Source organism: Ochlerotatus camptorhynchus, unplaced genomic scaffold (assembly GCF_037179485.1).
Source record: "Ochlerotatus camptorhynchus isolate MF236.1 unplaced genomic scaffold, CSIRO-AGI_Acam_v1.1 ptg000298l, whole genome shotgun sequence".
Lineage (NCBI taxonomy): Eukaryota > Metazoa > Arthropoda > Insecta > Diptera > Culicidae > Ochlerotatus > Ochlerotatus camptorhynchus.
Window position 1 is genome coordinate 633,043 of NW_027040786.1, and position 72,089 is coordinate 705,131.

A 72,089-nucleotide genomic window follows, 5' to 3' on the forward strand; every position below is an offset into this window, starting at 1 on the left:
CCATATGGTGCCCGTTCACTGATCAAAAGTATATTCAAATCGTCAGGCCCTGCCCTGGAATAAGGGGATTGACGATGATTTGTCAAGTTTCATTTTGCATTTGCATATAATTGTAAGTTTAGGTTTGCTTTTGTAATTGTTAGATAGATAGTTTGCCTCAATTGAAACATTGAGTTGTATAAACTTGAAGAATCATACCTCTAAAATAGTAGTAATTACAGTGCCGCATTATCTAACAACCACTGCCTGCAACTAATGTTGAGGGGTCGGCAGGGCTGATTACGGATCAAAACTAACATAACTCTTACACTGAATTGATAGATATTGGGTGGAACGCGTCGGAATGTTTAGAAAAATAGGGCGCACGCTTGATCCGGTTTAAGATACATTGTTGACTGCTTTCGGGAACGTGATTTCATTTTAATAACTTGTTTACTTGTTTAACCATTGAACGTCGCGTGAAAGTGGAACTTAATGAAGGCATCAGTGCTTTTTCGTAACTTTTAGTTTTCGGATTAGAAAAATCATCGGTTGCAGGACAGTGTTACCGATTTATATTGGATAATCCAAAGCTATGTTGATCATTATAACATTAAATTTTGAATAACAAATGATAAGACAATCTTATTCAAATGTCGTAATAATACCTCTGACCAAGGAAAAATGATTTATATAGTTTTCATAAAAGTTGACGATACAAATACTAATGAGGAAAGGAATTCCGCATTTCCTTTTCCCAAGTCCTTTTCCTCTCCTTCCCTTCCCTTCTTCTCTTTTCAGAATGCGAGTAATGGCGCTATAACCATATGCCATATAGGGCTAGGACAAGAGTTAGTGCTCAGGTCCCAACCGCTAGAAGAAAATGGTAGCGAGCAAGGGCGCTATAACCTAGGCGAATACAGCATTTCCTCCGTATAGGTTACGTCCGCACACCGCTCTCTGTTGTCCTTCGACTGAGGTCGGCTGGATCGATTGAGGGATGGCAGTGGGTTGGCGGTGCCGTCCACGCTTGTACGGAGGGAGGACTGTACGCTCGAACACAAGGGGTAAATACCTGTGTTCCACCCCAGGAGATCGGACAACCAAGGAGTGTACATTAACTTTCTTAGCTCTGTCACTCCCAACGATTTATATAGCTTATTTTCAAATCCTGCATACGGAGCGGTTGGTACGGTATGTCCCCGCTCTTTGATTACCTGTGGATTAAATGTTAACCACTGTCTATACTTATTAAGTAGACATGGTAAACATTCACTTCCACAAAAATTAACTAAACGCTACACAGTAGGCCTGGCCGCTTTATTGTTTGTTTCACATCCTTGATGTGCAGCAGGCATTAATAATGACAAGAAAAATGATAGATGTATCATTTTCCAGGATTCTTTCAAGTACTGGCTGTGTATGTGTAGACTAGACTAGACTAGACTAGAAAATAGAAAAAAAAATGGAACTAGTATTTTCATATCATGGAGTACTCCAGTATTATGATTGTTCTATATGTTAGGTATATTATGGTACCGTTAAAGGGGGTAACATTGATATATTTTTTTTTTATTATATTCTAAATATTTCTTACAACAATGAATGCTTATTACATTTTTTTGGCAAGTACTGAGGATCCTAGAGTCAATTCGTTAGTAATATGTTTAACGGAAATTATTGCACTTGCACTATTTTAATCTTGAGACCGAACATCAGTATTTTGATTTTAGGTTGCTTTGATAATGCTCGATGAATGTAGAAAAACATGCGTGAAACTCAAACAGCTTAGTTTAAGAAATGTAAATCTTTGAATGAGTACACACTTAGAAATAACTATCTCTACACGAGACGCAATTCATCTGTGACATAAATCATAGAACGTAAACCAACAAGTCATATAAAATGAAGTGTTGCGAAACCAATACATACGCAACTCAATGAAAAGTGCTTGTGATTGAATTGAGTTTCTCGCTAGGGGAAGGACAGCTCCAAGTATCAGCATCAATACCGATGGTGTAAATATTAAATTCAAAAATTCAAAAACGGAAAGAGTTAAGGCGATAGATTATCGATCAATTAAAAGCACTAAATGCTCAACATATTTGTTTCGTCTACTAGCGGTCCTACGTCAAGCTTCCGTTTGTGTCCCTAGGCACAGACCCTTCTATTCAGAATATTTTAGGCGCTTTTTTTTGGATTTTTTACCGAAAATCACCAAATCACCTATACCAGTGCTATTCTAATGCTAACAGCTGAAGGACTACCAAAACACAAAAATCTCCTGCCTAAAATATTCCTGGACGTCCGTAAAGAATTTGGAATTACATGCATTGGCAGACCTGCAATCCTACCGTGCGTAAAAGGCGTGTTTCTTTTGTCCGTCTCGTTATCAGGTAAGCTAATGAGTTTTCTATCAGACAGGTGCTAAACTTGAAAACACCTTGGTACTAGACTTTAGTGTGCTGCCGAAGCGACCAGATGCATCTGCCGTACAGAAATTCATGTACGGTGAGTTGAAACTGGACATAGCAGACGCCTTAAGGGGAAGCTCACCGCTCCGAAAAAAATAATTACGTTTTGATTTTTCTAAAAATATTGGAAAAAGATATCAAAATTCTAAGAAAATCACACATTTTTTAATTTTTCAAAGAAAATTCACATGCAAAAACATTTTTTATAAGTCATTATGGCATAAAGTTGGACTCAAAAAACCACAAAACATCAACTTTTCGGTTTTTCTGAGAGTCCAATTTTTTTTCATGATGGGATAGAAAAAATGTTTTTGCATGTAATTTTTGACAAAAATCTAAGGAAGAAACTGATTTTCTTGGATTTTTGATATTTTTTCCCAATATTTTTAGAAAAATAAAAACGTACCGAAAATATTTTTTTATTTTTGGGCCGGTGAGCTTCCCCTTAAACATCCAGTTTCATAATGTTAGAAACTAGGGTTACGGTATGTAATGTGGGTCTAGTCCTTTCATTCGGCCTATCACGCAAATAAATAATTAATTAAGGAATATTACACAAAAAATAAGGAAAATATTGATCACTGATGGTTCATAAATGTGTACCACACACAAATCAATTTATATCACAACATTTCAATACATTTTCAGCTCTCGTAAGTAATAAAACTGGTTGAGAATATCACTCTGTTCGGAGTTTTTAGCCGCCATGACTTATAAGGTTAAGATGGGAAGGTTGACTGACGATCATCAAATGGCCTGATTATGGCATTTATTGAATGGAATTACCTGATAATACACACTAGACGTAAAACTTACAGTTGCTGTTTGAATATTTTATGTTTCTTTTAATTGTTTAACAACGTTTTCACAAGTAAATCATGGACCCAACTTTAGGGACACATTTCTTTTCTATGTTCCTAACTATGGCCCATGAAATTCATTTGACAGCATATAGCAATAAGAGTAACGTCAACAATGTGGTTTGCATTTGGATGATAAGGAACGAACAGGAAGGAAGATTTTTTCTGCCAAACCTGTATAATGAACATCACAATGTTTTGATTTCGCTATTCTGCGGTCGAAAGACGATAAGCGAAATTTTTAATTTTTAATTTTTAATTTGAGTGATTTAATGTAGTTTTCGTAAAATTTTCTCTGTGAAATGTTTTGAGGAATGAAGAGCATTAAGTTAACAGTGATAGTGATAAAAAAATATACATCAGAAAACGTTACCAAGAGCGTTTTTTTGAGGATCAAACAAGATAGGACGAAGTTGTATCCATAAATAGACCCAATTTGGGGACAATAGACCCATATTACATACATTTCCCTGGTGAGTTATTGTCTCAAAAAAAGTAAGTTTTTCAACTTTTCGTGGTTTCTGGTAGCAAACGACATAATAAGCATATCTAAGCATACCATTTAGCAGTAGAATATCGTTTGCAGGTAAATTAATTGATGAGTTATGATTAAAAACGTAATCGATGGCTGCATATTAGACCGAGGTTAGGGACGTATACCCTATGTCTACGTCGAGATGGTAAATGCAGCAACAGCCAAGCGCTACTTTGCAACACACTATGCAGTGCGAGAAACAAGCATACAAAATTCCCGTGTTCGTGGAAGCCGAAGCCGTTAACGTGAGAATCCATGATCTCCATCCGAAAACACCTAACACGGTGATTATAGAAAGTATGCGACCATGCGGTACCATATAGCATCCGCAGAGAAATGTGGAAGAATTATTTTCCCGGCATCTACAATGTAGTACGGATGAAACCGAGGGGGAAGACAGTGAGAAATTAAGAGCATTACAAAGTAACTCCGAGGACCTCTTTTGCTCTCTGATGATTTTATTATCTAGGATGTTTTGACAGCGCAGCCCAAGCAATCAACGTTTTCTGTGTAAAGGAACGTTTGTTTTTTTTTCAGCCGGTGATCTATGCCGTAAAATACACTCAATTCATCGGAGAACCTGCTAGCAAAACAAACATTACGCAACAACGTTGCTGTTTTGATACAAAATAAATAGGGCTGGGGGGCCTCTGTAGAAGTTTGGTGGAATAGTGTGTACGGTCTTGTGGCCGTAGAGGACCACCGGTCTAATCAGCGTCTTGTAGACAGTCAACTTCGTGCGGCGGCGAATTGTATTCGACCAGAACGTCCCCCGGAGTCCATAATGCGTCTTTGAATTTCTCTGCTGGTATCATTTCCGGCGGTTACCAGTAAGCCCAAATACACGAACTCATCGACCAACTCGATTTCGTCCCCGTCAATCTGAACTCGGGATGGGAGGCTAACATTGTCTTCCCTAGAACCAGGGTTGCTTCCACTCACTTGCTATAAAAACATATTTTTCGGATTTATGCGATCATTAGATGAAATAATGATATGTTGTACTTGTAAGTATCGAGAAGAGGGTGTAAAGTATGTGTTTCACTCAAAAAACCTGTCAATTTCGCTTTCAGAGCGTCACAATAAGCGATCTAATGATTCGTGAGCGTTCACTCAGAGTGAACGCTCACGAATCGTAAAATTGCTGATTGTGGCGCACTGAAAGCAATATTGACAGATTATGTGTGTCAAACACATACTTCACGACCTCTTCTTGTAGCTTTCAAGTTCTTATTATCACTATACCATCTCATGATTTCTAATTCTGAAACATATTTTTTTATAGCAAGTGAGTGGAAGTAACCCTGCCTAGAACCTCTTCCTTTCATGTATTTTGTATTTGATGCGTTGATGGCAAGTGCAATCCGCCTAACTTCAGCCTTCAGTCTGATGTACGTTTCCGCCATCGTCTCAAAGTTCCGTGCCATGATGTCAATGTCATCGGCGAAGCCAAGGAGCTGGATGGACTTCCTGAAGATCGTGCCACTCGTGTCTATCCCAGCTCTTCTGATCACACCTTCTAACGCGATGTTGAATAGTTGACACGAAAGTCCATCACCTTGCTGTAACCCCTTTCAAAGGGACTCGAGAGGGTCCCCGATACTCGAACAACGCATCACTCGATCCATCGTCGCTTTGACCAATCACGTCAGTTTATCCGGAAATCTGCCATAGCTGATCTCGATCGATTGTGTCGTATGCGGATTTGAAATCGATGAACAAATGATGTGTGGGCACGTTGTATTCGCAGCATTTCTGCAGAACCTGCCGAATCGCGAAAATTTGGTCCGTGGTAGCACGCGTGGTACCCATGAATTCCGCCTGGTATTGCCCCACGAACTCTTTTGCAAATGGTGACAGGCGGCGGCATAGAATTTGGGAGAGTACCTTGTAGGTGGCGCTCAGCAGTGTGATCGCGCGGTAGTAGCAGTAATCCAACTTGTCGCCCTTTTTGTAGATTTGGCATACGACACTTTCCATCCGCTTCTCCGGTAATATCTACTCCTCCCAAATCTTGGAAATTACCCAGTGCAGCGCTCTAGCCAGTGTTTCACCATCGTATTTTAATAGTTGGTAGTTGATCTACACCAGTTGCTTTGTTGTTCTTCAGCCGACCGATCTCCTCCTCAACTTCTTGAAGATCAGGGGCCGGTAGCCTGTCGTCTTCTGCGCGTGCTCCAAGGTCTGTTGCCGTGCCACCTTCGTTTTCTGCTGTTCCACCGTTGAGGTGATCGTCATAGTACTGCTTCCACCTCTCAATCACCTCACACTCGTTGGTGAGAAGGTTTCCGTCCAAGTCCTTGCACATATCGGCTTGCGGCACGTAGCCTTTGCGCGAACTATTTAGCTTCTCGTAGAACTTCCGTGTGTCGTTTACGCGGTACAGATTTTCCATCGCCTTGCGATCTCGGTCTTCCTGCTGACGCTTCTTCCTTCGGAAAACCGAGTTTTGTCTGTTCCGCGCTTGTCTGTATCGCTCCACATTCAATCTCGTGTGGTGTTGCAGCATTCTCGCCCGTGCTGCATTCTTCTCCTCTACTAACAGTTTGCATTCGCCGTCAAACCAGTCATTTCTTCGGTCCGGGATTGCAGTAACAAGTCCCGCTGCAGCAGTACTACCTATGGCGGAACGCATTTCCCTCCAGCCATCTTCAAGAGAAGCTGCGCCAAGCTGCTCTTCCATGGGTAGTGCAACTTTCAGCTGCTGCGCGTAGTCCTGGGCAACTCCAGCGTCCCGTAGTTGCTCAATGTTGGGTCGAGGTGTTCGACTTCAACGGGTGTTATGCACCGTCGAGAGTTTTGAGCGCATGCATACTGCAACTAGGTAGTGGTCCAAATCTATGTTCGTACTGCGCTACCTGCGGACGTTGATAATGTTGGAGAAGAATTTACCGTCGATTAGAACGTGATCGATTTGGTTTTCTGTGTGTTAGTCAGCTGATCTCCAGGTGGCTTTGTGGATATCCTTGCGGGGGAAAAAGGTACTTCGCACTACCATACCCCGAGAGGCTGCAAAGTTCACGCATCGTTGGCCGTTGTCGTTCGATACGGCATGCAGGCTGTTTGGCCCGATTGCCGGTCTATACATTGCCTCCTGTCTTACCTGAGCGTTCATGTCACCGATGACGATTTTGACGTCCCGTTGCGAACAGCCGTCGTACACCTGCCCCATCTGCGGATAGAACGCTTCTTTCTCGTCGTCGGGTCTCCCTTCGTGTGGGCAGTGCACGTTGATGATGCTGTAGTTGAAGAAACGGCCCTTAATCCTCAACTTGCACATTCTCGCGTTGATCGGCTGCCAATCAATCACGCGTTGGCGCATCTTACCCAGCACTACAAAGCCGGTTACCAGCTCGTTGGTGGTGCCACAGCTCTGGTAGAAAGTAGCCGCTCGATGCCCGCTTTTCCATACCTTTTGTCCCGTCCAGCAAAGTTCCTGCAGTGCTACGACTTCAAAGTTGCGTGGTTGAAGTTCGTCATAGATCAACCTATCGCAGCCCGGGCAGCCTAGCGATTTGCAGTTCCATGTTCCGAGTTTCAAATAGTCCTTATTTCGTCGCGTAGGTTTGTGCCGATTGTTCCTATCCGTATTTCTTTCTTCAGTATTTGCAACTTTATGTTTTTTTCCTGGGCGGCTTGTAAGGCCTGCCCCAACCCCCTGTCTCGCCGGGGGACCATCGGGCACAGCTCTGTTTAGAGTCCCACGCTGGCACTAGGATGGTGGTCAGCCGCTCCTAACATGGAGACAGACGCCGTTTTGAGCCGCACCTCCATGGTAAACAGGCGCTCGGGTTTGGTGAAGCATTTTCTCTATCACCATACTATCATAGAGGTAACTCTAAGACTAGAAGGTCCCGAAGAAACGAGCTCAACTTTTTGGCTCAGCTCTGGTACTATCTTCGGTCCCAAGCTAAACGATTCACCCCTCGAAACATAAGAAAATCCATTAACCCCTCATTTTATCTGTCAAACTTTCATAGCGAATCAAAACAAACATAGTGTAGTACTGGAATTTTGACTAGAATGGGGTACATTAGTCGATTTGCTTGGGACCAATAGGCTAGTCAAGTAGTGAGCCAATTTAAAATCGTTAGTTTCGTATTGATTGTTGATACTATGGTTACCGCAACAGTGTTCGCGTCGCACCTCTTCTCTTTGCTATTACTGGACTGGCAACATTTCCCAGGTTACGCCACCCAGCTGTGTCCATGTTTCAGCTAGTAGTCTTTTGTTATCATATGACTCGAGGAGGCGTGAAGTAGGAACTTGTGAGCACCAGGGCTAGGTATTCCGCTCTTTGCTGGTTGCCAACTCACCATTTTGTAGCCCAATGACCGGTGAACTTCCAGTTAAGGCTAATCATAGAAAATTGTGATCCAGTAAAAGCACAGTGGCTAGGTGCCAATTACTTTAGCCTTGCACTGGGCGACATCTGGCCTAAAATTATAAACCTAAAAACTGGTTTTAGAACGGTATTACATAATAAGATTCTAATTCCCCAATTCTGAAGATAGTTTCGAGTTAAATAGGAGAATAACACGAAAATCTTTGAATGCTAACGGTACGCGATTTTCTGCTAATCCGAAACAAATTTCAAAGATTTTCTGGTGATCAAGTCGAACGAACGGAAGATGAACGGCAAACATTGCGTCAAATGCGATCGACCAGATGCGGCGGACAAAGTCGTCTGTTGTGATACCTGTGCGATATGGATGCATTTTGGATGCGCGAGAGTGACAGACTCCATAGCCGAAGTTGATCGCAGTTGAAAATGCGATCAGTGCCATGAGGAGGATTCTGTGTTGCAGTCCCAGGTGTCGATTGCTCGTTCGACGTCATGCAAACGCTCATCTAGGGTAGAACCATAGAGGTAACTCTAAGACCAGAAGGTCCAGAAGAAACGTGCTCAACTTTTCGGCTCAGCTTTGGTACTCTCTTCGGTCCCAAGCAAATTGATGCACCCTTCGAAACATAGGAAAATTCACGAACCCCTCATTTTATCTGTCAAATTTTCATACACGGAACCGAAAAATTACCCAAAATTAAGTTTTTTTCACTCATCTCCCATGTTCCGTTCAATAAGCTAATTTTCAGTAAACCGGTATAGTAGCAAAAATAATTACTTACTCGTGAGTATTTTCTACCCAAAATTAAGTTCAATTGACTCAAATTTGAGAATATCTCATTTACTCACTAGTAGCTTATTGAACGATATTCATGAGAAAGTCGAATATCTCGTTTCGTTTTTATCAACAACAAAAAGTGAGAGTGAGATGCAAAACTCAAAATTACCCTAAATTAAGTAAGAAGAACTTAAATTTAAGGTAATTTTTTTTCTCTGTGTAGAGAATCAAAAGAAACATAGTGTAGTACTAGAATTGTGACTAAAATGGGGTACGTTAATCGATTTGCTTGGGACCAATAGGCTAGTCAAGTAGTGAGCCAATTTCAAATCGTTAGTTTCCAACCGGTGGTAGAACTCAATCTGAGAATGCTAGAAGAGCAGGGCCAATTAGAAGTTAAGGCTTTCGGAAGCCGTTTTTAAAAAGGAGACGTCGTGAACCACACGGTCTGACAGGTAGACTAAGCAGCTCAGGCAGCTGCAAGGATGAGAATCGCCGAGGAAGAGGAGATGTTCCTGAAGCAAAAGTTAGCTTTTCTCCTCAGATAAGCGAACAATGCAAAGGATGGTGCCAGTAGGAGATCCATACCGAGCCGTCGAGCCAGTCACGAGTAAGGTCGTGGCTTAGCGGGCAAGAAGTTGGTGCATCACAACAAGTGACAGTAGCACCATCCAGCAGCATGTTGCCATCAACCCTCCGCAATGCAATCCAGTTCTTGAAGCTGCCGAAAACATTAGCAGCGCTGGTGATCCGTGATATATTTCAGCTCCAACCATGCAACATTGAATGCGGCAAGGTGGCAACAAATGTAATGCCTTCAAAACCATTCGTACTTTCCCGCAATGGTCAATTAAAAAATGATTTAGTTGTTTTCGAATTGACGAGCACAATTCACGTAAATCATGCTTTTCTATAACGTTATATAGAAAATTCTATTCTCATGTAACATAGAGGAAAAGGAGAAGCTGTCAAATTAGCACCAAAGCACCAGAGAAATTTGGCTTCACTAGAGTTGTTCGCAGATGACAGGTGTTGCAGTCCTGTGGTTGCCATGGATCGTAACTTCAGAAGCAGCTCAACAGTCGGCGATTCCAACATATATTCCCGTCGCAGCGTCAGTCATGAAAGCTTCAAGTTTCATCCCAATGAATGCAGATAACATTCCTGCAATAGTAGCTTCTGGTCCAGCGTCAACTTCCGCACCGAATTCTCTAAAATATTTTGGAATAACGGACTGCAGGACATACGTTTCCCCTGCAGTCTTTCAACCAGCAATTTTGGTGAAATCAGTCGGAAGCACTTTGAGGGACAGTTGGCACCCTTCGCTGCACTTGGTGGATCTGTTCTGGTGTCGATGGGTCCTTGCCTACTATTACAAGACGCACCAAGTGGTTCGAACCAGTCAAACCACTAGAACCAGGGGATCTCGTGCTTGTCGTCGACGAAGGTAAGAGAAACGGATGGTTGAGAGGTCGGATCATGAACCTGACCAAAGCAGCGGATGGACAAGTTCGGCGAGCAATCGTGCATACTAAAAATGGATTAGTGAGCCGACCTGGGGTGAAGTTAGCTCCCCTGGACCTTCGGACATCTGGACGGTCCGGAACTACACGGGTTGGGGATGTTACGAATCCACTGGGCTGGGTGAGTTCAGTACCGTCCGGAGCTGTTAACGTCAGCCAGACGTCAACGCGAAAGGGAGCGTGGTGAGAAACGTCACATGTAGCATAAACATTTAACACAGTATAAACACAAACGTTGATGAACGAATAACCATCAGGAAAATTAGAGATAAATTCTTAAATTAATCGTAAATTCTAAGAAAGGCTTAATTCTAAACTTAAGGTTAATCGAAAAAAAATTGTGATCTAGTAAAATCAAAGTGACTAGGTGGCAATTACATTAGCCTTGCACTTGGCGACATTTTGCCTAAAATTAAAAACTTAAAAATTGTTATTAGAACGGTATTACATAATAAGCCTCTAGTTTCCATCATCCGAAGATAGTTTCGATTTTTTTTCCTTAATTTGTTTTCCGTCGATCTTGTTTTCCGTGCTGAGCACCAATGCTACCGACGTGCCAGGAAGGCAGCTCCCACACCTAGACCCTACCTATTGATCCATCAACTCATGAACCGGGGACCAACGGCTTTACTTCCCATCCGAAGGAAGGCGTGATCAGAGAGGTTATGCCTCAGATCATCGCGGCAGCGCCGACTGAGATTGAACCCAGGCCTGCTGGGGTGAGAGGTAATTACGCTTACCACTACACCACTGGCGCCGCTATAGTTTAGAGTTTAATAGAACACGAAAATCTTTGAAACTGCGTACAACCCCTCCCAATCCGAAACATAAATTGTACGCAACCGTCCATCTTTGTAAGCAACATTCCTTGCAAGTTGCTGGGTTACGTGAAAAGGAAGCTTTACATGCATGGATGTTTAGATCACCAGTACAATTCAGAATTTTTTTTCTGTGTGGCTATATTATAAAAAAAAAAGTTTAAATAATTCAGAAAGTGCTTTTCCTGGCAAAATAGAACCCTGTTGGATATCGTTTCCTCAGTTCAGACACTGATTTTGAATAACCTGGAGTTCTCATTAACTAGATTCTCATGCACTTTCTCAATTTACTACAAAGTATTGGGCCCGAATGAATCAGCCCAGGTCACAGTTTAAACAGAAAAAAAATCAACACGGAACCAGCTTTTAGTTGTCGACATGATGTTGTCAATTTTATTTAATTAAATATATCTCGATTACTTTTTCGAAGGGACGTATCAGCTTTTGGAAACAATACGGAAATGCATTGTTTACAAAAGCTGATACGTCCCTTCGAAAAATTAACCGAGAATTCTTGATTTTGTGTAGTCCAATGCTAATACCATAGAGGTAACTCTAAGACCAGAAGGTCCCAGTTCTGGTACTCTCTTCGGTCCCAAGCTAATCGACGCACCCCTCGAAACATAGGAAAATCCACGAACCCCTCATTTTATGTGTCATACTTTCATAGCGAATCAAAACAAACATAGTGTAGTACTAGAATTTATACTAGAATGTGGTGCGTTAATCAGTATGCTTGGTACCAATAGGCTAGTCAAGTAGTGAGCCAATTTAAAATCGTTAGTTTCCACCGGTTGCTAATACTGCATATGCTTTGCAGTTTATCGACACACCTCTGAGGTTACCAAACTTTCAATTGAATTTAAGGTCAAGTTAAGAACACTTTGTCTACGACGACGACACGCAACAATCTTCGCAACATTCCGCTAAATTGTATCACCATTGTACGATACAATTAAGAGCATCTGCGTCGCGGCTGTTTTGATCTCCATGAATGGGTCATTCTCATACCTCACCTACTACTACTAATACAGATGCACTCACGATGAATGTTCTCAACTCCTGTAGCTATCACATCAAATTTAGAAAAGAGGTAGTTTTCCAAGCTGTATCTAACCAATTCATCGATGCGAGAAGGGGTACAAAGAGTGTCGGGATTAGGGTACTTTTTGGTCGTCTGCAAAATACTGGAACCAGATTACTCCGCTGTTATCGATATACCTAATGGAACAAAAGTCAACTCTAATCTCTAAAGCAGCGTTATCTCTGCACCAGTGACTCCCATTGTAAATTTGACTGATTTCTTAGGTTAATTTTCGTTGTTACTCATTTGGAAGTCGTGCACGAGTTCATGTTTGCTACGAACGCGAGCCGCGTTTGTTGCCTACTAAATTGCAATTGCAGAAATAGCGATATTCCTAATCAATATTATCTGATTAAAAAAAATATTACAAAACACAAACCTTATCACAAATGCTAAAGAAAAACTTTTGCTGAGTAAATTGAAAACCGATAAACTTATCAATCTACTCCCTTTTGTTTGATTTATAGCACCTCAGGCGATAGCGCCCCTTAAAATAAGTGTACGTGTGCTTTTAGGATCGAAGATTGGATAACTCGCGTGTTCGTAAGATCCAAACGCAGTTGGCTCTCAAATTACTTCCTGAGGTTGGCGAAATGTGCCGAAATGACCGTTGGCCTGCATTGCACTCATCTGAAACGCCGTGCTGAACCAGCATACATACACGCCCGTTGAAAGTGGCTCAGAGACTGAGTCAATTTACTCACTCTCATTTATTTCCCTGCAAATTTTACTCAGTTTCGTAAAAAGCGGAGTTACTCATAGCACTAAGTAGCTCCTCTTTTTGTGAAACTGAGTAAAATTTATATGGAAAAAAAATTGAAAGTCAATTTGACTCAGACTCAGAGTTACTTTCAACGGGTGTGTACCATCATATTTTCTTAACGAGACAACACGCTCCAGAACGGAAGCAGACTACTCGCGTGGGTCTTCAAATGCATGCAGTCAGTTGTATATTCTAGACCAACATTTAAAATAGGCGGAACAGCCAAACGTAAACAATGGTTTTAAACGAGAATGTCTTGAGAATCCAAACACATCCGCGCAAACCAACATTTCCATTCGACGAAGGAAGTTTGCTATGTTAGAAGTGCTGGCATTAGATTGCTTGGATGTGTTTTGATTCTTGAGAAATTTGCGTTTAAAGCCATTGTTTACGTTTGACTGTTCCGCCTATTTCAACTGTTGATCTAGATATTTACTGGTATTATGCTTCGGACGAACAAAGCCAGCATGCTGAACTGATGACCGCCGCATATACACAACCAGTCAGGAGACGCGTTCAATTGTATAATTCAATGCGAATACCACCAATAAATAAAAATTCCGTCCCCAAGTCGTATGACGCATCACAGACACAGAAGTACGAGAGTGAAAAGTTCGACGATATTAAATTAGTGATGCTTCGTGGTTGCCAGATATGGAAAAAAAAAATGCCGCTGCATTTTTTTGCGGATGTCACAAAGGAACCTGTAAAAAGTGTGCCACCTCACCATTCTGAACCATCTTCGCTTCAAATGGACACATTGCTACACCAAAAATGACTCCTGAACAGGAAATATATGACAGGAGCACATATCGTGGTAGGGGTAGGGGTAAACAATAGTTGCAATTTCCAAACCTACGACTGGATGCCTTCCTTCAAATAACAACTGAAGTGCGGTAAAAATTTGGTAGAACTGCTTCAAACACGCCGTTGGTACTTGAGCGGTCGGTTTTCATCTCTTTTTGCCAGTGGTGGCGGAGGGGGGGACACCCCTCACCATCCCTCTCCAAAGGGGGAGTTTGGTAAAGAGAGATGAAAAAACCGATTTGTACCTTCCTTAAAAGTTGTCCTAGCTCGCTATTCTAATATCTATATGCAATCTTCACACTGCCGTAATCTAACGGAACTATCCACTCTATGCTTTCATCTACTCCATCTATCGTTAGCGTTAGCGTTAGCGTTGTTATGATATACTTCGTAGATTGGATACTAGCGACACTCACGTCTCTTCTGAAATTCTCAGTTAGACTACTTTCAGGAATAATGCTGGGGAGTAAACATTGGTTCCAATCTAAACAAGAGTAACAGAAGCATGACTGCCGCTATTCCCGGCCACGCCCATCTTTACCATAACTAGGGATAGGGAAGGAAATGTTGATGTAGTACTTACTTAACGAGAGGCCACCGACTTAGCAACACCCTCATAAGCGCTACGGAGTTGGAGGGTTGGGTAGGGTATTCGGTTAGGATTCACCTCAAGTTGGCGATGCAACCAAAAGTATGTATTGTTTATTTGTTGTTTATTTAATCTCTCGATAGCCGGCTATCGAAAGAACATATTCATTTTGTTTAGTGATCATGAATTTTAAAAGTCATGACGGAGAGCTTGGGATTAAACCCATGATTTTCTGCTCAGTAAGCAAAAACGATCCCTCCAGGGTCATCGAGCATCTCAGAACCATAACGCTTCTCGATAATACAGGACTACGTTTTCGCTTGATATGCAAATAGTTTCCGAGGTTAATGTTTAATATCAAATATACAAATGATGGTGGCGATTTATTGTGCTGTGGAAGAGCTTGGAGTTAAGTCCATGATTTTCTGCTCAGTAACCAAAATCGATCCCTCCTTAAGCATCTCATAATCAACAGCGCTTCGCGCCAAAGTACGAATATATGGATGAACTATCTATTATTGAATAACTATTATTTACGATAATTACATGAAAGAAATAAAACAGAAACTACAAACAAAACATGACAACTAAAATCTCAAAAAGATATTCTCACAAATATATTTCACGCAACTAGGAATCTCAAAACAATTAGACGCTATAATGATACTCTGCACTTATTAGATCCACTTGCCAGATCCACTTGCAGTCACAATCAACGATTCTACGAATCGCGAGCGCTCGCGAATCATAAAACCGCTGACTGCGACACTCTATAAGCGAAATTGACAGGCTCTATGCGTCAAACACCCGCCACCCAATCTCCTTCCGCATCCAACAACACAAATCTCCATTACAACATCTAACGAATTCAAAACTCCGAAAATCGCTCATCTATAGCTAGTGAGTGGAAGCAACCTTGTATGCAACCATTCTTCATGATACACTTTTTCTGTCTATGTTTTTATTAGGCCTGTGGACATGCGTTAGCTTCGAAACTTCTAACCAAATTGGAAAAAATTTCAAATCAAGAAAAAAAAAACTTTCAAAGGTAATTACAAGTAAAATAAATATTGATTATTTTACGCAAAAACGAGCAAGTAATATTAAATCTCTTGTATCGTATGCTAATGCTAATTGACTGTAACAAAAATAATATGCTTAAGTAAAATAAAATAAAATAAAGTTTCTAATAAGCCCTCCCAGTTCCTCTGTACAAAGAACAAATCTGATACTATAATAAGAATTGCTCAGTCTGCATGAAGCAGCCGATTTCATCAAGGAAGTTCTATTAACAACCAAGAATTAATCGTTTGAGGCATGCTGAAGCATTAAGAAGGTGATATGTGTCACTATAGGAAACCATCATCGTTGCAAATATAAAGAAATTAAACATAACCCTTTGCTTCAGTACCGTCAACCTCCATGTCCATGGGGAGGGGCTTTCATCTACTCCATCTAACGTATAAAAATTACCACTACAGTCTGTTATTTGAAATTAGCATCTTCAACTATGTAAATCGTTAACTTCACGTAGAAGTAATACTAAAACATATAGTCAAAGTAGGAAATATATAATTATCTGAAGTCCGAGGATGATACCTACGCCAACTTGCGTCTCTTATAAGATTTACAGTCGTGGATGGTCACAGCAATTCAACAATCAGCATATACATGGGGTGACACTGTCGAATCTTGGTCGAAATACATGGAATGGTGACAGTCCTAGGACAAACAAAAAGTTGAAATCACGCATAACTTTTCATAAAGGTTAATGAACCATTCAAAACCATTGCACCCGTAGAATAGGAATATACATTTGCCCTCAAATTAAAAAAAATAAAATTGCTCTTGTAAAAAGAAAATAGTGCTCGGAATAATATCATGCATTATGCTTTTCTGTTCTGCTTTTATTCAATGTAAGCATTAGACATTTTAAGAAATTGTGTTTTTCTTGCCTGCTGTCCTCTGTCGCCATATTGTTATTATGAAAATGCCATTAGCCTTGGAATAAAATCCAAGAAATTTCAATAAAATAATGGCTAAATTGGAGATCCGAAATGATTTCCAGTGTGCATTGGTATGAATTTATTTATTGAGATCCATTTTCTGTAAAATTAAGATGATTCCATCAAATTCATTTGATTTCTGAAACAATCTTTTTTGTTAACTTGAATTATTTTGGAAGCGCATTTATTTAACGCTCATATTATCCCAATATACACGATAAAATTTCAAGCGCATATGTTTTGGAACTTCTAAAAAGTCATATATTTTCTTTAAGATTTTCACAAATGTCGCCATGAAACAAAATTGATTACATGGTGATCTTGACGCCAACACTCAAACCTATTTTAACTGCTAAAGATTTCCATGTGGAAAAAGTAAGAGGTTGTAGGCTCAGTCGTGTGTGAAACTTTGCGAAGCTAAATACCAGTAATGCTTGAATTTATATTTTAAACAGCAGTAGTTCTAGGTTAGTATTGGGTACCAATTACTCGTGGCGGGCTCGAGGTTAATGGGTAACAATTTCGATTTGAAAGAGCTGGGTAGGAAATTGGTTTCTGAAGCCTTCTTCAGAACTCTCGGACGGTTGACCAAATCCTGGCTGGGCAGGGGCAAGTAGCACAGAAACAGAAGGATAATAAGACTGGGACACAATCAATGGTTGGAAAACGTTCGGAAAGGAAGGGATGGTCACATCAAACTCTAACATCAGACAAGCAAAGGAATTCGTAGATCGCATTGATTTCTTAACTCGGAGGGATGAGTTTCGAACCCCTTCGGATACGGTTGTGTCTAAAGTTTGCTCTCTGTTTTGTGCGTGCTTTCACTTTCATAGTTTTCGGCTGCATTTACTCGATTAGCGCTGGCACTCTGCCTCCCGGATGGTTATACGTGTGTGGTGGATTGGTGGTTTTATCGCTTTCCGAGAAGTTTTAGAATCGAGGAAGAAAACATGATTCATCATGTTTGCAAAATTGCAAGCATCAGAAGATTTTATGCTTTCTGCGTGGTTTGATTTTTTCTCCCGGACTAGAAATTTGTGGCATCGCGAGTGAGTTCAGTTTATTTACTCGGTGATGAGAACGGTGCTGATCTATTGTTAGGGTTTTGCGATGTGCATTGCTTTTGTGCACGGAGTGACTTGAAAAAGAAAAATGATATTTGGTTGTTGTGGAGTCGCTGGAGGAGGAATTGTTTAGGGATGACAAGAGAAAAATATGCGTGGAAGCATCGGGAATGCGCTCCCGGGTGAAGTGATTTGGTGAGTACGTTCCAGTTGAAGATTGTTGACAAGTGTATTTGTGGTGATGCAAATTATGGTTTAGATGACGCATGGCTTCAAACATTTTGTGTATCCAAATAAAACATATTACATACTAAATACGCACAGGGCAACGTCTGCTGACCATTGCCGCGGGTATATCGTGGGAGTCCCAGGTACCCGGTTCAAGCTTTAGTTGGCGGCGGTGGCTCTTCTTGACCTTCTACCCCCTGAGTAGTTAGTGTGAATAAGGGCGTCTATGTGATGTTTTGCTGTACCTGTTGTGGACATCTAGTGCATCCTGTTCCCTTAACTTGTTGAGGACACCCTGTCTTGCCTCAAAAGTTACCCTTTTTGAAGTACTAGTCTTCACAACATAAAGGGCACCATTACGGAGTATGAGATTTGATCAAATTATTCGCAGTTCTACTTGTCCAACGCCCCCGGTTGGGTGAGGGATAGAGGATGACACACACACACACACATTCAATAGATAATTAAAAAGCAAAAATTGATTGGAGAAATTTCTTGCTAAAATTTTTCCAATCGCGAGATATTCACGGTCAATCATATAAATTCGAGATTTGTTTTTTTTTAGCGTCCTGGAGAAAACATGGTCATGTGGTATTCGGTCATTGCGAGAATTTTTATGTACCTCTTAAATACTTGACACATTTGAACACAAACGTTTTGTTGCTGGATACATTATCAAAGAACTTTAAGGATGATGTGGCTGGCAGCAAGACGAGTGAACGTTCAATGAAAATTAACTCTTAAACAACAATAATTAATGGTGATCCTGAAAAGCACCGTTTTGCCGTGATGGTTATTAGGGTGTTGAACACGGATGAGGCTGGCGAGCTGTATGTTGTACGAGGGTGACGCGCTTTCCATAGATGGCCCACAGCGACTCACGAAGATGGATCCCGATCAGTAGCGGTGAGGCATCTTCCTCCATCTTCGGTGAATAGACGCTCATGTTGGCTGCAGCTCGCTGCCTTTCGTTGTGTATAATCTTCAACGCCGAAATCACGGTTGCTGCTGCTGCTGCTGCTGCTGACGACGACATCCCGGACGCCACCACACACGGTGATTGAATAAGCACCGATCAGGGAGACCGGATGGCATTCGATTTTGAAATCTGTGTTAGGGAAAGCGCTGTTTGCAGTCAATCGGTGATAATTTTGATCACTATTGCAACAGTTGGACATTTAGTAATTTTCAGTAGTGACCTATTGAAAATTAATAAAGTGTTCAATCTAGCAGATTTGTAGAAACATTTCTTATCGATTGGCTTGTTTAGAATTAGAATTCATCCGATATTGACAGTGTTATATGTGGTCAAAAGCTGACCACTTTTCGTAATGCGGTCAATTTTGGTTTTTGCACCAATGTGTTGCCGAAAGACGTAATCCTACGTAAAAAAAAAATAGTTTCAGCAGAACAGTACAACAACAAGTTAATTTATGGCGGTTGCTGCTTGAATACAATATTACTCTTAAAGAGGCTATGGGAACCTTTTGTAGAGTATGGGGTTTTCTAACAAAAGGTTTTAAGACAGCTTTATTGTGATTCTCAAACATGCTTTATAAACCTTATCAAGAGTGGTCCACTTAGCAGGAAGACGATCTTATAGCGGTTATCAAAAGGTTGTGCTGGAGCTATAAATGTTATTGAAGGTTTTATAAAATTGATTTCAAAAACCAATGCAATAAAACAAGAAATGCTACTTGGGTATTGGTCCCAAGCAAATCGATTAACGTATCCCATTCTAGTCGAAATTTTATAACTACACAATGTTTGTTTTGATTTGCTATGTAAGTTTGACAAAAAAAATAGGGTTTCGTGGATTTTCCTATGTTTCAAGGGGTGCATCGATTAGCTTGGGACCGAAGAGAGTACCAGAACTGAGCCAAAAATTTGAGCACGTTTCTTCGGGACCTTCTGGTCTTAGAGTTACCTCTATGGTTTTATGACATGACGCGTGTGCAACGCGGCATACTAAAACGATTAAATGGGAGTATGTTGATGGGACAGGTGTAATTCCATGTGACATTTGATAATACTATAATTGATTAATGTAACGTTTATATTGATAATAGAATTTCAACATATTTACAAAAGGGTAACTGTTACACTGGGTTGCAGTGAGTCATCATTCGACTTTTGCGACTTTTGTCCGACGAAGGCACTTCGACCTTTTGTCATACAATCCCCTCCATTAGACCTTTTGTCCCTCTTATCATGATTCTGATTCTTTCGTCCATTTTACCTTTTGTCCCCCTCTCATCATACGTCTTTTTGTCCCTCTTCTCATCATTTGACCTTTTTTTCAATTGGACCTTTTGTATCTTCAACTTTTGTAATTCGACTTTTTGTCTTTCGACCTTTTGTCAATATATTCTCATACACATTTTCATGTCGTTGTTGTAGTACAACTACGGCACATACACTAACTATGAATTGGTGTTTTTAGCACGATTGTAAAATCAATTGATTTTTTTCCTGATTTGTCCATCTTTTATCGGCATTGATGCATTTTCATGACGCGGTGATAAAAAAAAGTTCTTGATAAGCGATATTGCAAGCTTTCAAAAAACGGAAAGTTCGGAAGTTTCAGATGCTCTAAAAAGCAACTCTTCTACTATCACGGCACGCTAGGGAATAGTTTGACCTATCCGACGAAAAGTTGTTTGCCTTGCAACAGTCCTCCTCGGAAAATGTGCCAGGGAGTGTCAGAAATATTCCACGGTTCCAATGTACCGCTCCAGTGCTCATTTTTGGAGGAATATGCAAGTGCGGTAAATTACATCGGTTTCTAGGGGAAAAAAATGTTAAAGTTAATGCTATATATTATGAAAAGGAATTTTTGGAAAGTTATCAAACCAAGTGTATGAGTAATGATTGGAAAAGATCATTATGTGTTTAGATAGGATGGAGCGCCGTCCCATACAGCAAGCTCGTTCAGAGCTGATTCAGAGATAATTTGACCAACTTTTTGGCCAAATATAAATGGGCTCCCAGTTCACCAGATCTGAATCCCTTGGATTATTTCATCTGGGCATAAATACTGTCAAAGGTAAACGAGCACAGGGTATCTAATTTGATCCAATTCACAGCCAAAATCAAACGAATGTGGGACGAAATGTCTATGAAAGCCGTGCGTGCCGTGTGATGAATTTGAGAAATGTCTGAACAAGATCAACCAGGTTAAAGGTAGGGTAATTCCAAAACATACACACTTAGAAATAACTAATTTAACACGTGACAGAATCCATCTTTGGCATAAAAGATCAGACGTAAACAAAGTCGCATAGGAATATTGAGCAAAAATCCAAATCTTGCTAACTTCAAAATAATACAACTCAAAAACGAAAAAGAAAAAGACACCGCTGATTTTGCGTATAATGTGTAAAAAAGCCTAAGTTTTCAAGGAAAAATAAAAAAAAACATATTGCGGCCCCTATCTACAAACCATGCAAACCATAAAAATCAAATACAATCAATGTTTTTCAAAACAAAATCTAAATTTTGTAATATCATTATATTTTCGCTAAGTGTTTCAAAAGTTATGATTTTTTGAAAAAAAAAACATTTTTGAAAAAAAAGTGATTTTTTGAAAATGGTCACCCTAATGACAACATAAAAAAAAACGGATCTAGTATTTTTAGATAAGGAACAAAACTGCCAAATTTTACGAAATTCTGAGAACCACTACATCGTTTTGCTATGGAATGGCTGAATTACACTAAATCATTATTTTTGATAGATTACCATAGACAAATTTCTGGAAAATTGGCATTGTTGTATTATTTATATTTACAATTCAGAGAAAAATTAGCATTTGGCGTCATATTTGACAACCGAAATTGACAACCGCAGATTTTGGAATTTCGAGCATTGAACTAAAATCTTTCATTGAAGACTTCGTTCGCATGACATCACATAAAACATTGCAAAATAAAAACAAGTCAGATGGAAGTTTGCAACTGAAGAAAACTGAATCTAACGTAACTGAAAACAGCCTGCCAGTGCAAAGGTACAGGAAAATGTTCGGTAATGAAAAAAAAAAGTTTCTTCTTGTACTTAACATTTCGACAAACACAAGACAAACAACTGATAATCTTTTTATCGCAAACATTAATTAGCCGCTAAACTTACATCACATCTTCTAAACTAGTAATGCAAACAAAAACAGATAAAAATTACAGCTTGTATGAAATAAAGCAACCAATACTCCTACCGAAAATATATCCAAATCGATATCAGTTAATCTGCCAACGCTGTTTGGACGCTGACCGGCAATAGCAACATCAGCCGCACCAACACAACGCGCGGCAGCACACTCACGAGAACCACGTATTGTACACTAATCTAGCAAATTAAGCCGTTCGCACTGATAACATGCTCAGCAAAGAAGTGTTCACATGGTTTAAATAGGAACGCCGAACCAACGGAAGCCATCAGTTTCAAGTTGTCCACCTTGAGAATCCGTTGGTAAGTTTGGGTGTGAATTACATTTGAAAGCAAGTGAAAGTGAATATTTGAATTTTTCCCTCCATCGTTGATTGCAGAACAAACCAGCCACCTTCCAAAATGAGTCTGAAGTCCGATGAAGTTTTCGCCAAGATCGCTAAGCGTCTAGCGGCCATCGACCCTGCCAACCGTCAGGTGCAGCATGTGTACAAGTTCAGAATCACTCAGGGTGGCAAGGTTGTCAAGAACTGGGTTATGGATCTGAAGAACGTCAAGCTGGTCGAAGCCGACGATGACGCCGAGGCCATCCTGACCATGGATGATGAGATCATGTTCCAAATCGGAACCGGTGCCATGCCAGCCAAGGATGCCATGGCCCAGGACAAGATGGAAGTCGATGGACAGGTTGAGCTGATCTTCTTGTTGGAGCCGTTCATTGCCTCGCTGAAGTAAATGGTGGATAGCGAATCCTCCCCTACCCCCCCTGCACACGCTTGCACTCGTTTAATGAGAGCGTATGTCATGTCATCTAACTGTGTTGTAACTTATTTTTTAAACTCAATATCGGCGCCATTAAAGCATTTTTTGCAAAACTAATTGGTTAATCGCATTGAAGTGACGTATGTAGCTCTTGATATCACATTATGAAACCCTGTTCACTGCGGCATTCACTTATCCTTGTTCTGCAGCTTGACAGCTCAGTCTTTGTTCTAAGTCTGGTAAGTAGTATCCCACTTGCTTAACGGAAATAACTCCACAGTATCGCCATTAGCGTCCCTGCATTGCATCGATATTTTTTCCAGATTCTCCATAATAAACTCTGATGCTATTTTAAATTATTTAATGTAGTATCTATTTATGGCTGATAATATTGGCCTTAATCTTTTATTTATGTTTTTGCTACATGCAAACGTTTTATAAAAAGGTTGATTCCCTTCAGTGTAGAAACGTTACACGTTGATGATGCTTGTTGAAGTATCCAAATTTATCATATTTGATATCTTCGGTTTAAGGTGAATGGAGACTTCATTAATTTTCAAGAATTCAAAAGCAGTTTTTTCGCTCAAAACAAAAATAACGTTCATGGAAATGTGCCTACTACAATCGACTTGCCTACCGGAACACAGTGAACACATTTTCATTGGCAGAATTTCGGTGTTAAACGAAAAAACTGCTTTTGAATTCTCAAAAATTAATGACGTCCCCTTTCACCTTAAGAACAAGACATGCTAAACGTTATCAACAATTTCGCACAGCCCAGATCTGACTACACGATGTTCAGCACAAAATCAAATAATGTAATCTACGTCCTGGTAACATTGTCCATATTCACAGAGATTGCATAGACGTCGTACTATGATTGATTGAAACATATTAAATACGCCATTTAGACAAATGAGGTAGTCAAAATGACTAGATTTCAGCTCAAAGTTGATTTAATGAAAAATTATGCAAAATTTCATGAAAAACGCAAAAGGCTAACGGCTGACCGATTTGTTTTTTTTCCTTGGTTTGTTCTTCATCGATCTTGTTTTCCGTGCTGAGCACCGACGCCAGGAAGGCAACTCCCACACCTGAACCCTACCTATCGACCCATCAACTCATGAACCTGGGACCAACGGCGTTACTTCCCTTCCGAAGGAAGGTGTGATCAAAGATGTTATGCCTCAGAACATCCCGGCGGCGCCAACTGGGATTGAACCCAGGCCTGCTGGGGTGAGAGATAATCACGTTTACCACTACACCACCGGTGCCGCTGATATTAATTTACATATGTACCTCAGTTCAGAACACGCCGATTTAGTCATGCACAAATATCTAGAACCGCGTGAGTCTAGACAATCAATAAATCCTACATTTATGGTCAGCAATTTCTCTATTGATGTCTTAATTGGATTTGCGAGTAGCTGGAGAGGAAGTAGTACTTAGAAGTAATAAATTCATATTGACGCCGTACTGTGGGAAAGTCGACGTAGGATTGAAGCCGCATCGCAACCATTGTCATTTTAATATAGGGTGGGGAAAAATTTTCCGCCATTATTTTCTTAGTGTACAGCTCGTATTTGAAAGATCCTAAATGTACCAAACCTGTGCCAATTTGGAGCTTGGTTCATTTTAAAGAAACGTGCAAAGTTAAGTTCAAATCCGTTTACGTGTAGCGAAACGATGAAGTCAAGTACATTACCTTTGGAAGTAATCGAGTTTAATTAGCAAGTAAAGACTGTACTCGAAAAAAATGCAACAGATGCAAAAAATGATCACCAAAAATTCATTTTAAGTCGAATATTTTTGAAACTCTCAGGGAATAAATAAACACATATTAGCTATGTTTTTGCACAGTTGGTTTATTCACCTCCTCTCCTAGGGTAAATGCCCACACCTTTGACTTAACGCTACCCATCAAATCCTGTGCAACACTTGCGCCATCTTTCTTAAACACTTTCATCCACTATTTCTTCAAATCCTTGTCGTTTTTGAAGACCTTCCCTGTTTTTCGGAGCTTGCCCTTCATTGAAAGAACGTCAGGATTACGCAAAGATTTCCTTATTAAACAATATCATTTCGCAACGCATTGGCTCAGCTGATCTATTGTCAAGATTAAATTTGTATGCACCTTCCCGACAATTACGCAATCGATACTTGTTCGCAGTAGATCGCCATCGGACCAATTACGCTAAATTTGGACCGGTAAACCAGATACATACATACATTTAACTGTACAACATCACATTTAAGATAAGACATAATCAACAATAGTACGCCACAATACTCGGTTTGTGGCTGCCGCTCTCCATCCTCGGTCATGCCCAATGCTCGCTAGATCACGCTCTACCTGGTCCGCCTATCGTGCTCTCTGCGCTCCACGCCTTCTTGTGCCAACCGGATCAGTAGCGAACACCAACTTTGCAGGGTTGTTGTCCGGCATTCTTGCAACATGCCCTGCCCACCGCATCCTTCCAGCTTTGGCCACTTTCTGGATGCTGGGTTCGCCGTAGAGTGCAGCGAGCTCGTGGTTCATTCTTCGCCGCCACTCAACGTTCTCCTGCACACCGCCGAAGATCGTCCTTAGCACACGTCGCTCGAAAACTCCGAGTGCTTGCAGGTCCTCCTCGAGCATAGTCCATGTCTCGTGTCCATAGAGGACCACCGGTCTTATTAGCGTTCTGTACATGGTACATTTGGTGCGGGGGTGAATCTTTTTTGACCGTAGTTTCTTCTGGAGCCCGTAGTAGGCACGACTTCCACTGATGATGCGCCTTCGTATTTCACGACTCACATTGTTGTCAGCCGTCAGTAAGGATCCAAGGTAAACGAATTCCTCCACTACCTCGAAAGTATCCCCGTCTATCGTGACATTACTTCCTAGACGAATCCTGTCATGTTTGGTTCCGCCTACTAGCATGTACTTTGTTTTTGACGCACTCACCACCAGTCCGACCTTTGCTGCTTCGTGTTTCAGGCGGGTGTATAGTTCTGCCACCGTTTCAAATGTTCTTGTGATAATGTCCATGTCGTCCGTAAAGCACACAAATTGACCGGATTTCGTGAAAATCGTACCCCGGCTGTTGAGCACCTTCTAGAGCGATGTTGAGAGTAGGCATGAGAGTCCGTCACCTTGTCGCAGTCCCCGGCGAGATTCGAATGAACTGGATAGTTCACCCGAAACCCTTACGCAGTTTTGCACACCGTCCATCGTTGCTTCGATCAGTCTGATCCGTTTCCCAGGAAAGCCGTTCTCGTCCATGATTTTCCATAGCTCTGTGCGGTCGATACTTAAAGTCGATGAACAAATGATGCGTTGGGACCTGGTATTCACGGCATTTCTGGAGGATTTGCCGTACGGTGAAGATCTGGTCCGTTGTCGATCGGCCGTCGATGAAGCCGGCTTGATAACTTCCCACGAACTCGGTCATTTTAGGTGATAGACGACGGAAGATGATCTGGCATAGCACTTTGTAGGCGGCATTCAAAATGGTGATCGCTCTGAAGTTCTCACATTCCAAATGGTCGCCTTTCTTGTGAATGGGGCAGATTACCCTTTCCTTCCACTCCTCCGGTAGCTGTTCTGTTTCCCAGATCCTGACTATCATCCGATGCAGGCAGGTGGCCAACTTTTCTTGGCCCATCTTGATGAGTTCGGCTGCGATACCATCCTTACCAGCTGCTTTGTTGTTTTTGAGCTGCTGAATGGCATCCTTAACTTCCTTCAGCGTGGGAGTTGGGTCAGTTCCGTCCTATGCTGCACTGATGTAGTCGTTTCCTCCATTGCGCTGGTCTCCCGTGCCTACGTTCTCCTCGCCATTCAGGTGCGCATCGAAGTGCTGCTTCCACCTTTCAATCACCTCACGTCCATCCGTCAAGAGACTCCCGTCCTTATCCTTGCACATTTCGGCTCGCGGCACGAAGCCGTTGCGGGATGCGTTGAGCTTCTGGTAGAACTTCCGTGTTTCTTGGGAACGGCACAGCAGTTCCATTTCCTCGCACTCCGCTTCTTCCAGGTGGCGGGTCTGCTGTTTCCGCTTCTGTTTATACCGTTCCACGTTCTGTCGGGTTCCATGCTGCAGCATTACCGCCCGCGCTGCGTTGTTCTCCTCCAAAATCGCTCTGCACTCCTCGTCGAACCATTCATTCCGTCGACTTCTTTTCACGTACCCGATGGTGCTCTCGGCTGCGTCAGTGATGACTGCTTTTACTGTACTCCAGCAGTCCTCTAGAGGGGGCACATCAAGCTCTCCCTCCTCTGGCAACGCTGCCTCGAGATTCTGTGCGTATGCTAAGGCGACATCCGGTTGCTTCAGTCGCTCTAGGTTGTACCGTGGCGGGCGTCGGTACCGTACATTGTTGATGGCGGAAAGTTTTGGGCGCAGTTTGACCATCACCAGGTAGTGGTCAGAGTCGATGTTAGCGCCACGATAGGTCCTGACGTCGATAATGTCGGAGAAGTGCCGTCCATCAATCAGAACGTGGTCGATTTGCGATTCCGTCTGCTGTGGTGATCTCCAGGTGTAACGATAGGGGAGGTGGTGTTGGAAGAAGGTGTTACGTATGGCCATGTTCTTGGAGGCGGCGAAATCGATGAGTCGTAGGCCGTTCCCGTTCATCAGCTGATGGGCGCTGAACTTTCCAATCGTCGGTCTGAATTCCTCCTCCTGGCCTACCTGAGCGTTTAGGTCTCCTATGATGATCTTGACGTCGTGGCTTGGGCAGCGATCGTACTCGCGGTTGAGCTGCGCGTAAAATGCGTCCTTGTCATCATCAGTGCTTACGGAGTGAGGGCTGTGCACATTGATTATGCTAAAGTTGAAGAATCGGCCCTTGATCCTCAACCTGCACATTCTTTCGTCGATCGGCCACCAACCGATCACGTGCTTCTGAATTTCGCCCATCACGATGAAAGCTGTGCCCAGCTCGCGTGTGTTGCCGCAACTCTGGTAGATGGTATGATTACCTCTGAACGTTCGCACCATGGATTCTGTCTAACACACCTCCTGCAGCGCTACGATGCCGAATCCGCGGTCATTCAGTAGATTGGCGAGTATTCGGGTGCTCCCGATGAAATTGAGAGATCGACAGTTCCACGTGCCGAGTTTCCAATCGCAAGTCCTATTTCGTCGCTGGGGTCGTTGCCGTTGGTCTCGGTTCGTATTCCTCTGTTGCTGATTTTCCGTTGCAATGCTTTTTTTACGGCTGGCTCGCAGGGCCTGACACCAACCCCCTAACTTTCCGGAGGACCAGGGTGCACAGTTGTGCTTAGAGTCCTTCACTGACAATCGGACGTAGATCAGCCGCCCCTAACATGGGAACAGACGCTGTTGTGAGCCGCTCCTCCTGGAGAACAGATGCTCAGGCTTGCCGAAGCAAACCCCCCCCCCCCCTCTTCCCTGTCAGCCTATGACCAAAGTTCCCACCGGGGTTGGTTACGCGATCTTCCCTAAGGTTGCTCACAGTTCCCGGCCGGTACTACGGAGAGGTAGGGATAGGAGTTGCTGGGAAGAGGCTAGTGATCTCAATGGGATCTGTATTACGCATTACCCAGCATTAACCGACCAACAACTATTTTGTGGTAAAAAGTTCAGCACAGAATACACTGACCAGCAGGCGCTCGTATAACATTCAATTTGGGTTGATTAAATAAAAGACTCCCGTCTAGGGCAAAGTGGTTCAGATAGACAAAACCTATTCTATGGTAAATAGTTTAGCTCAGAACTTACTCAACAGTTCACACTGTTGCTTCACGTTGTTTAGAGCTTTTTGGTGTGAGTTGACCTGCCTGAAACCTTCTATCTGTTTTCGGCAAGGTTTTAAAGATGAACTAAAATAATTATATTGTAATCATCATAGTTAAGAATTCACTTGACAGAGATTGATGTATATTAACTGTATATTTTTTTTTTGCTTTTATTTACATTTTAAATTATTAGAATATCGCTCTATTCAGCAATCTTGGTCAGAACAAATAAATTCATTAGTGCTAACTGTGTTTAGAAGCTTCCTGTCATCCATATTTAGAAAATTTAACAATTTAATTTAAGGTTTCGTTTATTTTAAAATGTTTTCTCAAAAATAAGATACAGTTCATCAATCAATCAGCAATAGTCTAGGATAGGTCTTGTCTATGTGAATAATTTTCTCAAGACAGAAGCCTTATATCTAGTCATATGTTAAGTTAGTGCAAACAATTTAAAATGATTGTCACACTAATGCTGCCTAGTGAGTGAATTTTAAGCTAAACTAAAGATAAGTTTAGTCAATCTAAAGAATTTTGCCCAAGACGGGAACCTTTTATCTAGTTAAGATGCTAAGTTAGTGCAAACTATAAAAAATGAAAATCCCACTTAGTGAATTTTGAACCAAAATCTTTACCTAAGGATAGGTCTTGTCCATTTGAACAAATTTAGTCTGTTTGTTAATTTATGGCAAACAATGAAAGATGAATGTCACACTAGCACTGCCTGGTGAGTGAATTCTGAACTAAACTTTTTTCCCTTCGATAAGCCTTATCCATCTGGTCAACTATTCCGAAGACGAAAACCTTCTATCTAGCCCATATGTTAGTACAATCAATGTCAAATTAAGATCACACTAACATAGCGCCGCCTGGTGAGTTAATTCTGGAAACTGAATCGAGGTAGGCCGTGCATTGAAACTGACGTGATTTGAATTTGCTGCTGCTTTATTTTCCGAGATGTTTATTGAAAATTTAGTGCAATAAGTCCTTTAGCTGGTGCATTTTGGACACCTGAAAACTTTTTCAATAATTTCGCGTGTGTTTATTAGTGCTGTGAATCGTGTCTGTTTGGGTTTAGTTACATGTGCATAACAATCCGGAAGCCGGAAGTTACAAAATAAGTCCAGGAGGTAACGGTGATATCCAGTGGAAGTAGGTTCAAATCGAACGTGCAAATTTTCTCCTGCAAAGTGCTGCTGCCTGCAAATGGGCGCGTATCTATCGGAACCACTCACACCTAAGGATTCGAGCGAAGAGGCAATTGATTTGATTGCTTGCGGTTCCAGCTCGATGCAAGAATGGCGAATCAGGCTGGTGGGTATGAAAATCTTTAAATCGATTTATCTCCGTTAATACGGCTCTAATCGAGATTTGGACGGTTTTTAGGTGTCAGAAATTTTTTGGCAAAAATAAAATGTCCCAACCCATTATTTTCAGGCCGGTGGGTATGAAAATCTTTAAATCGATTTATCTCCGTTAATACGGCTCTAATCGAGATTTGGACGGTATTTAGGTGTCAGAAATTTTTTCCCAACAAAAATTGTCCCAACCCATTATTTTCAGGCTGGTAGGTATGAAAATCTTTAAATCGATTTATCTCCGTTAATAGGCTCTAATCGAGATTTGGACGGTTTTAAGGTGTCAGAAATTTTTTGGCAAAAATATATTTCCCAACCCATTATTTTCAGGCCGGTGGGTATGAAAATCTTTAAATCGATTTATCTCCGTTAATACGGCTCTAATCGAGATTTGGACGGTATTTAGGTGTCAGAAATTTTTTTCCTACAAAAAATGTCCCAACCCATTATTTTCAGGCTGGTGGGTATGAACATCTTTAAATCGATTTATCTCCGTTAATACGGCTCTAATCGAGATTTGGACGGTATTTAGGTGTCAGAAATTTTTTCCCAAAAAAAAAATGTCCCAACCCATTATTTTCCGACAGGTGGGTATGAAAATCTTTAAATCGATTTATCTCCGTTAATACGGCTCTAATCAAGATTTGGACGGTATTTAGGTGTCAGAAATTTTTTCCCAAAAAAAAAAATGTCCCAACCCATTATTTTCAGGCAGGTGGGTATGAAAATCTTTAAATCGATTTATCTCCGTTAATACGGCTCTAATCGAGATTTGGACGATATTTAGGTGTCAGAAATTTTTTCGCAGAAAAATATTTCCCAACCCATTATTTTCAGGCCGGTGGGTATGAAAATCTTTAAATCGATTTATCTCCGTTAATACGGCTCTAATCGAGATTTGGACGGTATTTAGGTGTCAGAAATTTTTTCGCAAAAAAATATTTCCCAACCCATTATTTTCAGGCCGGTGGGTATGAAAATCTTTAAATCGATTTATCTCCGTTAATACGGCTCTAATCAAGATTTTGACGGTATTTAGGTGTCAGAAATTTTTTCCCAAAAAAAAATGTCCCAACCCATTATTTTCAGGCTGGTGGGTATGAAAATCTTTAAATCGATTTATCTCCGTTAATACGGCTCTAATCGAGATTTGGACGGTATTTAGGTGTCAGAAATTTTTTCCCAACAAAAATTGTCCCAACCCATTATTTTCAGGCTGGTGGGTATGAAAATCTTTAAATCGATTTATCTCCGTTAATACGGCTCTAATCAAGATTTGGACGGTATTTAGGTGTCAGAAATTTTTTCGCAAAAAAAAATGTCCCAACCCATTATTTTCAGGCTGGTGGGTATGAAAATCTTTAAATCGATTTATCTCCGTTAATACGGCTCTAATCAAGATTTGGACGATATTTAGGTGTCAGAAATTTTTTCGCAAAAAAATAATTCCCAACCCATTATTTTCAGGCTGGTGGGTATGAAAATCTTTAAATCGATTTATCTCCGTTAATACGGCTCTAATCGAGATTTGGACGGTATTTAGGTGTCAGAAATTTTTTCCCAACAAAAATTGTCCCAACCCATTATTTTCAGGCTGGTAGGTATGAAAATATTTAAATCGATTTATCTCCGTTAATACGGCTCTAATCGAGATTTGGACGGTATTTAGGTGTCAGAAATTTTTTCGCAAAAAAATAATTCCCAACCCATTATTTTCAGGCTGGTGGGTATGAAAATCTTTAAATCGATTTATCTCCGTTAATACGGCTCTAATCAAGATTTGGACGATATTTAGGTGTCAGAAATTTTTTCGCAAAAAAATATTTCCCAACCCATTATTTTCAGGCCGGTGGGTATGAAAATCTTTAAATCGATTTATCTCCGTTAATACGGCTCTAATCGAGATTTGGACGGTATTTAGGTGTCAGAAATTTTTTCCCAACAAACAATGTCCCAACCTATTATTTTTAGGCTGGTGGGTATGAAAATCTTTAAATCGATTTATCTCCGTTAATACGGCTCTAATCGAGATTTGGACGGTATTTAGGTGTCAGAATTTTTTTCGCAAAAAAATATTTCCCAACCCATTATTTTCAGGCCGGTGGGTATGAAAATCTTTAAATCGATTTATCTCCGTTAATACGGCTCTAATCGAGATTTGGACGGTATTTAGGTGTCAGAAATTTTTTCCCAACAAAAATTGTCCCAACCCATTATTTTCAGGCTGGTGGGTATGAAAATCTTTAAATCGATTTATCTCCGTTAATACGGCTCTAATCAAGATTTGGACGGTATTTAGGTGTCAGAAATTTTTTCGCAAAAAAAAATGTCCCAACCCATTATTTTCAGGCTGGTGGGTATGAAAATCTTTAAATCGATTTATCTCCGTTAATACGGCTCTAATCAAGATTTGGACGATATTTAGGTGTCAGAAATTTTTTCGCAAAAAAATAATTCCCAACCCATTATTTTCAGGCTGGTGGGTATGAAAATCTTTAAATCGATTTATCTCCGTTAATACGGCTCTAATCGAGATTTGGACGGTATTTAGGTGTCAGAAATTTTTTCCCAACAAAAATTGTCCCAACCCATTATTTTCAGGCTGGTAGGTATGAAAATATTTAAATCGATTTATCTCCGTTAATACGGCTCTAATCGAGATTTGGACGGTATTTAGGTGTCAGAAATTTTTTCGCAAAAAAATAATTCCCAACCCATTATTTTCAGGCTGGTGGGTATGAAAATCTTTAAATCGATTTATCTCCGTTAATACGGCTCTAATCAAGATTTGGACGATATTTAGGTGTCAGAAATTTTTTCGCAAAAAAATATTTCCCAACCCATTATTTTCAGGCCGGTGGGTATGAAAATCTTTAAATCGATTTATCTCCGTTAATACGGCTCTAATCAAGATTTGGACGGTATTTAGGTGTCAGAATTTTTTTCGCAAAAAAATATTTCCCAACCCATTATTTTCAGGCCGGTGGGTATGAAAATCTTTAAATCGATTTATCTCCGTTAATACGTCTCTAATCGAGATTTGGACGGTATTTAGGTGTCAGAAATTTTTTTCCCAAAAAAAAATGTCCCAACCCATTATTTTCAGGCTGGTGGGTATGAAAATCTTTAAATCGATTTATCTCCGTTAATACGGCTCTAATCAAGATTTGGACGGTATTTAGGTGTCAGAAATTTTTTCCCAAAAAAAAATGTCCCAACCCATTATTTTCAGGCTGGTGGGTATGAAAATCTTTAAATCGATTTATCTCCGTTAATACGGCTCTTATCGAGATTTGGACGGTATTTAGGTGTCAGAAAATTTTTTCACAAAAAAAAATGTCCCAACCCATTATTTTCAGGCTGGTGGGTATGAAAATCTTTAAATCGATTTATCTCCGTTAATACGGCTCTAATCGAGATTTGGACGGTATTTAGGTGTCAGAAATTTTTTCCCAACAAACAATGTCCCAACCTATTATTTTTAGGCTGGTGGGTATGAAAATCTTTAAATCGATTTATCTCCGTTAATACGGCTCTAATCGAGATTTGGACGGTATTTAGGTGTCAGAATTTTTTTCGCAAAAAAATATTTCCCAACCCATTATTTTCAGGCCGGTGGGTATGAAAATCTTTAAATCGATTTATCTCCGTTAATACGGCTCTAATCGAGATTTGGACGGTATTTAGGTGTCAGAAATTTTTTCCCAACAAAAATTGTCCCAACCCATTATTTTCAGGCTGGTGGGTATGAAAATCTTTAAATCGATTTATCTCCGTTAATACGGCTCTAATCAAGATTTGGACGGTATTTAGGTGTCAGAAATTTTTTCCCAAAAAAAAAATGTCCCAACCCATTATTTTCAGGCTGGTGGGTATGAAAATCTTTAAATCGATTTATCTCCGTTAATACGGCTCTAATCGAGATTTGGACGGTATTTAGGTGTCAGAATTTTTTTCGCAAAAAAATATTTCCCAACCCATTATTTTCAGGCCGGTGGGTATGAAAATCTTTAAATCGATTTATCTCCGTTAATACGGCTCTAATCGAGATTTGGACGGTATTTAGGTGTCAGAAATTTTTTCCCAACAAAAATTGTCCCAACCCATTATTTTCAGGCTGGTAGGTATGAAAATCTTTAAATCGATTTATCTCCGTTAATACGGCTCTAATCAAGATTTGGACGGTATTTAGGTGTCAGAATTTTTTTCCCAAAAAAAAATGTCCCAACCCATTATTTTCAGGCTGGTGGGTATGAAAATCTTTAAATCGATTTATCTCCGTTAATACGGCTCTAATCAAGATTTTGACGGTATTTAGGTGTCAGAAATTTTTTCCCAAAAAAAAAATGTCCCAACCCATTATTTTCAGGCTGGTGGGTATGAAAATCTTTAAATCGATTTATCTCCGTTAATACGGCTCTAATCGAGATTTGGACGGTATTTAGGTGTCAGAAATTTTTTCCCAACAAACAATGTCCCAACCTATTATTTTTAGGCTGGTGGGTATGAAAATCTTTAAATCGATTTATCTCCGTTAATACGGCTCTAATCGAGATTTGGACGGTATTTAGGTGTCAGAATTTTTTTCGCAAAAAAATATTTCCCAACCCATTATTTTCAGGCTGGTGGGTATGAAAATCTTTAAATCGATTTATCTCCGTTAATACGGCTCTAATCGAGATTTGGACGGTATTTAGGTGTCAGAAATTTTTTCGCAAAAAAATATTTCCCAACCCATTATTTTCAGGCTGGTGGGTATGAAAATCTTTAAATCGATTTATCTCCGTTAATACGGCTCTAATCAAGATTTGGACGGTATTTAGGTGTCAGAATTTTTTTCGCAAAAAAATATTTCCCAACCCATTATTTTCAGGCCGGTGGGTATGAAAATCTTTAAATCGATTTATCTCCGTTAATACGTCTCTAATCGAGATTTGGACGGTATTTAGGTGTCAGAAATTTTTTTCCCAAAAAAAAATGTCCCAACCCATTATTTTCAGGCTGGTGGGTATGAAAATCTTTAAATCGATTTATCTCCGTTAATACGGCTCTAATCAAGATTTGGACGATATTTAGGTGTCAGAAATTTTTTCCCAAAAAAAATGTCCCAACCCATTATTTTCAGGCAGGTGGGTATGAAAATCTTTAAATCGATTTATCTCCGTTAATACGGCTCTAATCGAGATTTGGACGATATTTAGGTGTCAGAAATTTTTTCGCAAAAAATATTTCCCAACCCATTATTTTCAGGCCGGTGGGTATGAAAATCTTTAAATCGATTTATCTCCGTTAATACGGCTCTAATCAAGATTTGGACGGTATTTAGGTGTCAGAATTTTTTTCGCAAAAAAATATTTCCCAACCCATTATTTTCAGGCCGGTGGGTATGAAAATCTTTAAATCGATTTATCTCCGTTAATACGTCTCTAATCGAGATTTGGACGGTATTTAGGTGTCAGAAATTTTTTCGCAAAAAAATAATTCCCAACCCATTATTTTCAGGCTGGTGGGTATGAAAATCTTTAAATCGATTTATCTCCGTTAATACGGCTCTAATCAAGATTTGGACGGTATTTAGGTGTCAGAATTTTTTTCGCAAAAAAATATTTCCCAACCCATTATTTTCAGGCCGGTGGGTATGAAAATCTTTAAATCGATTTATCTCCGTTAATACGGCTCTAATCGAGATTTGGACGGTATATAGGTGTCAGAAATTTTTTCTCAGAAAAAATGGCCCAACTCATTATTTTCAAGCTGGCGGGTATGAAAATCTTTAAATCGATTTATCTCCGTTAATACGGCTCTAATCGAGATTTGGACGGTATTCAGGTGTCAGAAATTTTTTCCCAAAAAAAAAATGTCCCGACCCATTATTTTCAAGCTGGTGGGTATGAAAATCTTTAAATCGATTTATCTCCGTTAATACGGCTCTAATCTAGATTTGGACAGTATTTAGGTGTCAGAATTTTTTTCCCAAAAAAAAATGTCCCAACCCATTATTTTCAGGCTGGTGGGTATGAAAATCTTTAAATCGATTTATCTCCGTTAATACGGCTCTAATCGAGATTTGGACGATATTTAGGTGTCAGAAATTTTTTCGCAAAAAATATTTCCCAACCCATTATTTTCAGGCCGGTGGGTATGAAAATCTTTAAATCGATTTATCTCCGTTAATACGGCTCTAATCGAGATTTGGACGGTAAATAGGTGTCAGAAATTTTTTCCCAAAAAAAAAGTCCCGACCCATTATTTTCAAGCTGGTGGGTATGAAAATCTTTAAATCGATTTATCTCCGTTAATACGGCTCTAATCTAGATTTGGACAGTATTTAGGTGTCAGAATTTTTTTCCCAAAAAAAAATGTCCCAACCCATTATTTTCAGGCTGGTGGGTATGAAAATCTTTAAATCGATTTATCTCCGTTAATACGGCTCTAATCGAGATTTGGACGATATTTAGGTGTCAGAAATTTTTTCGCAAAAAAATATTTCCCAACCCATTATTTTCAGGCCGGTGGGTATGAAAATCTTTAAATCGATTTATCTCCGTTAATACGGCTCTAATCGAGATTTGGACGGTATTTAGGTGTCAGAAATTTTTTTCCCAAAAAAAAATGTCCCAACCCATTATTTTCAGGCTGGTGGGTATGAAAATCTTTAAATCGATTTATCTCCGTTAATACGGCTCTAATCAAGATTTGGACGATATTTAGGTGTCAGAAATTTTTTCGCAAAAAAATATTTCCCAACCCATTATTTTCAGGCTGGTGGGTATGAAAATCTTTAAATCGATTTATCTCCGTTAATACGGCTCTAATCGAGATTTGGACGGTATTTAGGTGTCAGAAATTTTTTCCCAAAAAAAAATGTCCCAACCCATTATTTTCAGGCCGGTGGGTATGAAAATCTTTAAATCGATTTATCTCCGTTAATACGGCTCTAATCGAGATTTGGACGGTATTTAGGTGTCAGAAATTTTTTCCCAAAAAAAATGTCCCAACCCATTATTTTCAGGCAGGTGGGTATGAAAATCTTTAAATCGATTTATCTCCGTTAATACGGCTCTAATCGAGATTTGGACGATATTTAGGTGTCAGAAATTTTTTCGCAAAAAAATATTTCCCAACCCATTATTTTCAGGCCGGTGGGTATGAAAATCTTTAAATCGATTTATCTCCGTTAATACGGCTCTAATCGAGATTTGGACGGTATTTAGGTGTCAGAAATTTTTTCCCAAAAAAAAATGTCCCAACCCATTATTTTCAGGCCGGTGGGTATGAAAATCTTTAAATCGATTTATCTCCGTTAATACGGCTCTAATCGAGATTTGGACGGTATATAGGTGTCAGAAATTTTTTCTCAGAAAAAATGGCCCAACTCATTATTTTCAAGCTGGCGGGTATGAAAATCTTTAAATCGATTTATCTCCGTTAATACGGCTCTAATCGAGATTTGGACGGTATTCAGGTGTCAGAAATTTTTTCCCAAAAAAAAAATGTCCCAACCTATTATTTTCAGGCTGGTGGGTATGAAAATCTTTAAGTCGATTTATCTCCGTTAATACGGCTCTAATCGAGATTTGGACGGTATTCAGGTTTCAGAAAATTTTTCACAAAAAAAAATGTCCCAACCTATTATTTTCAGGCTGGTGGGTATGAAAATCTTTAAATCGATTTATCTCCGTTACTACGGCTCTAATCGAGATTTGGACGGTATTTAGGTGTCAGAAATTTTTTCTCAGAAAAAATGGCCCAACTCATTATTTTCAAGCTGGCGGGTATGAAAATCTTTAAATCGATTTATCTCCGTTAATACGGCTCTAATCGAGATTTGGACGGTATTCAGGTTTCAGAAAATTTAAAAAAAAAAAAAATGTCCCAACCTATTATTTTCAGGCTGGTGGGTATGAAAATCTTTAAATCGATTTATCTCCGTTAATACGGCTCTAATCGAGATTTGGACGATATTTAGGTGTCAGAAATTTTTTCGCAAAAAAATATTTCCCAACCCATTATTTTCAGGCCGGTGGGTATGAAAATCTTTAAATCGATTTATCTCCGTTAATACGGCTCTAATCGAGATTTGGACGGTATTTAGGTGTCAGAAATTTTTTCCCAAAAAAAAATGTCCCAACCCATTATTTTCAGGCCGGTGGGTATGAAAATCTTTAAATCGATTTATCTCCGTTAATACGGCTCTAATCGAGATTTGGACGGTATATAGGTGTCAGAAATTTTTTCCCAAAAAAAAAGTCCCAACCCATTATTTTCAAGCTGGTGGGTATGAAAATCTTTAAATCGATTTATCTCCGTTAATACGGCTCTAATCGAGATTTGGACGATATTTAGGTGTCAGAAATTTTTTCGCAAAAAAATATTTCCCAACCCATTATTTTCAGGCCGGTGGGTATGAAAATCTTTAAATCGATTTATCTCCGTTAATACGGCTCTAATCGAGATTTGGACGGTATTTAGGTGTCAGAATTTTTTTCCCCAAAAAAAAATGTCCCAACCCATTATTTTCAGGCTGGTGGGTATGAAAATCTTTAAATCGATTTATCTCCGTTAATACGGCTCTAATCGAGATTTGGACGATATTTAGGTGTCAGAAATTTTTTCGCAAAAAAATATTTCCCAACCCATTATTTTCAGGCCGGTGGGTATGAAAATCTTTAAATCGATTTATCTCCGTTAATACGGCTCTAATCGAGATTTGGACAGTATTTAGGTGTCAGAATTTTTTTCCCAAAAAAAAATGTCCCAACCCATTATTTTCAGGCTGGTGGGTATGAAAATCTTTAAATCGATTTATCTCCGTTAATACGGCTCTAATCGAGATTTGGACGATATTTAGGTGTCAGAAATTTTTTCGCAAAAAAATATTTCCCAACCCATTATTTTCAGGCCGGTGGGTATGAAAATCTTTAAATCGATTTATCTCCGTTAATACGGCTCTAATCGAGATTTGGACGGTAAATAGGTGTCAGAAATTTTTTCCCAAAAAAAAAGTCCCGACCCATTATTTTCAAGCTGGTGGGTATGAAAATCTTTAAATCGATTTATCTCCGTTAATACGGCTCTAATCTAGATTTGGACAGTATTTAGGTGTCAGAATTTTTTTCCCAAAAAAAAATGTCCCAACCCATTATTTTCAGGCTGGTGGGTATGAAAATCTTTAAATCGATTTATCTCCGTTAATACGGCTCTAATCGAGATTTGGACGATATTTAGGTGTCAGAAATTTTTTCGCAAAAAAATATTTCCCAACCCATTATTTTCAGGCCGGTGGGTATGAAAATCTTTAAATCGATTTATCTCCGTTAATACGGCTCTAATCGAGATTTGGACGGTATTTAGGTGTCAGAAATTTTTTCCCAAAAAAAAATGTCCCAACCCATTATTTTCAGGCCGGTGGGTATGAAAATCTTTAAATCGATTTATCTCCGTTAATACGGCTCTAATCGAGATTTGGACGGTATATAGGTGTCAGAAATTTTTTCCCAAAAAAAAAGTCCCAACCCATTATTTTCAAGCTGGTGGGTATGAAAATCTTTAAATCGATTTATCTCCGTTAATACGGCTCTAATCGAGATTTGGACGATATTTAGGTGTCAGAAATTTTTTCGCAAAAAAATATTTCCCAACCCATTATTTTCAGGCCGGTGGGTATGAAAATCTTTAAATCGATTTATCTCCGTTAATACGGCTCTAATCGAGATTTGGACGGTATTTAGGTGTCAGAATTTTTTTCCCCAAAAAAAAATGTCCCAACCCATTATTTTCAGGCTGGTGGGTATGAAAATCTTTAAATCGATTTATCTCCGTTAATACGGCTCTAATCGAGATTTGGACGGTATATAGGTGTCAGAAATTTTTTCCCAAAAAAAATGTCCCAACCTATTATTTTCAGGCTGGTGGGAATGAAAATCTTTAAATCGATTTATCTCCGTTAATACGGCTCTAATCGAGATTTGGACGGTATTCAGGTTTCAGAAAATTTTTCACAAAAAAAAATGTCCCAACCTATTATTTTCAGGCTGGTGGGTATGAAAATCTTTAAATCGATTTATCTCCGTTAATACGGCTCTAATCGAGATTTGGACGGTATTCAGGTTTCAGAAAATTTTTCACAAAAAAAAATGTCCCAACCTATTATTTTCAGGCTGGTGGGTATGAAAATCTTTAAATCGATTTATCTCCGTTAATACGGCTCTAATCTAGATTTGGACAGTATTTAGGTGTCAGAATTTTTTTCCCAAAAAAAAATGTCCCAACCCATTATTTTCAGGCTGGTGGGTATGAAAATCTTTAAATCGATTTATCTCCGTTAATACGGCTCTAATCGAGATTTGGACGATATTTAGGTGTCAGAAATTTTTTCGCAAAAAAATATTTCCCAACCCATTATTTTCAGGCCGGTGGGTATGAAAATCTTTAAATCGATTTATCTCCGTTAATACGGCTCTAATCGAGATTTGGACGGTATTTAGGTGTCAGAAATTTTTTCCCAAAAAAAAATGTCCCAACCCATTATTTTCAGGCCGGTGGGTATGAAAATCTTTAAATCGATTTATCTCCGTTAATACGGCTCTAATCTAGATTTGGACGGTATTTAGGTGTCAGAAATTTTTTCCCAAAAAAAAATGTCCCAACCCATTATTTTCAGGCCGGTGGGTATGAAAATCTTTAAATCGATTTATCTCCGTTAATACGGCTCTAATCGAGATTTGGACGGTATATAGGTGTCAGAAATTTTTTCCCAAAAAAAAAAGTCCCAACCCATTATTTTCAAGCTGGTGGGTATGAAAATCTTTAAATCGATTTATCTCCGTTAATACGGCTCTAATCGAAATTTGGACGATATTTAGGTGTCAGAAATTTTTTCGCAAAAAAATATTTCCCAACCCATTATTTTCAGGCCGGTGGGTATGAAAATCTTTAAATCGATTTATCTCCGTTAATACGGCTCTAATCGAGATTTGGACGGTATTTAGGTGTCAGAATTTTTTTCCCCAAAAAAAAATGTCCCAACCCATTATTTTCAGGCTGGCGGGAATGAAAATCTTTAAGTCGATTTATCTCCGTTAATACGGCTCTAATCGAGATTTGGACGGTATTCAGGTTTCAGAAAATTTTTCACAAAAAAAAATGTCCCAACCTATTATTTTCAGGCTGGTGGGTATGAAAATCTTTAAATCGATTTATCTCCGTTAATACGGCTCTAATCGAGATTTGGACGGTATTTAGGTGTCAGAAATTTTTTCCCAAAAAAAAAATGTCCCAACCCATTATTTTCAGGCTGGTGGGAATGAAAATCTTTAAATCGATTTATCTCCGTTAATACGGCTCTAATCGAGATTTGGACGGTATTCAGGTTTCAGAAAATTTTTCACAAAAAAAAATGTCCCAACCTATTATTTTCAGGCTGGTGGGTATGAAAATCTTTAAATCGATTTATCTCCGTTAATACGGCTCTAATCGAGATTTGGACGGTATTCAGGTTTCAGAAAATTTTTCACAAAAAAAAATGTCCCAACCTATTATTTTCAGGCTGGTGGGTATGAAAATCTTTAAATCGATTTATCTCCGTTAATACGGCTCTAGTCGAGATTTGGACGGTATTTAGGTGTCAGAAATTTTTTCCCAAAAAAAAATGTCCCAACCCATTATTTTCAGGCCGGTGGGTATGAAAATCTTTAAATCGATTTATCTCCGTTAATACGGCTCTAATCTAGATTTGGACAGTATTTAGGTGTCAGAATTTTTTTCCCAAAAAAAAATGTCCCAACCCATTATTCTCAGGCTGGTGGGTATGAAAATCTTTAAATCGATTTATCTCCGTTAATACGGCTCTAATCGAGATTTGGACGATATTTAGGTGTCAGAAATTTTTTCGCAAAAAAATATTTCCCAACCCATTATTTTCAGGCTGGTGGGTATGAAAATCTTTAAATCGATTTATCTCCGTTAATACGGCTCTAGTCGAGATTTGGACGGTATTTGGGTGTCAGAAATTTTTTCGCAAAAAAATATTTCCCAACCCATTATTTTCAGGCTAGTGGGTATGAAAATCTTTAAATCGATTTATCTCCGTTAATACGGCTCTAATCGAGATTTGGACGGTATTTAGGTGTCAGAATTTTTTTCGAAAAAATATATTTCCCAACCCATTATTTTCAGGCCGGTGGGTATGAAAATCTTTAAATCGATTTATCTCCGTTAATACGGCTCTAATCGAGATTTAGACGGTATTTAGGTGTCAGAATTTTTTTCCCAAAAAAATATTTCCCAACCCATTATTTTCAGGGCGGTGGGTATGAAAATCTTTAAATAAATTTATCTCCGTTAATACGGCTCTAATCGAGATTTGGACGGTATTTAGGTGTCAGAAATTTCTTCCCAAAAAAAATGTCCAAACCCATTGTTTTCAGGCCGGTGGGTATGAAAATCTTTAAATCGATTTATCTCCGTTAATACGGCTCTAATCGAGATTTGGACAGTATTTAGGTGTCAGAAATTTTTTCGCCAAAAAATTTTTCCCAACCCATTATTTTCAGGCCGGTGGGTATGAAAATCTTTAAATCGATTTATCTCCGTTAATACGGCTCTAATCGAGATTTGGACGGTATATAGGTGTCAGAAATTTTTTCCCAAAAAAAAAGTCCCAACCCATTATTTTCAAGCTGGTGGGTATGAAAATCTTTAAATCGATTTATCTCCGTTAATACGGCTCTAATCGAGATTTGGACGATATTTAGGTGTCAGAAATTTTTTCGCAAAAAAATATTTCCCAACCCATTATTTTCAGGCCGGTGGGTATGAAAATCTTTAAATCGATTTATCTCCGTTAATACGGCTCTAATCGAGATTTGGACGGTATTTAGGTGTCAGAAATTTTTTCCCAAAAAAAAATGTCCCAACCCATTATTTTCAGGCCGGTGGGTATGAAAATCTTTAAATCGATTTATCTCCGTTAATACGGCTCTAATCGAGATTTGGACGGTATATAGGTGTCAGAAATTTTTTCCCAAAAAAAAAGTCCCAACCCATTATTTTCAAGCTGGTGGGTATGAAAATCTTTAAATCGATTTATCTCCGTTAATACGGCTCTAATCGAAATTTGGACGATATTTAGGTGTCAGAAATTTTTTCGCAAAAAAATATTTCCCAACCCATTATTTTCAGGCCGGTGGGTATGAAAATCTTTAAATCGATTTATCTCCGTTAATACGGCTCTAATCGAGATTTGGACGGTATTTAGGTGTCAGAATTTTTTTCCCCAAAAAAAAATGTCCCAACCCATTATTTTCAGGCTGGCGGGAATGAAAATCTTTAAGTCGATTTATCTCCGTTAATACGGCTCTAATCGAGATTTGGACGGTATTCAGGTTTCAGAAAATTTTTCACAAAAAAAAATGTCCCAACCCATTATTTTCAGGCTGGTGGGTATGAAAATCTTTAAATCGATTTATCTCCGTTAATACGGCTCTAATCGAGATTTGGACGGTATTTAGGTGTCAGAAATTTTTTCCCAAAAAAAAATGTCCCAACCTATTATTTTCAGGCTGGTGGGAATGAAAATCTTTAAATCGATTTATCTCCGTTAATACGGCTCTAATCGAGATTTGGACGGTATTCAGGTTTCAGAAAATTTTTCACAAAAAAAAATGTCCCAACCTATTATTTTCAGGCTGGTGGGTATGAAAATCTTTAAATCGATTTATCTCCGTTAATACGGCTCTAATCGAGATTTGGACGGTATTCAGGTTTCAGAAAATTTTTCACAAAAAAAAATGTCCCAACCTATTATTTTCAGGCTGGTGGGTATGAAAATCTTTAAATCGATTTATCTCCGTTAATACGGCTCTAATCTAGATTTGGACAGTATTTAGGTGTCAGAATTTTTTTCCCAAAAAAAAATGTCCCAACCCATTATTTTCAGGCTGGTGGGTATGAAAATCTTTAAATCGATTTATCTCCGTTAATACGGCTCTAATCGAGATTTGGACGATATTTAGGTGTCAGAAATTTTTTCGCAAAAAAATATTTCCCAACCCATTATTTTCAGGCCGGTGGGTATGAAAATCTTTAAATCGATTTATCTCCGTTAATACGGCTCTAATCGAGATTTGGACGGTATTTAGGTGTCAGAAATTTTTTCCCAAAAAAAAATGTCCCAACCCATTATTTTCAGGCCGGTGGGTATGAAAATCTTTAAATCGATTTATCTCCGTTAATACGGCTCTAATCGAGATTTTGACGGTATTTAGGTGTCAGAAATTTTTCCCAAAAAAATATGTCCCAACACATTATTTTCAGGCTGGTGGGTATGAAAATCTTTAAATCGATTTATCTCCGTTAATACGGCTCTAATCGAGATTTGGACAGTATTTAGGTGTCAGAAATTTTTTCGCAAAAAAATATTTCCCAACCCATTATTTTCAGGCTGGTGGGTATGAAAATCTTTAAATCGATTTATCTCCGTTAATACGGCTCTAATCGAGATTTGGACGGTATTTAGGTGTCAGAATTTTTTTCCCCAAAAAAAAATGTCCCAACCCATTATTTTCAGGCTGGTGGGAATGAAAATCTTTAAATCGATTTATCTCCGTTAATACGGCTCTAATCGAGATTTGGACGGTATTCAGGTGTCAGAAATTTTTTCCCAAAAAAAAAAATGTCCCAACCTATTATTTTCAGGCTGGTGGGTATGAAAATCTTTAAGTCGATTTATCTCCGTTAATACGGCTCTAATCGAGATTTGGACGGTATTCAGGTTTCAGAAAATTTTTCACAAAAAAAAATGTCCCAACCTATTATTTTCAGGCTGGTGGGTATGAAAATCTTTAAATCGATTTATCTCCCTTATTACGGCTCTAATCGAGATTTGGACGGTATTTAGGTGTCAGAAATTTTTTCCCAAAAAAAAATGTCCCAACCCATTATTTTCAGGCTGGTGGGAATGAAAATCTTTAAATCGATTTATCTCCGTTAATACGGCTCTAATCGAGATTTGGACGGTATTCAGGTTTCAGAAAATTTTTCACAAAAAAAAATGTCCCAACCTATTATTTTCAGGCTGGTGGGTATGAAAATCTTTAAATCGATTTATCTCCGTTAATACGGCTCTAATCTAGATTTGGACAGTATTTAGGTGTCAGAATTTTTTTCCCAAAAAAAAATGTCCCAACCCATTATTTTCAGGCTGGTGGGTATGAAAATCTTTAAATCGATTTATCTCCGTTAATACGGCTCTAATCTAGATTTGGACAGTATTTAGGTGTCAGAATTTTTTTCCCAAAAAAAATGTCCCAACCCATTATTTTCAGGCCGGTGGGTATGAAAATCTTTAAATCGATTTATCTCCGTTAATACGGCTCTAATCGAGATTTTGACGGTATTTAGGTGTCAGAAATTTTTTCCCAAAAAAATATGTCCCAACCCATTATTTTCAGGCTGGTGGGTATGAAAATCTTTAAATCGATTTATCTCCGTTAATACGGCTCTAATCGAGATTTGGACGGTATTAAGGTGTCAGAATTTTTTTCCCAGAAAAAATGGCCCAACTCATTATTTTCAAGCTGGCGGGTATGAAAATCTTTAAATCGATTTATCTCCGTTAATACGGCTCTAATCGAGATTTGGACGGTATTCAGGTTTCAGAAAATTTTTCACAAAAAAAAATGTCCCAACCTATTATTTTCAGGCTGGTGGGTATGAAAATCTTTAAATCGATTTATCTCCGTTAATACGGCTCTAATCTAGATTTGGACAGTATTTAGGTGTCAGAATTTTTTTCCCAAAAAAAAATGTCCCAACCCATTATTTTCAGGCTGGTGGGTATGAAAATCTTTAAATCGATTTATCTCCGTTAATACGGCTCTAATCTAGATTTGGACAGTATTTAGGTGTCAGAATTTTTTTCCCAAAAAAAATGTCCCAACCCATTATTTTCAGGCCGGTGGGTATGAAAATCTTTAAATCGATTTATCTCCGTTAATACGGCTCTAATCGAGATTTTGACGGTATTTAGGTGTCAGAAATTTTTTCCCAAAAAAATATGTCCCAACCCATTATTTTCAGGCTGGTGGGTATGAAAATCTTTAAATCGATTTATCTCCGTTAATACGGCTCTAATCGAGATTTGGACGGTATTAAGGTGTCAGAAATTTTTTCGCAAAAAAAAAATGTCCCAACCCATTATTTTCAGGCTGGTGGGTATGAAAATCTTTAAATCGATTTATCTCCGTTAATACGGCTCTAATCGAGATTTGGACAGTATTTAGGTGTCAGAAATTTTTTCGCAAAAAAATATTTCCCAACCCATTATTTTTAGGCTGGTGGGTATGAAAATCTTTAAATCGATTTATCTCCGTTAATACGGCTCTAATCGAGATTTGGACGGTATTTAGGTGTCAGAAACTTCTTCCCAAAAAAAGTGTCCAAACCCATTGTTTTCAGGCCGGTGGGTATGAAAATCTTTAAATCGATTTATCTCCGTTAATACGGCTCTAATCGAGATTTGGACAGTATTTAGGTGTCAGAAATTTTTTCGCAAAAAAATATTTCCCAACCCATTATTTTCAGGCTGGTGGGTATGAAAATCTTTAAATCGATTTATCTCCGTTAATACGGCTCTAATCGAGATTTAGACGGTTTTTAGGTGTCAGAAATTTTTTCGCAAAAAAAATTTTCCCAACCCATTATTTTCAGGCTGGTGGGTATGAAAATCTTTAAATCGATTTATCTCCGTTAATACGGCTCTTATCGAGATTTGGACGGTATTTAGGTGTCAGAAATTTTTTCCCAAAAAAATATGTCCCAACCCATTATTTTCAGGCTGGTGGGTATGAAAATCTTTAAATCGATTCATCTCCGTTAATACGGCTCTAATCGAGATTTGGACGGTTTTTAGGTGTCAGAAATTTTTTCGCAAAAAAATATTTCCCAACCCATTATTTTCAGGCCGGTGGGTATGAAAATCTTTAAATCGATTTATCTCCGTTAATACGGCTCTAATCGAGATTTGGACAGTATTTAGGTGTCAGAAATTTTTTCGCCAAAAAATTTTTCCCAACCCATTATTTTCAGGCCGGTGGGTATGAAAATCTTTAAATCGATTTATCTCCGTTAATACGGCTCTAATCGAGATTTTGACGGTATTTAGGTGTCAGAAATTTTTTCCCAAAAAAATATGTCCCAACCCATTATTTTCAGGCTGGTGGGTATGAAAATCTTTAAATCGATTTATCTCCGTTAATACGGCTCTAATCGAGATTTGGACAGTATTTAGGTGTCAGAAATTTTTTCGCAAAAAAATATTTCCCAACCCATTATTTTCAGGCTGGTGGGTATGAAAATCTTTAAATCGATTTATCTCCGTTAATACGGCTCTAATCGAGATTTGGACAGTATTTAGGTGTCAGAAATTTTTTCGCAAAAAAATATTTCCCAACCCATTATTTTCAGGCTGGTGGGTATGAAAATCTTTAAATCGATTTATCTCCGTTAATACGGCTCTAATCGAGATTTGGACAGTATTTAGGTGTCAGAAATTTTTTCCCAAAAAAATATGTCCCAACCCATTATTTTCAGGCTGGTGGGTATGAAAATCTTTAAATCGATTTATCTCCGTTAATACGGCTCTAATCGAGATTTGGACAGTATTTAGGTGTCAGAAATTTTTTCGCAAAAAAATATTTCCCAACCCATTATTTTCAGGCTGGTGGGTATGAAAATCTTTAAATCGATTTATCTCCGTTAATACGGCTCTAATCGAGATTTAGACGGTTTTTAGGTGTCAGAAATTTTTTCGCAAAAAAAATTTTCCCAACCCATTATTTTCAGGCTGGTGGGTATGAAAATCTTTAAATCGATTTATCTCCGTTAATACGGCTCTTATCGAGATTTGGACGGTATTTAGGTGTCAGAAATTTTTTCCCAAAAAAATATGTCCCAACCCATTATTTTCAGGCTGGTGGGTATGAAAATCTTTAAATCGATTCATCTCCGTTAATACGGCTCTAATCGAGATTTGGACGGTTTTTAGGTGTCAGAAATTTTTTCGCAAAAAAATATTTCCCAACCCATTATTTTCAGGCCGGTGGGTATGAAAATCTTTAAATCGATTTATCTCCGTTAATACGGCTCTAATCGAGATTTTGACGGTATTTAGGTGTCAGAAATTTTTTCCCAAAAAAATATTTCCAAACCCATTGTTTTCAGGCCGATGGGTATGAAAATCTTTAAATCGATTTATCTCCGTTAATACGGCTCTAATCGAGATTTGGACAGTATTTAGGTGTCAGAAATTTTTTCGCAAAATTTTTTTTTCCCAACCCATTATTTTCAGGCCGGTGGGTATGAAAATCTTTAAATCGATTTATCTCCGTTAATACGGCTCTAATCGAGATTTGGACAGTATTTAGGTGTCAGAAATTTTTTCGCAAAAAAAATATTTCCCAACCCATTATTTTCAGGCTGGTGGGTATGAAAATCTTTAAATCGATTTATCTCCGTTAATACGGCTCTAATCGAGATTTGGACGGTTTTAGGTGTCAGAAATTTTTTCGCAAAAAAATTTTTCCCAACCCATTATTTTCAGGCCGGTGGGTATGAAAATCTTTAAATCGATTTATCTCCGTTAATACGGCTCTAATCGAGATTTGGACGGTATTTAGGTGTCAGAAATTTTTTTCCAAAAAAATATGTCCCAACCCATTATTTTCAGGCCGGTGGGTATGAAAATCTTTAAATCGATTTATCTCCGTTAATACGGCTCTTATCGAGATTTGGACAGTATTAAGGTGTCAGAAATTTTTTCGCAAAAAAATATTTCCCAACCCATTATTTTCAGGCTGGTGGGTATGAAAATCTTTAAATCGATTTATCTCCGTTAATACGGCTCTAATCGAGATTTTGACGGTATTAAGGTGTCAGAAATTTTTTCGCAAAAAAAAATGTCCCAACCCATTATTTTCAGGCTGGTGGGTATGAAAATCTTTAAATCGATTTATCTCCGTTAATACGGCTCTAATCGAGATTTGGACGGTATTTAGGTGTCAGAAATTTCTTCCCAAAAAAAATGTCCAAACCCAATTGTTTTCAGGCCGGTGGGTATGAAAATCTTTAAATCGATTTATCTCCGTTAATACGGCTCTAATCGAGATTTGGACAGTATTTAGGTGTCAGAAATTTTTTCGCAAAAAAAATATTTCCCAACCCATTATTTTCAGGCTGGTGGGTATGAAAATCTTTAAATCGATTTATCTCCGTTAATACGGCTCTAATCGAGATTTGGACGGTTTTAGGTGTCAGAAATTTTTTCGCAAAAAATTTTTTCCCAACCCATTATTTTCAGGCCGGTGGGTATGAAAATCTTTAAATCGATTTATCTCCGTTAATACGGCTCTAATCGAGATTTGGACGGTATTTAGGTGTCAGAAATTTTTTCGCAAAAAATATTTCCCATTCCATTATTTTCATAGGCCGGTGGGTATGAAAATCTTTAAATCGATTTATCTCCGTTAATACGGCTCTAATCGAGATTTGGACGGTATTTAGGTGTCAGAAAGTTTTTCCCAAAAAAAAAATGTCCAAACCCATTGTTTTCAGGCCGGTGGGTATGAAAATCTTTAAATCGATTTATCTCCGTTAATACGGCTCTAATCGAGATTTGGACAGTATTTAGGTGTCAGAAATTTTTTCGCCAAAAAATTTTTCCCAACCCATTATTTTCAGGCCGGTGGGTATGAAAATCTTTAAATCGATTTATCTCCGTTAATACGGCTCTAATCGAGATTTGGACGGTATATAGGTGTCAGAATTTTTTTCCCAAAAAAAAAGTCCCAACCCATTATTTTCAAGCTGGTGGGTATGAAAATCTTTAAATCGATTTATCTCCGTTAATACGGCTCTAATCGAGATTTGGACGATATTTAGGTGTCAGAAATTTTTTCGCAAAAAAATATTTCCCAACCCATTATTTTCAGGCCGGTGGGTATGAAAATCTTTAAATCGATTTATCTCCGTTAATACGGCTCTAATCGAGATTTGGACGGTATTTAGGTGTCAGAATTTTTTTCCCCAAAAAAAAATGTCCCAACCCATTATTTTCAGGCTGGTGGGAATGAAAATCTTTAAATCGATTTATCTCCGTTAATACGGCTCTAATCGAGATTTGGACGGTATATAGGTGTCAGAAATTTTTTCCCAAAAAAAAAGTCCCAACCCATTATTTTCAAGCTGGTGGGTATGAAAATCTTTAAATCGATTTATCTCCGTTAATACGGCTCTAATCGAGATTTGGACGATATTTAGGTGTCAGAAATTTTTTCGCAAAAAAATATTTCCCAACCCATTATTTTCAGGCCGGTGGGTATGAAAATCTTTAAATCGATTTATCTCCGTTAATACGGCTCTAATCGAGATTTGGACGATATTTAGGTGTCAGAAATTTTTTCGCAAAAAAATATTTCCCAACCCATTATTTTCAGGCCGGTGGGTATGAAAATCTTTAAATCGATTTATCTCCGTTAATACGGCTCTAATCGAGATTTGGACGGTATATAGGTGTCAGAATTTTTTTCCCCAAAAAAAAATGTCCCAACCCATTATTTTCAGGCTGGTGGGAATGAAAATCTTTAAATCGATTTATCTCCGTTAATACGGCTCTAATCGAGATTTGGACGATATTTAGGTGTCAGAAATTTTTTCGCAAAAAAATATTTCCCAACCCATTATTTTCAGGCCGGTGGGTATGAAAATCTTTAAATCGATTTATCTCCGTTAATACGGCTCTAATCGAGATTTGGACGGTATTTAGGTGTCAGAAATTTTTTCCCAAAAACAAATGTCCCAACCCATTATTTTCAGGCCGGTGGGTATGAAAATATTTAAATCGATTTATCTCCGTTAATACGGCTCTAATCGAGATTTGGACGGTATATAGGTGTCAGAAATTTTTTCCCAAAAAAAAAGTCCCAACCCATTATTTTCAAGCTGGTGGGTATGAAAATCTTTAAATCGATTTATCTCCGTTAATACGGCTCTAATCGAGATTTGGACGATATTTAGGTGTCAGAAATTTTTTCGCAAAAAAATATTTCCCAACCCATTATTTTCAGGCCGGTGGGTATGAAAATCTTTAAATCGATTTATCTCCGTTAATACGGCTCTAATCGAGATTTGGACGGTATTTAGGTGTCAGAATTTTTTTCCCCAAAAAAAAATGTCCCAACCCATTATTTTCAGGCTGGTGGGAATGAAAATCTTTAAATCGATTTATCTCCGTTAATACGGCTCTAATCGAGATTTGGACGGTATTCAGGTGTCAGAAATTTTTTCCCAAAAAAAAAATGTCCCAACCTATTATTTTCAGGCTGGTGGGTATGAAAATCTTTAAGTCGATTTATCTCCGTTAATACGGCTCTAATCGAGATTTGGACGGTATTCAGGTTTCAGAAAATTTTTCACAAAAAAAAATGTCCCAACCTATTATTTTCAGGCTGGTGGGTATGAAAATCTTTAAATCGATTTATCTCCGTTAATACGGCTCTAATCTAGATTTGGACAGTATTTAGGTGTCAGAATTTTTTTCCCAAAAAAAAATGTCCCAACCCATTATTTTCAGGCTGGTGGGTATGAAAATCTTTAAATCGATTTATCTCCGTTAATACGGCTCTAATCTAGATTTGGACAGTATTTAGGTGTCAGAATTTTTTTCCCAAAAAAAATGTCCCAACCCATTATTTTCAGGCCGGTGGGTATGAAAATCTTTAAATCGATTTATCTCCGTTAATACGGCTCTAATCGAGATTTTGACGGTATTTAGGTGTCAGAAATTTTTTCCCAAAAAAATATGTCCCAACCCATTATTTTCAGGCTGGTGGGTATGAAAATCTTTAAATCGATTTATCTCCGTTAATACGGCTCTAATCGAGATTTGGACGGTATTAAGGTGTCAGAAATTTTTTCGCAAAAAAAAATGTCCCAACCCATTATTTTCAGGCTGGTGGGTATGAAAATCTTTAAATCGATTTATCTCCGTTAATACGGCTCTAATCGAGATTTGGACAGTATTTAGGTGTCAGAAATTTTTTCGCAAAAAAATATTTCCCAACCCATTATTTTTAGGCTGGTGGGTATGAAAATCTTTAAATCGATTTATCTCCGTTAATACGGCTCTAATCGAGATTTGGACGGTATTTAGGTGTCAGAAATTTCTTCCCAAAAAAAATGTCCAAACCCATTGTTTTCAGGCCGGTGGGTATGAAAATCTTTAAATCGATTTATCTCCGTTAATACGGCTCTAATCGAGATTTGGACAGTATTTAGGTGTCAGAAATTTTTTCGCAAAAAAATATTTCCCAACCCATTATTTTCAGGCTGGTGGGTATGAAAATCTTTAAATCGATTTATCTCCGTTAATACGGCTCTAATCGAGATTTAGACGGTTTTTAGGTGTCAGAAATTTTTTCGCAAAAAAAATTTTCCCAACCCATTATTTTCAGGCTGGTGGGTATGAAAATCTTTAAATCGATTTATCTCCGTTAATACGGCTCTAATCGAGATTTGGACGGTATTTAGGTGTCAGAAATTTTTTCCCAAAAAAATATGTCCCAACCCATTATTTTCAGGCTGGTGGGTATGAAAATCTTTAAATCGATTTATCTCCGTTAATACGGCTCTAATCGAGATTTGGACGGTTTTTAGGTGTCAGAAATTTTTTCGCAAAAAAATATTTCCCAACCCATTATTTTCAGGCCGGTGGGTATGAAAATCTTTAAATCGATTTATCTCCGTTAATACGGCTCTAATCGAGATTTGGACAGTATTTAGGTGTCAGAAATTTTTTCGCCAAAAAATTTTTCCCAACCCATTATTTTCAGGCCGGTGGGTATGAAAATCTTTAAATCGATTTATCTCCGTTAATACGGCTCTAATCGAGATTTTGACGGTATTTAGGTGTCAGAAATTTTTTCCCAAAAAAATATGTCCCAACCCATTATTTTCAGGCTGGTGGGTATGAAAATCTTTAAATCGATTTATCTCCGTTAATACGGCTCTAATCGAGATTTGGACAGTATTTAGGTGTCAGAAATTTTTTCGCAAAAAAATATTTCCCAACCCATTATTTTCAGGCTGCTGGGTATGAAAATCTTTAAATCGATTTATCTCCGTTAATACGGCTCTAATCGAGATTTGGACAGTATTTAGGTGTCAGAAATTTTTTCGCAAAAAAATATTTCCCAACCCATTATTTTTAGGCTGGTGGGTATGAAAATCTTTAAATCGATTTATCTCCGTTAATACGGCTCTAATCGAGATTTGGACAGTATTTAGGTGTCAGAAATTTTTTCGCAAAAAAATATTTCCCAACCCATTATTTTCAGGCTGGTGGGTATGAAAATCTTTAAATCGATTTATCTCCGTTAATACGGCTCTAATCGAGATTTTGACGGTATTTAGGTGTCAGAAATTTTTTCCCAAAAAAATATGTCCCAACCCATTATTTTCAGGCTGGTGGGTATGAAAATCTTTAAATCGATTTATCTCCGTTAATACGGCTCTAATCGAGATTTGGACGGTATTTAGGTGTCAGAATTTTTTTCGAAAAAAAAATGTCCCAACCCATTATTTTCAGGCCGGTGGGTATGAAAATCTTTAAATCGATTTATCTCCGTTAATACGGCTCTTATCGAGATTTGGACAGTATTAAGGTGTCAGAAATTTTTTCGTAAAAAAATATTTCCCAACCCATTATTTTCAGGCTGGTGGGTATGAAAATCTTTAAATCGATTTATCTCCGTTAATACGGCTCTAATCGAGATTTGGACGGTTTTAAGGTGCCAGAAATTTTTTCGCAAAAAAATATTTTCCAACCCATTATTTTCAGGCCGGTGGGTATGAAAATCTTTAAATCGATTTATCTCCGTTAATACGGCTCTAATCGAGATTTGGACGGTATTTAGGTGTCAGAAATTTCTTCCCAAAAAAAATGTCCAAACCCATTGTTTTCAGGCCGATGGGTATGAAAATCTTTAAATCGATTTATCTCCGTTAATACGGCTCTAATCGAGATTTGGACAGTATTTAGGTGTCAGAAATTTTTTCGCAAAATTTTTTTTTCCCAACCCATTATTTTCAGGCCGGTGGGTATGAAAATCTTTAAATCGATTTATCTCCGTTAATACGGCTCTAATCGAGATTTGGACAGTATTTAGGTGTCAGAAATTTTTTCGCAAAAAAAATATTTCCCAACCCATTATTTTCAGGCTGGTGGGTATGAAAATCTTTAAATCGATTTATCTCCGTTAATACGGCTCTAATCGAGATTTGGACGGTTTTAGGTGTCAGAAATTTTTTCGCAAAAAATTTTTTCCCAACCCATTATTTTCAGGCCGGTGGGTATGAAAATCTTTAAATCGATTTATCTCCGTTAATACGGCTCTAATCGAGATTTGGACGGTATTTAGGTGTCAGAAATTTTTTTCCAAAAAAATATGTCCCAACCCATTATTTTCAGGCCGGTGGGTATGAAAATCTTTAAATCGATTTATCTCCGTTAATACGGCTCTTATCGAGATTTGGACAGTATTAAGGTGTCAGAAATTTTTTCGCAAAAAAATATTTCCCAACCCATTATTTTCAGGCTGGTGGGTATGAAAATCTTTAAATCGATTTATCTCCGTTAATACGGCTCTAATCGAGATTTTGACGGTATTAAGGTGTCAGAAATTTTTTCGCAAAAAAAAATGTCCCAACCCATTATTTTCAGGCTGGTGGGTATGAAAATCTTTAAATCGATTTATCTCCGTTAATACGGCTCTAATCGAGATTTGGACGGTATTTAGGTGTCAGAAATTTCTTCCCAAAAAAAATGTCCAAACCCAATTGTTTTCAGGCCGGTGGGTATGAAAATCTTTAAATCGATTTATCTCCGTTAATACGGCTCTAATCGAGATTTGGACAGTATTTAGGTGTCAGAAATTTTTTCGCAAAATTTTTTTTTCCCAACCCATTATTTTCAGGCCGGTGGGTATGAAAATCTTTAAATCGATTTATCTCCGTTAATACGGCTCTAATCGAGATTTGGACAGTATTTAGGTGTCAGAAATTTTTTCGCAAAAAAAATATTTCCCAACCCATTATTTTCAGGCTGGTGGGTATGAAAATCTTTAAATCGATTTATCTCCGTTAATACGGCTCTAATCGAGATTTGGACGGTATTTAGGTGTCAGAAATTTTTTCCAAAAAAATATGTCCCAACCCATTATTTTCAGGCCGGTGGGTATGAAAATCTTTAAATCGATTTATCTCCGTTAATACGGCTCTTATCGAGATTTGGACAGTATTAAGGTGTCAGAAATTTTTTCGCAAAAAAATATTTCCCAACCCATTATTTTCAGGCCGGTGGGTATGAAAATCTTTAAATCGATTTATCTCCGTTAATACGGCTCTAATCGAGATTTAGACGGTATTTAGGTGTCAGAAATTTTTTCCCAAAAAAATATTTCCCAACCCATTATTTTCAGGCCGGTGGGTATGAAAATCTTTAAATCGATTTATCTCCGTTAATACGGCTCTAATCGAGATTTGGACGGTTTTTAGGTGTCAGAAATTTTTTCGCAAAAAAATATTTCCCAACCCATTATTTTCAGGCCGGTGGGTATGAAAATCTTTAAATCGATTTATCTCCGTTAATACGGCTCTAATCGAGATTTAGACGGTATTTAGGTGTCAGAAATTTTTTCCCAAAAAAATATTTCCCAACCCATTATTTTCAGGCCGGTGGGTATGAAAATCTTTAAATCGATTTATCTCCGTTAATACGGCTCTAATCGAGATTTGGACGGTATTTAGGTGTCAGAAATTTCTTCTCAAATAAAATGTCCAAACCCATTGTTTTCAGGCCGGTGGGTATGAAAATCTTTAAATCGATTTATCTCCGTTAATACGGCTCTAATCGAGATTTGGACGGTTTTAAGGTGTCAGAAATGTTTTCGCAAAAAAAAAAATCCCAACCCATTATTTTCAGGCCGGTGGGTATGAAAATCTTTAAATCGATTTATCTCCGTTAATACGGCTCTAATCGAGATTTTGACGGTATTTAGGTGTCAGAAATTTTTTCCCAAAAAATATGTCCCAACCCATTATTTTCAGGCTGGTGGGTATGAAAATCTTTAAATCGATTTATCTCCGTTAATACGGCTCTAATCGAGATTTGGACAGTATTTAGGTGTCAGAAATTTTTTCGCAAAAAAATATTTCCCAACCCATTATTTTTAGGCTGGTGGGTATGAAAATCTTTAAATCGATTTATCTCCGTTAATACGGCTCTAATCGAGATTTGGACGGTTTTTAGGTGTCAGAAATTTTTTCGCAAAAAAAATGTCCCAACCCATTATTTTCAGGCCGGTGGGTATGAAAATCTTTAAATCGATTTATCTCCGTTAATACGGCTCTAATCGAGATTTTGACGGTATTTAGGTGTCAGAAATTTTTTCCCAAAAAAATATGTCCCAACCCATTATTTTCAGGCTGGTGGGTATGAAAATCTTTAAATCGATTTATCTCCGTTAATACGGCTCTAATCGAGATTTGGACGGTATTTAGGTGTCAGAAATTTTTTCGCAAAAAAAAAATGTCCCAACCCATTATTTTCAGGCTGGTGGGTATGAAAATCTTTAAATCGATTTATCTCCGTTAATACGGCTCTAATCGAGATTTGGACAGTATTTAGGTGTCAGAAATTTTTTCGCAAAAAAATATTTCCCAACCCATTATTTTCAGGCTGGTGGGTATGAAAATCTTTAAATCGATTTATCTCCGTTAATACGGCTCTAATCGAGATTTTGACGGTATTAAGGTGTCAGAAATTTTTTCGCAAAAAAAATGTCCCAACCCATCTATTTCAGGCTGGTGGGTATGAAAATCTTTAAATCGATTTATCTCCGTTAATACGGCTCTAATCGAGATTTGGACGGTTTTAAGGTGTCAGAAATGTTTTCGCAAAAAAAAAAATCCCGACCCAGTATTTTCAGGCCGGTGGGTATGAAAATCTTTAAATCGATTTATCTCCGTTAATACGGCTCTAATCGAGATTTGGACGGTATTTAGGTGTCAGAAATTTCTTCCCAACAAAAATGTCCAAACCCATTGTTATCAGGCCGGTGGGTATGAAAATCTTTAAATCGATTTATCTCCGTTAATACGGCTCTAATCGAGATTTGGACGGTTTTAAGGTGTCAGAAATTTTTTCGCAAAAAAATATTTTCCAACCCATTATTTTCAGGCCGGTGGGTATGAAAATCTTTAAATCGATTTATCTCCGTTAATACGGCTCTAATCGAGATTTGGACGGTATTTAGGTGTCAGAAATTTCTTCCCAAAAAAAATGTCCAAACCCAATTGTTTTCAGGCCGGTGGGTATGAAAATCTTTAAATCGATTTATCTCCGTTAATACGGCTCTAATCGAGATTTGGACAGTATTTAGGTGTCAGAAATTTTTTCGCAAAATTTTTTTTTCCCAACCCATTATTTTCAGGCCGGTGGGTATGAAAATCTTTAAATCGATTTATCTCCGTTAATACGGCTCTAATCGAGATTTGACAGTACAGTATTTAGGTGTCAGAAATTTTTTCGCAAAAAAAATATTTCCCAACCCATTATTTTCAGGCTGGTGGGTATGAAAATCTTTAAATCGATTTATCTCCGTTAATACGGCTCTAATCGAGATTTGGACGGTATTTAGGTGTCAGAAATTTTTTCCAAAAAAATATGTCCCAACCCATTATTTTCAGGCCGGTGGGTATGAAAATCTTTAAATCGATTTATCTCCGTTAATACGGCTCTTATCGAGATTTGGACAGTATTAAGGTGTCAGAAATTTTTTCGCAAAAAAATATTTCCCAACCCATTATTTTCAGGCTGGTGGGTATGAAAATCTTTAAATCGATTTATCTCCGTTAATACGGCTCTAATCGAGATTTGGACGGTTTTAAGGTGCCAGAAATTTTTTCGCAAAAAAATATTTTCCAACCCATTATTTTCAGGCCGGTGGGTATGAAAATCTTTAAATCGATTTATCTCCGTTAATACGGCTCTAATCGAGATTTGGACGGTATTTAGGTGTCAGAAATTTCTTCCCAAAAAAAATGTCCACACCCATTGTTTTCAGGCCGGTGGGTATGAAAATCTTTAAATCGATTTATCTCCGTTAATACGGCTCTAATCGAGATTTGGACAGTATTTAGGTGTCAGAAATTTTTTCGCAAAATTTTTTTTTCCCAACCCATTATTTTCAGGCAGGTGGGTATGAAAATCTTTAAATCGATTTATCTCCGTTAATACGGCTCTAATCGAGATTTGGACAGTATTTAGGTGTCAGAAATTTTTTCGCAAAAAAAATATTTTCCAACCCATTATTTTCAGGCTGGTGGGTATGAAAATCTTTAAATCGATTTATCTCCGTTAATACGGCTCTAATCGAGATTTGGACGGTATTTAGGTGTCAGAAATTTCTTCCCAAAAAAAATGTCCAAACCCAATTGTTTTCAGGCCGGTGGGTATGAAAATCTTTAAATCGATTTATCTCCGTTAATACGGCTCTAATCGAGATTTGGACAGTATTTAGGTGTCAGAAATTTTTTCGCAAAATTTTTTTTTCCCAACCCATTATTTTCAGGCCGGTGGGTATGAAAATCTTTAAATCGATTTATCTCCGTTAATACGGCTCTAATCGAGATTTGGACAGTATTTAGGTGTCAGAAATTTTTTCGCAAAAAAATATTTCCCAACCCATTATTTTCAGGCTGGTGGGTATGAAAATCTTTAAATCGATTTATCTCCGTTAATACGGCTCTAATCGAGATTTGGACGGTTTTAGGTGTCAGAAATTTTTTCGCAAAATTTTTTTTCCCAACCCATTATTTTCAGGCCGGTGGGTATGAAAATCTTTAAATCGATTTATCTCCGTTAATACGGCTCTAATCGAGATTTGGACGGTATTTAGGTGTCAGAAATTTTTTTCCAAAAAAATATGTCCCAACCCATTATTTTCAGGCCGGTGGGTATGAAAATCTTTAAATCGATTTATCTCCGTTAATACGGCTCTAATCGAGATTTGGACGGTATTTAGGTGTCAGAAATTTTTTCGCAAAAAATATTTCCCATTCCATTATTTTCATAGGCCGGTGGGTATGAAAATCTTTAAATCGATTTATCTCCGTTAATACGGCTCTAATCGAGATTTGGACGGTATTTAGGTGTCAGAAAGTTTTTCCCAAAAAAAAAATGTCCAAACCCATTGTTTTCAGGCCGGTGGGTATGAAAATCTTTAAATCGATTTATCTCCGTTAATACGGCTCTAATCGAGATTTGGACAGTATTTAGGTGTCAGAAATTTTTTCGCCAAAAAATTTTTCCCAACCCATTATTTTCAGGCCGGTGGGTATGAAAATCTTTAAATCGATTTATCTCCGTTAATACGGCTCTAATCGAGATTTGGACGGTATATAGGTGTCAGAATTTTTTTCCCAAAAAAAAAGTCCCAACCCATTATTTTCAAGCTGGTGGGTATGAAAATCTTTAAATCGATTTATCTCCGTTAATACGGCTCTAATCGAGATTTGGACGGTATTTAGGTGTCAGAATTTTTTTCCCCAAAAAAAAATGTCCCAACCCATTATTTTCAGGCTGGTGGGAATGAAAATCTTTAAATCGATTTATCTCCGTTAATACGGCTCTAATCGAGATTTGGACGGTATATAGGTGTCAGAAATTTTTTCCCAAAAAAAAAGTCCCAACCCATTATTTTCAAGCTGGTGGGTATGAAAATCTTTAAATCGATTTATCTCCGTTAATACGGCTCTAATCGAGATTTGGACGATATTTAGGTGTCAGAAATTTTTTCGCAAAAAAATATTTCCCAACCCATTATTTTCAGGCCGGTGGGTATGAAAATCTTTAAATCGATTTATCTCCGTTAATACGGCTCTAATCGAGATTTGGACGATATTTAGGTGTCAGAAATTTTTTCGCAAAAAAATATTTCCCAACCCATTATTTTCAGGCCGGTGGGTATGAAAATCTTTAAATCGATTTATCTCCGTTAATACGGCTCTAATCGAGATTTGGACGGTATATAGGTGTCAGAATTTTTTTCCCCAAAAAAAAATGTCCCAACCCATTATTTTCAGGCTGGTGGGAATGAAAATCTTTAAATCGATTTATCTCCGTTAATACGGCTCTAATCGAGATTTGGACGATATTTAGGTGTCAGAAATTTTTTCGCAAAAAAATATTTCCCAACCCATTATTTTCAGGCCGGTGGGTATGAAAATCTTTAAATCGATTTATCTCCGTTAATACGGCTCTAATCGAGATTTGGACGGTATTTAGGTGTCAGAAATTTTTTCCCAAAAACAAATGTCCCAACCCATTATTTTCAGGCCGGTGGGTATGAAAATATTTAAATCGATTTATCTCCGTTAATACGGCTCTAATCGAGATTTGGACGGTATATAGGTGTCAGAAATTTTTTCCCAAAAAAAAAGTCCCAACCCATTATTTTCAAGCTGGTGGGTATGAAAATCTTTAAATCGATTTATCTCCGTTAATACGGCTCTAATCGAGATTTGGACGATATTTAGGTGTCAGAAATTTTTTCGCAAAAAAATATTTCCCAACCCATTATTTTCAGGCCGGTGGGTATGAAAATCTTTAAATCGATTTATCTCCGTTAATACGGCTCTAATCGAGATTTGGACGGTATTTAGGTGTCAGAATTTTTTTCCCCAAAAAAAAATGTCCCAACCCATTATTTTCAGGCTGGTGGGAATGAAAATCTTTAAATCGATTTATCTCCGTTAATACGGCTCTAATCGAGATTTGGACGGTATTCAGGTGTCAGAAATTTTTTCCCAAAAAAAAAATGTCCCAACCTATTATTTTCAGGCTGGTGGGTATGAAAATCTTTAAGTCGATTTATCTCCGTTAATACGGCTCTAATCGAGATTTGGACGGTATTCAGGTTTCAGAAAATTTTTCACAAAAAAAAATGTCCCAACCTATTATTTTCAGGCTGGTGGGTATGAAAATCTTTAAATCGATTTATCTCCGTTAATACGGCTCTAATCTAGATTTGGACAGTATTTAGGTGTCAGAATTTTTTTCCCAAAAAAAAATGTCCCAACCCATTATTTTCAGGCTGGTGGGTATGAAAATCTTTAAATCGATTTATCTCCGTTAATACGGCTCTAATCTAGATTTGGACAGTATTTAGGTGTCAGAATTTTTTTCCCAAAAAAAATGTCCCAACCCATTATTTTCAGGCCGGTGGGTATGAAAATCTTTAAATCGATTTATCTCCGTTAATACGGCTCTAATCGAGATTTTGACGGTATTTAGGTGTCAGAAATTTTTTCGCAAAAAAAAATGTCCCAACCCATTATTTTCAGGCTGGTGGGTATGAAAATCTTTAAATCGATTTATCTCCGTTAATACGGCTCTAATCGAGATTTGGACAGTATTTAGGTGTCAGAAATTTTTTCGCAAAAAAATATTTCCCAACCCATTATTTTTAGGCTGGTGGGTATGAAAATCTTTAAATCGATTTATCTCCGTTAATACGGCTCTAATCGAGATTTGGACGGTATTTAGGTGTCAGAAATTTCTTCCCAAAAAAAATGTCCAAACCCATTGTTTTCAGGCCGGTGGGTATGAAAATCTTTAAATCGATTTATCTCCGTTAATACGGCTCTAATCGAGATTTGGACAGTATTTAGGTGTCAGAAATTTTTTCGCAAAAAAATATTTCCCAACCCATTATTTTCAGGCTGGTGGGTATGAAAATCTTTAAATCGATTTATCTCCGTTAATACGGCTCTAATCGAGATTTAGACGGTTTTTAGGTGTCAGAAATTTTTTCGCAAAAAAAATTTTCCCAACCCATTATTTTCAGGCTGGTGGGTATGAAAATCTTTAAATCGATTTATCTCCGTTAATACGGCTCTAATCGAGATTTGGACGGTATTTAGGTGTCAGAAATTTTTTCCCAAAAAAATATGTCCCAACCCATTATTTTCAGGCTGGTGGGTATGAAAATCTTTAAATCGATTTATCTCCGTTAATACGGCTCTAATCGAGATTTGGACGGTTTTTAGGTGTCAGAAATTTTTTCGCAAAAAAATATTTCCCAACCCATTATTTTCAGGCCGGTGGGTATGAAAATCTTTAAATCGATTTATCTCCGTTAATACGGCTCTAATCGAGATTTGGACAGTATTTAGGTGTCAGAAATTTTTTCGCCAAAAAATTTTTCCCAACCCATTATTTTCAGGCCGGTGGGTATGAAAATCTTTAAATCGATTTATCTCCGTTAATACGGCTCTAATCGAGATTTTGACGGTATTTAGGTGTCAGAAATTTTTTCCCAAAAAAATATGTCCCAACCCATTATTTTCAGGCTGGTGGGTATGAAAATCTTTAAATCGATTTATCTCCGTTAATACGGCTCTAATCGAGATTTGGACAGTATTTAGGTGTCAGAAATTTTTTCGCAAAAAAATATTTCCCAACCCATTATTTTCAGGCTGCTGGGTATGAAAATCTTTAAATCGATTTATCTCCGTTAATACGGCTCTAATCGAGATTTGGACAGTATTTAGGTGTCAGAAATTTTTTCGCAAAAAAATATTTCCCAACCCATTATTTTTAGGCTGGTGGGTATGAAAATCTTTAAATCGATTTATCTCCGTTAATACGGCTCTAATCGAGATTTGGACAGTATTTAGGTGTCAGAAATTTTTTCGCAAAAAAATATTTCCCAACCCATTATTTTCAGGCTGGTGGGTATGAAAATCTTTAAATCGATTTATCTCCGTTAATACGGCTCTAATCGAGATTTTGACGGTATTTAGGTGTCAGAAATTTTTTCCCAAAAAAATATGTCCCAACCCATTATTTTCAGGCTGGTGGGTATGAAAATCTTTAAATCGATTTATCTCCGTTAATACGGCTCTAATCGAGATTTGGACGGTATTTAGGTGTCAGAATTTTTTTCGAAAAAAAAATGTCCCAACCCATTATTTTCAGGCCGGTGGGTATGAAAATCTTTAAATCGATTTATCTCCGTTAATACGGCTCTTATCGAGATTTGGACAGTATTAAGGTGTCAGAAATTTTTTCGTAAAAAAATATTTCCCAACCCATTATTTTCAGGCTGGTGGGTATGAAAATCTTTAAATCGATTTATCTCCGTTAATACGGCTCTAATCGAGATTTGGACGGTTTTAAGGTGCCAGAAATTTTTTCGCAAAAAAATATTTTCCAACCCATTATTTTCAGGCCGGTGGGTATGAAAATCTTTAAATCGATTTATCTCCGTTAATACGGCTCTAATCGAGATTTGGACGGTATTTAGGTGTCAGAAATTTCTTCCCAAAAAAAATGTCCAAACCCATTGTTTTCAGGCCGATGGGTATGAAAATCTTTAAATCGATTTATCTCCGTTAATACGGCTCTAATCGAGATTTGGACAGTATTTAGGTGTCAGAAATTTTTTCGCAAAATTTTTTTTTCCCAACCCATTATTTTCAGGCCGGTGGGTATGAAAATCTTTAAATCGATTTATCTCCGTTAATACGGCTCTAATCGAGATTTGGACAGTATTTAGGTGTCAGAAATTTTTTCGCAAAAAAAATATTTCCCAACCCATTATTTTCAGGCTGGTGGGTATGAAAATCTTTAAATCGATTTATCTCCGTTAATACGGCTCTAATCGAGATTTGGACGGTTTTAGGTGTCAGAAATTTTTTCGCAAAAAATTTTTTCCCAACCCATTATTTTCAGGCCGGTGGGTATGAAAATCTTTAAATCGATTTATCTCCGTTAATACGGCTCTAATCGAGATTTGGACGGTATTTAGGTGTCAGAAATTTTTTTCCAAAAAAATATGTCCCAACCCATTATTTTCAGGCCGGTGGGTATGAAAATCTTTAAATCGATTTATCTCCGTTAATACGGCTCTTATCGAGATTTGGACAGTATTAAGGTGTCAGAAATTTTTTCGCAAAAAAATATTTCCCAACCCATTATTTTCAGGCTGGTGGGTATGAAAATCTTTAAATCGATTTATCTCCGTTAATACGGCTCTAATCGAGATTTTGACGGTATTAAGGTGTCAGAAATTTTTTCGCAAAAAAAAATGTCCCAACCCATTATTTTCAGGCTGGTGGGTATGAAAATCTTTAAATCGATTTATCTCCGTTAATACGGCTCTAATCGAGATTTGGACGGTATTTAGGTGTCAGAAATTTCTTCCCAAAAAAAATGTCCAAACCCAATTGTTTTCAGGCCGGTGGGTATGAAAATCTTTAAATCGATTTATCTCCGTTAATACGGCTCTAATCGAGATTTGGACAGTATTTAGGTGTCAGAAATTTTTTCGCAAAATTTTTTTTTCCCAACCCATTATTTTCAGGCCGGTGGGTATGAAAATCTTTAAATCGATTTATCTCCGTTAATACGGCTCTAATCGAGATTTGGACAGTATTTAGGTGTCAGAAATTTTTTCGCAAAAAAAATATTTCCCAACCCATTATTTTCAGGCTGGTGGGTATGAAAATCTTTAAATCGATTTATCTCCGTTAATACGGCTCTAATCGAGATTTGGACGGTATTTAGGTGTCAGAAATTTTTTCCAAAAAAATATGTCCCAACCCATTATTTTCAGGCCGGTGGGTATGAAAATCTTTAAATCGATTTATCTCCGTTAATACGGCTCTTATCGAGATTTGGACAGTATTAAGGTGTCAGAAATTTTTTCGCAAAAAAATATTTCCCAACCCATTATTTTCAGGCCGGTGGGTATGAAAATCTTTAAATCGATTTATCTCCGTTAATACGGCTCTAATCGAGATTTAGACGGTATTTAGGTGTCAGAAATTTTTTCCCAAAAAAATATTTCCCAACCCATTATTTTCAGGCCGGTGGGTATGAAAATCTTTAAATCGATTTATCTCCGTTAATACGGCTCTAATCGAGATTTGGACGGTTTTTAGGTGTCAGAAATTTTTTCGCAAAAAAATATTTCCCAACCCATTATTTTCAGGCCGGTGGGTATGAAAATCTTTAAATCGATTTATCTCCGTTAATACGGCTCTAATCGAGATTTAGACGGTATTTAGGTGTCAGAAATTTTTTCCCAAAAAAATATTTCCCAACCCATTATTTTCAGGCCGGTGGGTATGAAAATCTTTAAATCGATTTATCTCCGTTAATACGGCTCTAATCGAGATTTGGACGGTATTTAGGTGTCAGAAATTTCTTCTCAAATAAAATGTCCAAACCCATTGTTTTCAGGCCGGTGGGTATGAAAATCTTTAAATCGATTTATCTCCGTTAATACGGCTCTAATCGAGATTTGGACGGTTTTAAGGTGTCAGAAATGTTTTCGCAAAAAAAAAAATCCCAACCCATTATTTTCAGGCCGGTGGGTATGAAAATCTTTAAATCGATTTATCTCCGTTAATACGGCTCTAATCGAGATTTTGACGGTATTTAGGTGTCAGAAATTTTTTCCCAAAAAATATGTCCCAACCCATTATTTTCAGGCTGGTGGGTATGAAAATCTTTAAATCGATTTATCTCCGTTAATACGGCTCTTATCGAGATTTGGACAGTATTTAGGTGTCAGAAATTTTTTCGCAAAAAAATATTTCCCAACCCATTATTTTTAGGCTGGTGGGTATGAAAATCTTTAAATCGATTTATCTCCGTTAATACGGCTCTAATCGAGATTTGGACGGTTTTTAGGTGTCAGAAATTTTTTCGCAAAAAAAATGTCCCAACCCATTATTTTCAGGCCGGTGGGTATGAAAATCTTTAAATCGATTTATCTCCGTTAATACGGCTCTAATCGAGATTTTGACGGTATTTAGGTGTCAGAAATTTTTTCCCAAAAAAATATGTCCCAACCCATTATTTTCAGGCTGGTGGGTATGAAAATCTTTAAATCGATTTATCTCCGTTAATACGGCTCTAATCGAGATTTGGACGGTATTTAGGTGTCAGAAATTTTTTCGCAAAAAAAAAATGTCCCAACCCATTATTTTCAGGCTGGTGGGTATGAAAATCTTTAAATCGATTTATCTCCGTTAATACGGCTCTAATCGAGATTTGGACAGTATTTAGGTGTCAGAAATTTTTTCGCAAAAAAATATTTCCCAACCCATTATTTTCAGGCTGGTGGGTATGAAAATCTTTAAATCGATTTATCTCCGTTAATACGGCTCTAATCGAGATTTTGACGGTATTAAGGTGTCAGAAATTTTTTCGCAAAAAAAATGTCCCAACCCATCTATTTCAGGCTGGTGGGTATGAAAATCTTTAAATCGATTTATCTCCGTTAATACGGCTCTAATCGAGATTTGGACGGTTTTAAGGTGTCAGAAATGTTTTCGCAAAAAAAAAAATCCCGACCCAGTATTTTCAGGCCGGTGGGTATGAAAATCTTTAAATCGATTTATCTCCGTTAATACGGCTCTAATCGAGATTTGGACGGTATTTAGGTGTCAGAAATTTCTTCCCAACAAAAATGTCCAAACCCATTGTTATCAGGCCGGTGGGTATGAAAATCTTTAAATCGATTTATCTCCGTTAATACGGCTCTAATCGAGATTTGGACGGTTTTAAGGTGTCAGAAATTTTTTCGCAAAAAAATATTTTCCAACCCATTATTTTCAGGCCGGTGGGTATGAAAATCTTTAAATCGATTTATCTCCGTTAATACGGCTCTAATCGAGATTTGGACGGTATTTAGGTGTCAGAAATTTCTTCCCAAAAAAAATGTCCAAACCCAATTGTTTTCAGGCCGGTGGGTATGAAAATCTTTAAATCGATTTATCTCCGTTAATACGGCTCTAATCGAGATTTGGACAGTATTTAGGTGTCAGAAATTTTTTCGCAAAATTTTTTTTTCCCAACCCATTATTTTCAGGCCGGTGGGTATGAAAATCTTTAAATCGATTTATCTCCGTTAATACGGCTCTAATCGAGATTTGGACGGTATTTAGGTGTCAGAAATTTTTTCCAAAAAAATATGTCCCAACCCATTATTTTCAGGCCGGTGGGTATGAAAATCTTTAAATCGATTTATCTCCGTTAATACGGCTCTTATCGAGATTTGGACAGTATTAAGGTGTCAGAAATTTTTTCGCAAAAAAATATTTCCCAACCCATTATTTTCAGGCTGGTGGGTATGAAAATCTTTAAATCGATTTATCTCCGTTAATACGGCTCTAATCGAGATTTGGACGGTATTTAGGTGTCAGAAATTTTTTCCAAAAAAATATGTCCCAACCCATTATTTTCAGGCCGGTGGGTATGAAAATCTTTAAATCGATTTATCTCCGTTAATACGGCTCTTATCGAGATTTGGACAGTATTAAGGTGTCAGAAATTTTTTCGCAAAAAAATATTTCCCAACCCATTATTTTCAGGCTGGTGGGTATGAAAATCTTTAAATCGATTTATCTCCGTTAATACGGCTCTAATCGAGATTTGGACGGTTTTAAGGTGCCAGAAATTTTTTCGCAAAAAAATATTTTCCAACCCATTATTTTCAGGCCGGTGGGTATGAAAATCTTTAAATCGATTTATCTCCGTTAATACGGCTCTAATCGAGATTTGGACGGTATTTAGGTGTCAGAAATTTCTTCCCAAAAAAAATGTCCACACCCATTGTTTTCAGGCCGGTGGGTATGAAAATCTTTAAATCGATTTATCTCCGTTAATACGGCTCTAATCGAGATTTGGACAGTATTTAGGTGTCAGAAATTTTTTCGCAAAATTTTTTTTTCCCAACCCATTATTTTCAGGCAGGTGGGTATGAAAATCTTTAAATCGATTTATCTCCGTTAATACGGCTCTAATCGAGATTTGGACAGTATTTAGGTGTCAGAAATTTTTTCGCAAAAAAAATATTTTCCAACCCATTATTTTCAGGCTGGTGGGTATGAAAATCTTTAAATCGATTTATCTCCGTTAATACGGCTCTAATCGAGATTTGGACGGTATTTAGGTGTCAGAAATTTCTTCCCAAAAAAAATGTCCAAACCCAATTGTTTTCAGGCCGGTGGGTATGAAAATCTTTAAATCGATTTATCTCCGTTAATACGGCTCTAATCGAGATTTGGACAGTATTTAGGTGTCAGAAATTTTTTCGCAAAATTTTTTTTTCCCAACCCATTATTTTCAGGCCGGTGGGTATGAAAATCTTTAAATCGATTTATCTCCGTTAATACGGCTCTAATCGAGATTTGGACAGTATTTAGGTGTCAGAAATTTTTTCGCAAAAAAATATTTCCCAACCCATTATTTTCAGGCTGGTGGGTATGAAAATCTTTAAATCGATTTATCTCCGTTAATACGGCTCTAATCGAGATTTGGACGGTTTTAAGGTGCCAGAAATTTTTTCGCAAAAAAATATTTTCCAACCCATTATTTTCAGGCCGGCGGGTATGAAAATCTTTAAATCGATTTATCTCCGTTAATACGGCTCTAATCGAGATTTGGACGGTATTTAGGTGTCAGAAATTTTTTCCCAAAAAAATATGTCCCAACCCATTATTTTCAGGCTGGTGGGTATGAAAATCTTTAAATCGATTTATCTCCGTTAATACGGCTCTAATCGAGATTTGGACGGTTTTTAGGTGTCAGAAATTTTTTCGCAAAAAAATATTTCCCAACCCATTATTTTCAGGCCGGTGGGTATGAAAATCTTTAAATCGATTTATCTCCGTTAATACGGCTCTAATCGAGATTTGGACAGTATTTAGGTGTCAGAAATTTTTTCGCCAAAAAATTTTTCCCAACCCATTATTTTCAGGCCGGTGGGTATGAAAATCTTTAAATCGATTTATCTCCGTTAATACGGCTCTAATCGAGATTTTGACGGTATTTAGGTGTCAGAAATTTTTTCCCAAAAAAATATGTCCCAACCCATTATTTTCAGGCTGGTGGGTATGAAAATCTTTAAATCGATTTATCTCCGTTAATACGGCTCTAATCGAGATTTGGACAGTATTTAGGTGTCAGAAATTTTTTCGCAAAAAAATATTTCCCAACCCATTATTTTCAGGCTGCTGGGTATGAAAATCTTTAAATCGATTTATCTCCGTTAATACGGCTCTAATCGAGATTTGGACAGTATTTAGGTGTCAGAAATTTTTTCGCAAAAAAATATTTCCCAACCCATTATTTTTAGGCTGGTGGGTATGAAAATCTTTAAATCGATTTATCTCCGTTAATACGGCTCTAATCGAGATTTGGACAGTATTTAGGTGTCAGAAATTTTTTCGCAAAAAAATATTTCCCAACCCATTATTTTCAGGCTGGTGGGTATGAAAATCTTTAAATCGATTTATCTCCGTTAATACGGCTCTAATCGAGATTTTGACGGTATTTAGGTGTCAGAAATTTTTTCCCAAAAAAATATGTCCCAACCCATTATTTTCAGGCTGGTGGGTATGAAAATCTTTAAATCGATTTATCTCCGTTAATACGGCTCTAATCGAGATTTGGACGGTATTTAGGTGTCAGAATTTTTTTCGAAAAAAAAATGTCCCAACCCATTATTTTCAGGCCGGTGGGTATGAAAATCTTTAAATCGATTTATCTCCGTTAATACGGCTCTTATCGAGATTTGGACAGTATTAAGGTGTCAGAAATTTTTTCGTAAAAAAATATTTCCCAACCCATTATTTTCAGGCTGGTGGGTATGAAAATCTTTAAATCGATTTATCTCCGTTAATACGGCTCTAATCGAGATTTGGACGGTTTTAAGGTGCCAGAAATTTTTTCGCAAAAAAATATTTTCCAACCCATTATTTTCAGGCCGGTGGGTATGAAAATCTTTAAATCGATTTATCTCCGTTAATACGGCTCTAATCGAGATTTGGACGGTATTTAGGTGTCAGAAATTTCTTCCCAAAAAAAATGTCCAAACCCATTGTTTTCAGGCCGATGGGTATGAAAATCTTTAAATCGATTTATCTCCGTTAATACGGCTCTAATCGAGATTTGGACAGTATTTAGGTGTCAGAAATTTTTTCGCAAAATTTTTTTTTCCCAACCCATTATTTTCAGGCCGGTGGGTATGAAAATCTTTAAATCGATTTATCTCCGTTAATACGGCTCTAATCGAGATTTGGACAGTATTTAGGTGTCAGAAATTTTTTCGCAAAAAAAATATTTCCCAACCCATTATTTTCAGGCTGGTGGGTATGAAAATCTTTAAATCGATTTATCTCCGTTAATACGGCTCTAATCGAGATTTGGACGGTTTTAGGTGTCAGAAATTTTTTCGCAAAAAATTTTTTCCCAACCCATTATTTTCAGGCCGGTGGGTATGAAAATCTTTAAATCGATTTATCTCCGTTAATACGGCTCTAATCGAGATTTGGACGGTATTTAGGTGTCAGAAATTTTTTTCCAAAAAAATATGTCCCAACCCATTATTTTCAGGCCGGTGGGTATGAAAATCTTTAAATCGATTTATCTCCGTTAATACGGCTCTTATCGAGATTTGGACAGTATTAAGGTGTCAGAAATTTTTTCGCAAAAAAATATTTCCCAACCCATTATTTTCAGGCTGGTGGGTATGAAAATCTTTAAATCGATTTATCTCCGTTAATACGGCTCTAATCGAGATTTTGACGGTATTAAGGTGTCAGAAATTTTTTCGCAAAAAAAAATGTCCCAACCCATTATTTTCAGGCTGGTGGGTATGAAAATCTTTAAATCGATTTATCTCCGTTAATACGGCTCTAATCGAGATTTGGACGGTATTTAGGTGTCAGAAATTTCTTCCCAAAAAAAATGTCCAAACCCAATTGTTTTCAGGCCGGTGGGTATGAAAATCTTTAAATCGATTTATCTCCGTTAATACGGCTCTAATCGAGATTTGGACAGTATTTAGGTGTCAGAAATTTTTTCGCAAAATTTTTTTTTCCCAACCCATTATTTTCAGGCCGGTGGGTATGAAAATCTTTAAATCGATTTATCTCCGTTAATACGGCTCTAATCGAGATTTGGACAGTATTTAGGTGTCAGAAATTTTTTCGCAAAAAAAATATTTCCCAACCCATTATTTTCAGGCTGGTGGGTATGAAAATCTTTAAATCGATTTATCTCCGTTAATACGGCTCTAATCGAGATTTGGACGGTATTTAGGTGTCAGAAATTTTTTCCAAAAAAATATGTCCCAACCCATTATTTTCAGGCCGGTGGGTATGAAAATCTTTAAATCGATTTATCTCCGTTAATACGGCTCTTATCGAGATTTGGACAGTATTAAGGTGTCAGAAATTTTTTCGCAAAAAAATATTTCCCAACCCATTATTTTCAGGCCGGTGGGTATGAAAATCTTTAAATCGATTTATCTCCGTTAATACGGCTCTAATCGAGATTTAGACGGTATTTAGGTGTCAGAAATTTTTTCCCAAAAAAATATTTCCCAACCCATTATTTTCAGGCCGGTGGGTATGAAAATCTTTAAATCGATTTATCTCCGTTAATACGGCTCTAATCGAGATTTGGACGGTTTTTAGGTGTCAGAAATTTTTTCGCAAAAAAATATTTCCCAACCCATTATTTTCAGGCCGGTGGGTATGAAAATCTTTAAATCGATTTATCTCCGTTAATACGGCTCTAATCGAGATTTAGACGGTATTTAGGTGTCAGAAATTTTTTCCCAAAAAAATATTTCCCAACCCATTATTTTCAGGCCGGTGGGTATGAAAATCTTTAAATCGATTTATCTCCGTTAATACGGCTCTAATCGAGATTTGGACGGTATTTAGGTGTCAGAAATTTCTTCTCAAATAAAATGTCCAAACCCATTGTTTTCAGGCCGGTGGGTATGAAAATCTTTAAATCGATTTATCTCCGTTAATACGGCTCTAATCGAGATTTGGACGGTTTTAAGGTGTCAGAAATGTTTTCGCAAAAAAAAAAATCCCAACCCATTATTTTCAGGCCGGTGGGTATGAAAATCTTTAAATCGATTTATCTCCGTTAATACGGCTCTAATCGAGATTTTGACGGTATTTAGGTGTCAGAAATTTTTTCCCAAAAAATATGTCCCAACCCATTATTTTCAGGCTGGTGGGTATGAAAATCTTTAAATCGATTTATCTCCGTTAAT

At 37.8% G+C, this 72,089-nt stretch overlaps 1 protein-coding gene across 1 annotated transcript; it reads left to right on the forward strand.

Annotated features, from left to right (window-relative positions):
• The first annotated feature begins 22,298 nt into the window (after positions 1-22,298).
• Positions 22,299-22,750, forward strand: LOC135706949 (uncharacterized). Its single transcript, XM_065228639.1, has 2 exons — positions 22,299-22,317; positions 22,395-22,750. Exon 2 carries the CDS (start codon positions 22,417-22,419, stop codon positions 22,747-22,749), a length of 333 nt encoding a protein of 110 aa, XP_065084711.1. The 5' UTR covers positions 22,299-22,317; positions 22,395-22,416; the 3' UTR covers position 22,750.
• Positions 22,751-72,089: the final 49,339 nt, after the last annotated feature.

Excerpts from the sequence above, each read along its gene's own strand:
- LOC135706949 (XM_065228639.1), top strand. The coding sequence starts at position 22,417 with ATGAGTCTGAAGTCCGATGAAGTTTTCGCCAAGATCGCTAAGCGTCTA.